Here is a 67,746-nt window from a genome sequence, read left to right as displayed (position 1 = left end):
AGCACAATTTAATCTTCAATATTCACATATTTAGATGTATAATGCAATATTTTCCTTTGCAACATCAGCTTTCATGTGGAATAGTTATGTCCATCTTGGGATGGAATATGTTGGTTCTAGTTATGTAACCTTTTAGAACCTTCTCATGATATTTATGCTTATTCTCTTGCATCTATGTTGATTTATGCATATGAACTAATAGAAAACATCCAAGTGTTACTATTTTTGGAGCATATTACAAAATTGGGTAAAAAGACAATAAAACAAGGTCATTTTATAGCTTTTGTAAAATGATCCTCACCTACGCCAAACATGGAGGCAAACAGGTTGAAGATGGGCTTGGTGTCGCATGGTGCAGTCCATTGAGTCCAGCATAACTCCAGTTTGACTCAATCCAACCTGAAAGATCAAGTTGTCACTAGAACACACCAGGGCATAGGAGAATACACGCCAGTAGACCAAGGACACGGCACCATGCGGCGCCATACGATGCCAGCAGTCTTAGGATGGTTTGACCTCGGTTTCATGCTGGACGTTCACAACTATAATACTCAAGGTTTCCACCACCGAAGATAACTTTAGACCTTTGATTGAATGCAAACACACCTTGAGGATTGAGTGGAGCCCCCAACCTAGGTGGCGACACCATACCAGTGGCTGCAGATCAAGAACCACCAGGCGCACTGTGAAGCGTTGCTGAACATGTCATCTGGGCGCAAGGATTGATCTTGCTAGCTGATCTCCATGCGAGGTTGAACATTCAGAGCCCCAACCCATATGGCAAATAGCATGTACCATGTTACTGATTTCTAGTTCTACTTATTCATGTGTTCTTATTACATCTGCCCACTGTTGGGGAAAGTCCCATCAGTACCGGTTCGTAACCTCCTTTAGTACGGGTTGTACAACCTGTATCGCTAGTTCAGTACTGAAGGGGGCCTTTAGTACCAGTTGAAATAACTGGTACTAAACCCCTTTAGTACCGGTTGGGAGACCAACTGGTACTAATTTTTTGTCTATTTTTTTTCTTATTTTCTTTTCTATTTCTTTATTCTATATTAGTATTTCGTATTTATTTTCTTTACGTATACTAGTTCTAATATGCTAATATATATATAAAGTTGTATTTATCTATAATATTACATTTGAGATAATATTATATATATAGTGCATACACATATATGAATAATATTACATTGCATCAACTTTCCAAGTTCAACATTTTGGATCAACTATTTTGAACCCGAGTCCTGATGGTGATGAAGATTTGATCTATCAATATGGAATTCCCCCGCTGGATTTACTACCTCATCCAGAAGAAATCCACTAAGTTGCTCTTGATGAATTGCCCTGATTCTTTCCGGTTCGAGGAGTGTTTCCTTCGTGTCTCTCATCTGTGTCATTAGCAAATGTTATTATATAGTAGATCAATGGGTCTGCACAATTAGAACTAATTTATTGTTAAAAAATTTGTATATGTACTCTGATTTGATGGTCGATCACACGCTTCGGACCTACAAAGCCATGGATAAACTCACATACATAGTATCCACATAAATTATTCCCCGGATCCTGTCTCAAAAATTATATATATGTCAAAAGAAGTTATGAAATATTTTTTATGTTCAAGGAAGTGTCACGAGATGTGGATATTCAACACATACCGGGAATTCAGTCTTGAAATCAAGTTCCTCCTTGAATTCACCCGCGTGATGTCGATGGAATCGAGCCCATGCTTTGTTCAGAATGTTTATGAGGTTTTTGTATTGATCTCTTAATTTACTCAAAGAGTCGATGACATAGACCGCGCTTCGATCAACCACGACAACAAGGAGTATCCAGTGTTAGCCAAAGCTAGTTAATCTTATGGTTAACTACTAATTCAAAAATAAAGAGATGGGAAATACGCTCACTTGGAGTTCTACGGTAGAAGTATGTACTTCTTGTAATGTTGGTTGTTGAGGAACTTATATATGTTCTTCAAGGTCCAATTTGGTCTATCTCTTAGAGTTGACTCATTTACAACATCGAGGTCCATGAAGTGAATTTTAACCTCAGCATCCACAACTTCGTTGATTTCCGCATCAGTCATCTCATAAGCTTTCTTAGGCTCTGGTTGCTTCTCGTTTGGCTTCTTCTACTTCTTCTTTGTAGCCGCCGTAGGCGGAACTGAAGGCATCTTTCGTCGTGTAGCCTTGCTCATAACAGGGGGAGGTGGACTCATACTAGGATCCCTATTAGCTGGTGGAGAGCATGGACTCATGCTAGGATCCCTGTCTGCTCGTGGACTCATGCTAGGATCCCTATATGGTAGTGGAGAGGGTGCCCTAGCAGATGGCATAGGTGATCTTGCCCTTGAGCCTTGAGGAGATGATCCCAAGGTCGGGGGATACGAATGCATAATCCTTATGTAGCGCTTGGGCCATAGAATCCAACCATGGATGGCTTCTCCTATTCTTTTCCCCATCACCTCTATGGATCTCCAGTTCCAGGTCATCCCAACAGTTGACCACTCAGTCCATCCAACTTTAGCATAACTGCGAGCTGGAATCTCCACGCCATGAATTGTTTGACTTTGTGTCGGTTGTTCAGCCACCACGATGAGCTTGTTTTTCACGGGAGTAACAAGCTCACAAGGGGCTCTCCTAGTGATGTCGTCCACGGGTTGGTGTTGGTTGTTCTCAAATATGTCAGAAGATCCTCCAATTAGGGCTTCCATGGAAGCAACGCTGCTTCGATGCTGAGAGAGGCTTACATCGACATTAGCCCCTGATGCTGCAGCTGCTTGTTCACTAGCTTGTTTGCTAAGATCTAGAGCCACACACCGGTTGATTGCTTCCTCCATTCTTGCCTTTGTCAAAGCTACGTGTTCTTGCAACTCTCGCAGCAATTGTGCGTGTTCAGCCTTACTTCTTTGGAGACTTCTGTATGAATCAATGTGCTCACGAAAGGCACACTTCCATGGAATTACTCCCTTGCCTCGGCAATGTCCAGGGTGTTCTGGATTACCTATGCCATAGTCAGCTCATCCTTCTCTCGATCAGGCACGAAAGATCCTTCACCCGTTGCCTTTATTACGTCAACAAGCTTCATAGCCGCCTCTCTTAATTCTTAGCCAAACACAAATGATCCATCTTCGGTACTGAGCGTGCCGCCATGAGCATAATACCAATTCTTTGCTCGCTCCGACCATTCTAGAGTCTGCGGTACTATTTCCCTAGCAATTATGTCATCTTCCATCCTGTGCCATTTCATGATCCCCTTCTTGTAACCTTGTGACCCAAGACGATGAAAGTATTTCTTATTCTGAGCATTGCTAGTGTTGGTTTTAGTTGCCTTAGCGCTCTTTTGCAACTGCTTGAACTGCACAAATGAATCCCAGTGATCTCTTAACTTTGGGTGCTTCGTGAAATCTGGTGTAAGCCCCTTCTTTATGTAGTCTTCATTTAGATTCTTCTTGTATGTATAAAAAGCAATTGCACCCTTCTTGAAGCTCCAATCTTTCACTTTTGCTTCATCTACACGTTCGAACGTGAAGTTTTCTTTTATCTGATCCCATATCATTTCCTTCTCTCTCTCAAGGACCACGCTTATGGGGACTGTGCTTGTAGAAGCGACGCTGTTATCGATTTCAGGGCTTTTCTAATTCTGAAATCTTATTGGGATGTTATCTCTAACAAGAAATCCAATTTGATTCACCAATTTGGTCTTAGCATTGTATGGAGCAATTGGTTCACCATCTTCATTAATTTTCATGATGATGATACGGCCCTCTAACTTCTTCTTCTTGCCTCATTTCCATTTATGCCTACTGCTCGATCCAGAGGCTGAAAAATGAAAGAAATATTAATTTCAATAATCTTGATAAGTATAGTTGAAATCATGTTTACATATAATAATTGCTATACCTTGCCTTGTTGCCCATCATTGCCTTCCTCGGCAATTGGTTGCTCCTCATTGCCATCACCAGACATGTTGAAGTAGGTGTCAGTCTGGCTGTGATCGACCTCTTCATTTGGTTGATCATTGTTGCCACATTCGGCAATCAAGCCCATTAGGTATTCCTCATCCAATCGGGCTTCCTCATCCTTTGATCGTGCCATTGTAACTAGTATAATATAAAAGGAATTATTCTAAGAATGAAACACTTATACAATTGCTAATATTTACACATTTTGTAACAATAAATGACTACACTTATACAATTTCTTACAATATAAATGACTAATATACTATAAAAGGAATTATTCTAAGAAATAGTTGGATTTATTCTAAGAATGACTAGAACTTATACAATTTTGTTAGAATAAATGACTACCAACAATATTTACAGTGAATTGCTAGAAAATGACAACAAAAAAAGAATGAAACACTTATACAATAACTGACTACAAAAATATTTACATTGAATTGCACATTTCTATAATTGATTGAACTATTTGATGAATTTTGTAACAGTAAATGACAACATCATAAAATTACTTGGTAATTTTAAAAGTATCAAAGTAACACTTATTTTTATATATTTCTAAGAATTAACAGGATTTTCTATAATTTGTAGCTACTTCAAGAATTTTTCTAAGAATTAACAGGACGAGGCAGGGTGGCGGCAACGGATAGCGACGAGGGCGCGCGGCGTGGATTCGGACGGCGAAAGGCGCTAAGTGTTGGGGATGACGAAGATCGCACTAGCTACTTTAACCCCCTCCCACCCTAGTACTGGGCAAGAATGCCACCTGGTACTAATGCCCTTTAGTACCGGGTGGGGGCAACACTCGGTACTAAAGGTTCCCCGTTTAGTACCGGGTGTAGCTGCCACCCGGTACTAAGGCGGGGGAAGAGTGCGCGCGCGTGAAACAAAATCCACCCCTTTAGTACCGGGTGAACCTACCACCTGGTACTAAAGGTACTAAAGGGGTTGCATTCTACTATTTCATTTTCTGCCTAAACATCTTTTTATTTTTTTGTTCTTTTACAATTGCTATTATATTAATTTATTGCGTAGTAAATCAAATAACATTCATAAATACTGTAAAAAGAATTTGTTAGCTTGATGTTGATTAGATATACACTATAAAAATATTAGATGCGGTCAAATATCAAACATAGTAAAGTTATTAATTTTAACTTACTAATAGGTAATTATGGTCATAATACTTATGTTAACTTTAAAATTCAAAAAATAGATATTTTGACCATGCAAAAATTTAGAAGAATAGTGCCTGTAGTGTTATTAACATGTTTACCATGACTTAATCATGCACTTGTTTAATTGTACGTAAATTTATTATTTAATATATAATGGCGCTACAAAAACTTGAAATATTTAATATTTTAAGCATGCAAAAATCTATTCTTGTTTAATAGGGTGAGATTTTTGCAAATAGTATTGTTAATAAACCCAACAGATACATGACATATCATTACACTGCGTTATTACATTAATTTGTTCCTTTGTTGATAACCACAAAACACAGCATAATGGTTCTAATACATTACACAACGTCATCTAATGGAACGTTAATAACCTTTCTCTTGACGAACGTCCCTTGGTTGTGATTGCGGCGTAAGTATGGAGCGTCCTCTCTGGCTAACAGGATGCTTGGATCAACCTGGACTGAAAATGGAGGAAGATCATTGAACTGATCATAATCTTCTGAAATGTCAATCTTGTCATGAACTCCAACGATTTTTCTTTTCACTGGAAGAACTATGTGGCGCTTTGGCTGGTCATCTGACTTATTAGCACCATTTCTTATTGGTTTGCTTGACATGTCCTTTACATAGAAAACTTGAGTCACATCATTGACTAGGATGAATGGTTGTCTCTGTATCCAATCTTGTTGAGGTCCACTATTGTCATCCCATAGTTGTCTGTCGTTACGCCTCCTCCAATAAGTTTCACCCATTGGCACCGAAACAGAGGGATTTTCAAAGGTCCATAGTCCAGTTCCCATATCTCCTCAATGACACCATTATATCTATCTTTGTTTCCATTGTTGTCTATTACATCTATACGAACACCACTATTTTGGTTTGTGCTCTTTTGGTCTTAGGCTCTCGTGTAAAATGTGTACCCATTTATCTCGTATCCTTGGAATGTCGATACTGAGATAGATGGACTCCTAGCCAACCATGCTAGTTGTTCTTCAATCGTGTCATCACCCATCAGTTGTCACCGCAACCAAGAGGTGAAAGTGTCAATGTGATGACGTGTAATCCAGGCCTCAGTCTTCCTATGGTTTGAGGACCGTACAATAGCCTTGTGCTCCTCCATATATGGAGCGACCAGGGATGATTGTTGCGGGATCAATAAGTGTGCTTTATAAAATGTATCCTCATCGATGTTCATCTGAACTTTCCTCCCTAGTGTACCCTTTCCCTTCAATCTCCCCTCATGGCGTGATACAGGGACTTCAATCGAACTCAGGTCGTCAATAAAATCAACACAAAGCTCAATGATCTCCTCTGTTCCATATCCCTTTGTGATGCTTCCTTCTAGACGGGCATGATTACAAACATACTTCTTCGGAACTACCATAAACCTCTCAAAAGGGAATATATTGTGTAGAAATATAGGACCGAGAACAAAAATCTTTTCAACAAGATGGATTAGAAGGTGGGTCATGATATTAAAGGAAGGTGGAAAGACCATCTCAAAGCTGACAAGGCATTGCACCACGTCATGCTGTAGCTTTAGTAGATTGTTTGGATGGATTGCCTTCTGAGAAATCATGTTGACGAATGCACATAGTTTCACGATTGCCATTCTCACATTCTCTGGTAGAATACCTCTCAGTGCAATAGGCAGCAATTGTGTCATCAGGACATGACAGCCATGGGCCTTTAGATTTATGAATTTCTTCTCTTTAAAATGTATTATTCCTTGTATATTCGAGGAGTAGCCTGATGGGACCTTGATACTATTCAAGCACTCAACATGCTTTCCTTCTCTTCCTTGCTGAGAGTGTAATTGGCAAGATGCAAGTAATGTCCATCATCTGTCTTTTCTAGATGTAGGCCATCTCGTTGTTTCATACGTTTCAAGTCCCAACGTGCTTCAATTGTATCATTTGCCTTTCCATATGTACCCAGGAAGCCAAGCACGTTCACACAAAGATTTTTCATCAAGTGCATCACATCGTTTGCATTACGGACCTCAAGAACTTCCAATAAGGTAGCTCCCAAAATATAGACTTCTTCTTCCACATGGGTGCATGTCCGTCCTTGTCATTCAAAACAGCTTGGCTACTAGAGCCCTTGCCAAAGACTACCCTCACATCCTTTATCATAGAAAACACACGTTTACCATTATGGTGAATGGACTTAGTACGTTTTTCTTCCTTCACTTCAAAATGCTTCCCTTTCTTTCTTAACGGGTGCTTAGCAGGAAGAAATCGATGATGGCCCGTATACATGACCTTCCTACAGTGTTTCAAATGCATGCTGCAAGTATCATCTAAACAATATGTGCAGGCTCGATTTCTCTTGTTTGACTATCCAGATAGATTACCAAGCGCCAACCAATCATTGACAGTTACAAACAACAATGCTCGTAGATTAAAGGTCTCCTTTTTGTCCTCATCCCACACACGTACACCTTTTTCCTTCCATAACAGTAAAAGTTCACCAACCAACAGTCTTAGGTAAATATAAATGTCATTGCCAGGTTGTTTTGGGCCTTGGATAATTACCGGCATCATAATGAACTTCCACTTCATGCACATACATAAAGTCACAGGCCAAGTGCTATAACCACTACTGAGCTCACCGAATGGATTGAATCCATCTATACTTAAACCAAACCGTATGTTCCTTGCATCCTCTCCAAACTCGGGAAATTCTATATCAACTATTCTCCACTAGGACCCATCAACGGGGTGTCTGATCATTTCTTCTTGCTTATGTTCTTCTTTGTGCCAATGCATCAGCTTTGCATGTGCCTTGTTTCTGAACAAACGCTTCAACCATGGTACTACAGGGAAATACTATATTACCTTTGTAGGAAGTTTCTTCTTACTGGCCTGCCCCTCAACATCACCGGGGTCATCTCGCCTGATCTTATAACGCAGCACTTCGCACATAGGACAAGCCTCCAATTTCTCGTATTCCTCACCGCGATAGAGGATACAATCATTAAGACATGCATGTATCTTTTGTACCTCCAAACCCAGAGGGCAAACAACCTTTTTTACTTCGTACGTTGAGAACGGCAATTCATTCCCCTCGGGAAGCATGTTCTTTATAATTTTTATTAACTCATCAAAACCCTTGTCAAAAACTCCATTTTTTGCCTTCCATTGCAGCATTTTCAGTGTGGTACCCAACTTTTTATGCCCCTATTTGCAATCTACGTACAACAATTTCTTATGATCATCTAACTTATGCTGGAATTTTTTGACTCCTTCACATTCTCGCAGTGTTCCTTTGTATCTCACAACACCTGACCTAGATCATCGATAGGACCTTCTACCTCGCCCATCTCTTCTTCAGCCTGGCCCATTGGAGCATTTGCAAAGGCATCTCCTTGAATCCAGTTAGGAATGTTGTCATCTTCTTCTTCATCATCATATTCCATCATAACTCCTCTTTCCCCATGCTTGGTCCAAATAAAATAGTTATGCATGAATCTAGAACTGTATATGTGGGCATGATTAGTCTTTCTGGATGAGTAATCCTTCTCATTTTTGCAATTTTCTACATGGACAACAAATGAAACCGGACAGCGGTATTCTGCCAGATCGAGAAAACCACGCAAGCCATTAATGTACTCCATGGAGCGTTTGTCTGCGTTGTACATCCATTACCGATTCATCTATAAAGTACTACCAAACCAAAGATATTCTGATCATCCATACAATTATACATGAAACATAACAAAGATGATACAAATACCATTAAACTCAAATGTTGATGAAAGTTTAGATAGAAATACACAAATTTAAATTTCAGACCCAAACAACATGATACACTACGACAAACTCAAATGTTGCTGAAAGTTTAGATAGAAATACACAAATTCAAATTTTAGACCCAAATAACATGATACACTATGACAAACTATCCGCTGAGTACTATCTAGGAGGACTTTAAGCATCATTGGGTGGCAAAGATGAAGGTTTCGCTGACCCAGCCTCATCCCTAGTTTATTTGTGCCTCTTGCAACGGTACACCAAAAGGAGGTTCCAGACCCGCCGTAATAGCATTTTCATGACATCTTTGCAAATAACGAAGCATTGCTTTCTCCCACGTGCTCATTTTCTTCGGGTTATCATGAGAGCCAACTATAATTTTCCCCTTGCCGTGAGAGGAACGATGATCTCCCCCACTATCGCCACTACCTCCAGTAGCAGAAGCTATCTCTATGTACCACAATTTATTTAGCTCATATTTGCAAATAACTAAACTATGAACAAATTCTATATTTTCCCTACAATTTACTTAGCTCAAACATACATATAAATGAAAAATTTCTCCATTGTAGCTTATTCTAAAAATGACTAATTGCGTACCTTTATTTCATCTTATTATCTCTATGTACCACAATTTATCTCGCTCACATTTGCCATAATTTATTTAGCTCATATTTGAAAAGTACTAAACTATGAAATTATTCCTCTAACCTCGTATCAATTTCTTTGACTAATATGAAACATAGCATCCAAAAAATTGTAGCTTATTCTAAAAATCATAAATATGAGCTCTAAATAACACATGCATATAAACGAAAAATTTCTCCATTGTACCTTATTCTAAAAATCACAAATTACTCTAGCTCTAAAGCATAAAACTTAATATACTAACCATGTGTCAAAGGAGGATGAAGTTTCTAACCTTTAGAACACTTGAATGAGTGAAATCCCACGAAATGGTCTTCAATCAGGCAACACCTCCCCTATGGCGCCATGGATAGGATGAAGCTCGAGCTGTGGTGAATGGCTCGGGCAGGAGGAAGAAGAAGGTGGATTTATAGTAGGGAATTTAGTACTGGTTGGGGGGACCAACTAGTACTAAAGGGTGCACATGAGTACTAGTTGGTGCCTCTACCCGGTACTAAAAGTCTGGTGGCACGTTAGTACCGGGTGGGGGCACCAAGCAGTACTAATGTGCACCCTTTAGTACCGATTAGTGCCCCCCAACTAGTACTAAAGGGGGTCATAGGGTGGCCCTAGGGGACTAGCCGTTAGGCTCGGTACTAATGCTCACATTAGTACTGAGCTCAATTGCAATCGGCACTAATGTAGTGGACGAAAGGTCCATTCTCCAGTAGTTGCCCAATGTCATAAGTGTCTTGTATGTTACACTTTATCCTTAATCTAGAACTGCAGTCTAGACATTGAGCATTAGATCCTAACATGGGGACCAGTCTGCTAACCGAAGGCTATATAGCTCAAGTGAACAGTGCGATGCGAGTAGCTTAAGTTAAGATTTGCAACCAAGATTGGCTATTTTTTAGATCTTGCCAAGGCATAGGAACATAGTCACTACTGGGGAAAGCCCCTTTAGTACCGGTTCCTAACCCACTTTAGTACCGGTTGTGCAACCGGTATTGCTACTTCGGTACTAACGGGGTGCCTTTAGTACCAGGTGCAATAACCGGTACTAAAAGGTATTAAAAAATAAAAAAGAAATCACCCCGCCCGAGCTCGAGCCCCGCCGGCCCGAGTCCGGTCCCTGCCGCCCCTCCCGCCCACCGTCCGTCGCCCGCCTGCCGTCCTCCCACCGCCGCTCCTTGCCCGACCCTCGTCGCCGCTCCTTGCCCAGCCTCCGCCGCGTTCCCCCCACTCCTCCCACCCAGCCCCCGCCGCCCTCCTACCTCCCTTTAGCCACCGGCACGCACAGATGGGTGCCTCGCCTTCGGGAGTGAGAGAGGGAGGGAGAGAGAGGAGGGAGACCGGCGCCGGGCCAAGAGTGAGAGAGAGGGAGGGAGGGGGAGCGGATAAGGAAAGAGGGGAGCTCTTTAGTACTGGGTGGGAGGTTCACCCGGTACTAATGGGTGACCTTTAGTACCGGGTGGAGCTCTCACCTGGTACTACCCGGTACTAAAGAGGGTCACGAGGGGCTCCGTGTTAGATCCGGTACTAATGTGAGCATTAGTACTGGATCAAAAACCAACCGGTACTATGGGTTAGGATCAATGTTCAGTTTTCCAGTAGTGAGCTGTGGGCATTGTGAAGCCTTGTGTGTAATTTATGCATTATCAGAGTCTGTGATAGAGTCAGCCATGTGAGCAGGAAGTCGGGTGATGCCATAGAGGGAGGGATTGATTTAAAGAAGCTTGGAAAGAGGACAAGAACAGAAGTGTGTTGCTGCCAAAGTTGTGTACTCGATTAGGTTACAATCTCAGCTTACCGTCGATACTTGGCTAGCAATCCTCGGGCTTTTTATCAATTAGCACCACCCGACGCGTGATCATTTTCAGCCATTTTCAATTAATCTTTTCACTGCGTGTTCGTTCCAATGTACCAAAGGTTTTTCTGGCCCCTTTAGTTAGGAAGTCCAATGATCTTCTAGCAAAAATAACCTAAGTATTGGAATACTGTGCTCTTGTAGTATAAGAAGGTTCTCGTAACTAGAACTGAACATTTTGCAGGTTGGATAAAAAAAACCTCATTCATTTTGAGTCAAAACTGTGCCCACGACCATGCCATGACGTAAGCCGCCTGATATGCGACTCTCATGCCTTAACCAAGTAAACACGAAGTGCCGTCGGATTTCATCCGATTTAACCACTTGAACAGGACCGAATAGCAAACTCACACGAAGGTGAGCGGTTCCAGAGAAAACAACAAGTCCACTGAGTTAACAAATTAACCATTTGGTTTGGCCATAAAACAACATCAGAGTTTACATGGTTCAGAAGAAAAACAACAGAAGGTAAAACAACTAGCGGAAGCTAACTCGTCGGGGTCGGGCATCCCTGGTGAGGCCAATCGGGACGTCAGCGATCCCTCTCCTCGCCGTCCAAGGAGGGATCCCACTCAACCGTCCAACCCGGAGGGAGTTGGGGTGGCCAAGTGCCAACAAAGGAGGGCTCAGAGGCAGCAACTTCACCTGAAAAAGAAGAGCCACAACAAGGCTGAGCTACTAAGCTCAACAAGACTTAACCGACAGGGAGTACGCTACTCCACCACTTCTAGACATGCAAGGCCTTTTGGCTGAGGGGTTTGTTTGCCAAAAGCGCTAGGTGTATCCCTACTTTCAAGTTTTAGCTCCATTTCTGAGTTCATTATCCGGTCTAATTTTGCAACCTATTCTAAGCAACCATAGAACCAACCAAAAGGTATATATATATCCTCATCAAGACCATGTCATCATCAGATTCCTTTATTACTCAGGGTGACATAGCGATCAAGCAATCTCAAACTGTGAGAGGCAGACGAATCGATTCGAGTTTCTTAACCATGCATGGCGAACCTAATCTCACGACATCCGCGCACCACAAGGGTCACTTCCTGTGTTGGCCGTCCCCATCAATTCCCAGGGGCGTGTCAGGTCCAAACTTCCCTTGGCATGCAATGCTCCACGGTCCCGGTCTCTACCGTACTGTGACCGCACTTGCACCCACATGATGCACCATGGGAACCTCGTTCCAGGGACAGCAGGGATATAAGCCACGCCCTAGTTCAATCAGGTACTAGGCTTCCCCATCCCATACTAGGTATGAGATTAGTACTTTCAAACACTTGATCACGAACACCACCACTGTCGGGCCTTAGCAAGTTTCATAGACAGACGGGGCGATCAACCGACCACCAAAAAGTTACCCAACACCTTGCCCCGTCCATCGTCCTTATAGTTGCAACAGAAGAGGAAACAACCAACTCCTACAACTCGCGAGTGATAGGAAATCACTCGGCTTTTACCATTTCCTATTTAAGCAAGCATCTACTCGGTCCAACAGCTAGTGTTCAGATCAAGGGAGCTAAGTTATGCATCTATGGTTCCAAACAACTCCTATACATAAATGCACAAGCATGTTAAAGAAGGCATGCGCAAGTTTGGTAAAACACAGGGGATTCATGCATCCGGGGCTTGCCTTCGAACAAGGAGGAGGGAAGCGGCTCTTCTGCTTGGGCGGCTTCGGCTTCTGGAGGCAGGAGCTCGGCTACACCTTCGTCTTCTGGCGCCGGGTGCAGCTCGTAGAAGCCGTCGGCGAGACGCAGCTCTACACGAATGCAATCCATTGGTTGGCATTTAGACGGTTATTTCAATAGCAACACTTGCAAGTTTGAGCCCAGAAACTTGCGGCAAGTTACAGGAGGGTGGGGGTTCGCTTGAGTTGGTGGAGATCAAGATATAAGGGTCGGATGGGAAGGAACTTATGATCTGACCCTTAATCGAGAGGAATAGATGTGCTAGGGGTCCTCAGACTTAACGCTGAAAAGTCCCCAAGTTTTACACATACACCCTCGGTTCAAGGAAAAAGATACAGCCGAGCCCTCGGGCGAGGCGGAGAAAGGTCGGCGGAACAGACAGGGTTGGGCGAGACGGAACCGGGGTCGGGCAGATAGGAGGGGTCGGACGAGGCGAACAAAGGGTCGGTAGCTTACCTTCGTCTTACAGATGAGGCTTGGGGTCGGGAAAGAACAGGCTTGGGCGGAAAGACTAAGGCTTGGGATAGCGGCGAGGATGTCCGGTGGTACTCCGGCGGCGGCGGTGCTTCTTGTGGACCACAAGCAAGCTCTTGTGCGGCACGGGGAGCAGTGGCTGGTGGATTAGGGAAGGTGGTGTTTGATCGGAGAGGAGAGTTCCTCAGACTTAGGCGGTGGCGCTGTGAGCACAAACAGGGAGCAAGCGGGAGGGCAGCGATGGTGAAGGGGAACTCCGGCGGGGCTCTGGCATTCCCTTTTATAGCTGCGCGGAAGAGAGAAGGGGGAAAGCAGCGCGAAGGCCGGGGAAGAAGCGATGGAGTGCGCTGCCGGGGCGGCGATTGAGCGACGAGGGCGGTGGAGCAGGACTTCACGGAGCAACACATTGTCGGGGCGGAGCTCTGACAGGGTGGGAAAAGGAGCTGTCGCTGCCGTGGTCTGGGTTGGCGAAGGAGGAATCGTCGCGTAGCGAGGACCGGGGCGGCGCGACTGTGGAGGGGCGATGGAAAAGACGGGCGGCATCGGGCTCTGCAGCCGGGATCTGGCGATGTGATGATGGGCGCAGGTGGCGAGGTGCTGCAGAAAGGGTAGCAGAGGAGCTTCCGCTGCGATTGGGGAAGGGGGCGCGAGAATCCATCCGGTCGTGGCCGGCAACGAGGTGGAGCGCCGGGCGTCGGAGGAGTTGAGCCACGTGGCTAGGGAACTCTGAAGCGGGCATGCAACACGAGTGCGCCTGTCGCGGGAGATCTGGGAGAAAGATCTCGTGGGTCCACCGGTCAGTCTCGGTGGTCCACGGCTCAGATTGAAAGGAGGCGTTGTGGGAGGACTTAGAAAGATCCGGCGGTGGGTTGGGGTCGGCGGGGTCAGAACTGGGGGAAAACGGTGAGGGGTCGGATCACAGGGGGTCGAGACTGAGCTGGAGGTTGAGCACTTAGACTTGGTAAACCGAGACAGGGGATCAGGGACTCGGATTAAGATTAACGCGAAGGATTTTAACCGAGGTCGTTACACTTCGGCTAGGGTTTCTGCCGCTGGCGGTTGTCCCTATCAATGACGAGCCCTCCGTGTGGGTCTAGATGACACTCATGGACATCTCTTCAGCAAGTTTCCCCCTCTTTTCTTTCTCTCATAAACCCTAACTCACCCGTGGACCTCCTCTGCACGACTGCACAGTGTGGGGACATCTCTCTATTCTGAAGGAGTTGGTTGTGCTATTGGTGGCGTTTTCTCTCTGTCCTCTAGGTATAAATCTTCAAATCTTCTATATGGTAATGCTATATGTGTCAATCATCTCCAATTGCTAGCATTTTGACCTAGAGACACTCACAATATCATTGTTATGTTTTGTTATATGATCCTGCATAACTTTCTAGGGTTGCTCTTTGCTGTCTTAGTGCACATTCCTCAATCTATCTTTGTTATGCACTACTCAATACACTAGAGCACATTTTTGGTCAATTCATGCAAAATATATCATAAGCTAGACGGTTTCAGAGCAAACCGAGCTCTTATCTATTTCATGCTACTCATACGATTTCTTTCTCTAGAATATTGCTTATTAAAATTATTATTCTTCCTATTCCTATGCGTGTGCAAGTGTGTGCTTGGGCTGTTGTTAGTGGGAACCTATAGGCACATAGCTTGAGGCCAAGCCTCAGGCTCATAGCACGTACATCGAGAGCCTCAACGAGGTTTAGTTGACTTGTCAATTGGTAGTGAGACAGTGGGAGTTCTTGCAAATTGTGTTCCGTCAGTGGTTTTCTCTTGTTGATTTATCACTATGGCAAATGTTTAGGGTGCCAGTGGTAGTGCAAGTGGGGGTGACGACCAGCGTCGTCCTCCTTATCTCTCGAGAGAGGCCAAGGGGAAAGGTAAGTTGATCACGCAGAAGAATAAGAAGGTTCACACGTGGAGGTCCAAATGATTGGGGTACAACTATAGCAGCAGCACGTGTAGCTGAGGCAGCTAAGAGCGATGGTGCAGCAGCACGGTTCAGGATCATTGACAGGATTGGTTCACCAGTAGCTCCTGAAGTAGAGTCTCCACAGCCTGTGTTGGTCCGTTCTAGTCGCGTATGTACACAGCTGTTGATGCTCGCTATTGACACACTTTTACCCCTGTTTATCTTTAATAATGACATGAATTTAATACCTAGATATTGATTACACCTAATAAACTGGTCATTTCCACATGTGCAACATATTTTGGAGGATGCTCTATTTTGCAAGGAATTGGACATAAAAGTGTACTTTTGGATAAAGCATTGAACGAGCATCGAACCAGATGAAGACGAAAGCCAACGGGCCCAAGAAGGAGGACGATCGGCCCAGAGGAGCCCAGGCCGATCGGCCTAGGGTCTTCTGGAGCCTTCCGGCACCCATCTTTGGCAAGCAATCCTCCAAGATGACTTAAGGGCTAAGTTTGTGAAGATATGGCAAGGATCACTTCGGGATCAAAGAAGATCAAGCAGAGATTTGCACAGTCATTGTAGATCAATCTCATCCCAAAACAACTAACGTGCTAGGCCCACGTGAAAGTGAAAATAATACTTCAAAGCACAAGTGGAGACTTGGGGTTGCAACAGGATGCAAGAGGGCAAAAGGAAGTCCCAGGATGATTGGCCTGGACCCTCCCAGGCCGATCAGCCTAGGGGTTTCCTTCACCCCCTCACCTTCCAATTTTTGCCACATGCTCTTTGGACTATAAACACCCCGAAAAATCCACCGAGCCCCATATAAGACGACGTACTCGATGTGAAGCAGCAGAGATGTAAAAGAAGCTTGAGGGACACCTCTCCGTAGAGCCGAGGGTCATGCAGTTGTCGGGGGGCTAGCGTAGGCGAACCTCTGCCAGTGTGATCACCCTATGAGGAAGATCACGCTAGAGTTCTAAAGCTAAGAGTCATCAAAATCAAGGTAGGATACTAGTGGTGATCTTGTGATGTACAATCATTCATGGTGAAGTAATAGATGTGTTCATGTTCTTAGCGATCTAAGTATCTCCGTAGATGGTTTTATGCTTATTCAGGTTTGCTTGCTTTTCAATCTGTGTATTGATGATAGATTACCTAGGGAGTTCTTGTGGTCGTGGTGACCAGGTCTGCATACCTAATCTACCGATGAGTATGACATGTTCTTATGATCATGCCCTAACCTGCTTGCGCTGATAGAGGTAATCGTGATAGGATCTTTCTTGTGTAAGGTGGGGGGTTTCAGGATCCGGACCAGAGGTGTAGATTTAAAAATGCTTTTTACTAAGATCATATTTGTGTTGCTTTGTTATCCACGCTCAGAATTACAACATGTGCATAGTCAAGGTTGCTCTAGATTGGTTACCCTTGCTCTATATGTTATCGGTCTGTACATGCTTAGTACATTGGATTTGAATCTCTCATAAACATCAAGTTAATACTAACAATGCTAGTTGAAATAGATCTTGTGCTATAAATTCCACGGATTGATAAACCTTGGGAGAATACCCTGAGGGAAGAGCTACAACTGATCCGTACACTTGCGGTTCACAACTTGGCATGCTAACAGCCATTAACAATAGCCTACGGCTACACCTACTCAGGTACCGCCTGCTTCTTCCGCTCACCATGGAAGGAAGCGGACCTAAGAGAAGCCAGCACTAAGGCCGCAGCTTACTTAGAGACAGCAGAGGTTATACGAGTTACAACAGCAGCACAATAGCAACAGTTGCAGCAGTTGCAACAGTTGCAGCAGTTGCAGCAGCTGCAGCAGTAAAAGTCTGGTCCTAAGAATGAGCAGCCCAGCAATGTCGGTGTTTTATAACCAGCAACCTACCGAGGGGTATCCCAAGGTAGTAGATTGGTTGGTGGGGGATCGTCGAACCTGAGACTTAATGGTAAAAATGAGAACACAAGACACGGATTTTATACAAGTTCGGGCCACCAGAGTAGCGTAGTACCCTACATCCTATTTGGGGTTTGTATATTGCGCCCTACACTTGGGTGTTGTGTAGCCTGATTATTGGCTATTGATGATGGTTCTTCCGATCTAGGTACCCCTGCCCTCCTTTCTATACTCCAGGGGGGCGGGATTACTAATCGGTTACAAGGTAGGAGTCCTAGTAGGATTACAGGGTATGAGTCCTAGTAGGATTATAGGGGAATCCTAGTAGGAGTCCATCTTCTTCCTTCCTTGCGGGTATTGGGGATCTATCCCTGACAAGCCCCCAAGCGCTTCATAGTCGAGTGCAAAAACCTTCAAGTACTTCTAAGATCCTCGCCGAGTAGTTCTGGTGCTCCTCGAGTACTTTGTCTAACTGAATCTTCAAAGTTCCTCAAAGCTGCTATGAGGCTATGGTGTGCTCAACCTCTAATAGTCTTGATTTTGTAATCTTCATATTCGGATTGTGATATGGAGGGTGGCTAAAATATCACTCCACATAGAGTAGCTGTAGAGAAGTAGATGGGAAAACACCACACACCCTAATGAGGAGGTTGACCTCTATATATATGGCCAATATGGCTTGGAGTACAAGGAATACATCAAGTGTACAAGGAAAGGATAAATATATCCTAAAATACACATATACTTCCTAATACCCGCCCGCAGTCGAAGCGAGAGGATCACAGACGCACAAACTAGACCTACACTCAGTAAACAAAGGAGTTGGCAGGCCCTTTATCATGATGTTCGCGAACTGATGAGAGGATGGCACATGGGGGACCCGAACCTCACCCAAGGCCACCTTCTCACGGACGAAGTGAATGTCAATCTCGATGTGCTTCGTGCGCCGATGATGCACCAGGTTGGTTGTCATGTAGACAGCACTCACGTTGTCGCAGTAGACAATAGTGGTTGAAGCAAGCGGGACATGAAACTCCTGAAGGAGTTGACGCAGCCAGCAAGAATAAGAATAAGAATCAGTCGGTGATGGGGTTTTCTGTGCATGTGAACAACAATGGCTAGTTTCTTGCCTTGGCCTATAAATACACCTTGATCTGGTTCATTTTAGTTCTCTTGGCACTCGGTGAAGCTGATAGGTTTGTTTGGAGGTCAAGGGCAAGTTGATCACTAGAAGTGATTAGAGAAGTTCTTAATTAAAGATTAAGCATATCTTTAGTGCTTGGAGAGTAGCAAGTGTGCATCCATCCACCTCTTTGGCTTGTATAGGTCAAGTGAGGGTCTTTGCTTGTGCTCTTGGTGATCAGCATCACCTAGACGGCTTGGTGGTGGTTTTCTTGGTGAGCTCTCAAGGAGGTGACTTGTGAGAAGCTCCAAGAAATCTTGTGCTCCATTTCAAATCTACTAATCCAGAGTGGAGAATGGATTACCACTAGTGAGCACTTGGTCCTTGCACGGATCAAGGGGAAGCTATACCCTTGCGCGGGTACTCCAACAAGAACTAGGGGAGAGTGTCGACTCTTCAATACCTCGAAAAAAAATCAGCATTCTAACCCTTTCTTTACTTTCCGCACTTCAATTCTGCATTTCAATTCCTAGAATTGCCATGCTAGTGTAGGGTTGGAACTAGGTTGCAAGCCTTTATGCATGCAGAATAGACACTTTAAAGGTTGTAGGCATATAGGGTAATTAGGCTTAACTTAGGTTTTAATTTCCACGAAAATTTGCAAAACCCTAATTCAATCCCCCTCTTAGGGGTCTTGATCCTTTCAGTTTTAAATCTCTCGCTATAGTTGCCGCTATAATCCGTTGTAGCTATTTGAGGTAGGGTAACACTATTTGTAAGGGAAAATTTCCTGTATGCCATTAGAAATTTAGCTCATCCCCTCTATGCCATTCAAATTTAGTCTGCCCCTTCAATGCCACTAAAAATTTAACTTCATCCCCTAGCTGCCATTGCCATCATCTTTTCCTAGAAAAGTACGTGATGCCATTAAATCATTTCCGTTATTCATTGTTTGTTTCCGATTTTACCCTTCCCATCTCCTATCAACACTGTCGATCACAATTCACCGTTAAAACCTAGCCACCGTCGTGGCCCGTCCACCGAGAGCGCGGCATCACGGGGTACTCAATTGGGTGGCCACGGAGCGCGCCACCCCCTCGCTCACCCTCCCGTTCCTGGGAATCAGCGATGCAGTCGCTCGTCGCCCGCCTGCTCCTGCCCTCCCTCTCTCAGCGGTCAGCGCAGGGGCTCGTCTCTCCATACCAGCCCCCTCCTTCCGTCCACAAGAATCGGCAGCACGCAATAGACCTGAGCATTTTAAGCCTAGCTCAGCCTGGCCCACGGGCTTGGCCCAAGCCCGATGTGTTTTGGCCCGCCCACGCTAGCTACCGGGCCAAGCGTGGCTAGGGAAAACCAAGCCCGAAAAAAATTGGGTAAGCCCGAGCCTGCCCAAACAATTAATTTCATTTATTTTCCAACTAAAAAAGAACGGGTGGCCCGAGCTCGACCCGAGCCCAGCCCAAAAACTTGGTCCAACAATGCTCATGGGCTATTCGTGGACACAAATTTTTGACCCGAAATGAACCGAACTTTTTGTCAACCCGACCTAAGCCCGACTCGCAAAATGCTCAGGTCTAGCACGCAACCAGAATAATCCTCCGAGCCGTGCAAGGACTGCTTATCTAGACATCAATGGATGTACGTGCATCTATATGGATTTCAAAAGTTGCAATGATCGCTGAATGTTTTTTTATTTGGTCTATACGTGTATTGGTTTGTGCTTATATGCTTTTGAACATGGTCTATGCATATGTATTGGTCTGTGTATACAGAGTATTTTTTATTGCAATGGCATAAAAAGGGGTACGAAGAAAAATTGTTCATCTCTAGGGGTAACATTGTCTTTTCCTTATTCACTTAACGTCCATCCAACCGTATAGTGACAGCAATGGCAAATAGAGGATGGAGTTAAATTTTCAGAGGCACATGGACTAAATTTAGATGGCACGGGAGGGATGAGCTAAATTTTCAATAGCATACAGGGAATCTTCTCTATTTGTATTCATGTACAATTTAACCGCCATATCCCACTGTAGCTCCATTTAACTCCGCCATAAGCTGTTTTAGAGTAAATCCCTTAGCGGCTATTTAAAACATTGGTTTTTAGTTAAATAATGCAACAGATTACAGCAGGTAAGATCGAAATTGTTAAGCCAAACTACTACTACGTCCGTTCGGAATTCTTCCCTTCCGTTTACGTGGAAATTATCCTTCCTTCCTCCGCTTGACCCTTTTCGCGAGCCGTGCTGTTGAGAACTGAGAAGGGTGGCGCCAGGTCAAAGCACCTGGCCCAAATGTTTTGGACAGGGCGGTCTGACATTGCCCTGGTGCACCGTAAGGATGGCAACGGAGTGGGTTCTGATCGGATGGAGTGCATAGGCACCTGAAATCGAAAACCGAACCTAAAACCCGAATCTGACCCGAAAACCAATTCCGGTGAATATCTATCCCCGAAACTGAAATCCGCGGATACCCGCAACCCGACGGATTAACCGAAACCCGAACATGAACAGTACAGTATAACAGTAACAATGCACTTGAGTTATCTTAAGATTAATGCAGTGGAACAATTGAGAGCCTTGGGTATAGGATCTTCATCGCTTGTTCTTTGCTTGAGTCTATCATCATCTTCGCCCATTGGACGATGTCAACACCATCGCCGAACTCACCTACAGGGCTTCCTTCCAGTGACCAGCTCAAGAAGCACAACGCCAAAGTTATAGACATCACTCTTCTGTCTTCTCATCAACCTTCAGTGTGTATGCATATTCTGGAAAGCCGCAGATGACAATTAACAACAAGGTCAATTAATTATTTAATTGGAAAATAACAAAATCATGCTTCGGAGGGCAATAGCAAGACAGTTAGTGTTACAACAGAAGATACAACACTGAAGTGACAGATCTTAAGCAAATATAAAGAGATCTTTTATGAACCAAAAGCATCTTATAAGCCCATTGTGAAAAAATTAAGACAGTTGATGTGTACCAATACCAAGAAGCTAGGCTTACACAAGACCTGTTTGAAAATGCATGATTGAACCTAGTATAAAGAATCTTACGACATATGATGCATCGATAATATTCAGAATGAACTGAATTGGGAAGGACTGATCTATTACATGGCGCAATGTAACCGTATGAACCAGCGATGGCAAACATGCATTCAGATGCCCCAGAATCCTGCAATAACTTTGCTATCCCCATCCAAATCCTATCACCATGAGCACCCAAAGCTCAATTGAGTCTCTGTACCGGGGTGGCAGGGTGCCGGGGTGGTGCCGGGAGCGGCCGAGCGGGCGGGGTGCCGGCTGGGTGCGGGGCCGAGACGGTGGCGGGGTGCGCCCTCACGGGATGGCGCACAGTGGCGGGGCGTGGCCACATGGGATGGCGGTGGGGCGCGGCCTCACGGGACGCGTCATGCGTGCAGGAGGTGGCGGGGTGGGGGTGCGCCGGGATGGCGCACGGCGGCGGGGTGCGGGCGGGCGTGTGGCCACGCCTCGCGGGAGCGAGACGCCGGATGCGTGCGGCGGTGCGGGACTCGGGAGCTGGGAGGCGGCGGTGTGGAGGTGCGGCCGTGCGGCCGGGGGGTGCTGCCTGGGTGAGTCAAATCTGGATAAGGATGTTATATACCTAGGGTTTGATAGTGGGCTTTTAGTGGGCCAAATTGTTTCGGGTACCCGATGGAGCTCCGCGGGTGCTTTTAAAAACCCACCCCAAACCCACGGTATTTCGGGTATCCGAACCCGAAAAACCGTGGGCGAAAACTGAGAACCGAAACCGAACCCCGTGAACCCAAAACCCGTGGATATCCGACCCGAAACCGATCCGCTGCCATCCCTAGTGCACCATGCTCTCAGTCAGCGTCGACAATCGCGCGCTCGCGGACGGAAAGTGCACTGCCGGCATGCCGGCCGCCTTCGGATGGACGAGCAAGAGAGCCTCCTCGTCTCCTCAGCAACCACGCTCAGCCGATCAGAAATCCATTGTCAAACATCTCCAATAGTATTGGTAAAACTGGTGACCTAAATTTTGTTTAGGTACAGGAGAGATAAGATTTTTAGATATCTCTTATGCTCTTCTCCAACAGTTTTGGTAAAACTAGATACCTATAATTCTTCCAGGGACTAATCCGCAAGTGCAATATTTTCTCAGGGGTTAATTTGCAAAATCGGTTTTTTCTCTTCTTATCCTCTCCCTCCCTTCTCACCACCTCAACAAATTCCCCACCGTCGTCTCCTCCTCCCCCGCTGCTTGCCCTTCGCCGCCCTCTCCTCTTGGCCATGCCACCCTCTGCTCTTGACCCTCCGGCACCCTCTACACCGTGACCCCTCCTCCACCAACGGTGCTGCATTGGGACAATGCGTGGACGGCGCCGCGTGGGCTGTAGCGGGTGGCGCGAGCTGCGGCGAGCAGCGTCGCGCCAGCCACGGCGGGCATCGGGTAGCGCTGTGCGAGGCCACGGGTAGTGGCTCGACGCGTGGCCGTGCGACGAGCGGAGGCGCACCAGTGTGCAACACGGCGCCCAGTGTGGCACGGCGACGAGCAGAGAGGTGAGGGAAGACGATGACGAGGTCCTCTTGCGCGTCGGCGTGTGGACGAGCAGCACGAGCAACCCACGGCTCAACGAGGGCCGCGCAACGGGCGATGTTGCGTGGGGCCATGCCAAAGTTGAGTTGTTGGAGCTCCGCCGACACCTTCCATAGTGGCGTCGGTGGTCGGATGCGAGAAGGATGGCGGCGGCGATGATGGAGGTGGGGATGAAGGTTCAACACCGAGTGGTTGGCTCTCCCGCTAGTAGAAGGAGGATTTAACAGTCCACTCTTTGGATTGGTATGTTTGGATATAGGAGAGAAATTTAGGTCATAGCCTAAAAAGTTTAGGGATAGCACTCCATATAGCAAAGCTGTTGGAGCAGTATTTTTGTCTGTTTTTAAGATATCCGGTCAGTTTTTAGAAATAACAATCCATTTTACATAAGTTGTTGAACTCGGAGGCCCAACTCTGGCACGTCCACCTGCCGTGCCCCATGTTATGTTATGTTTGGTTTAACGCCAACGCACGCCCGACCAAAAAATGGGGCTTGTTTAGTTCCCAATTTGGGAGTGACCAAATTGGCATTTTGCCATAAATGCGCAACTGTAGCGTTTCATTTGTATTTGTAAATTATTGTCCAAATATTGACTAATTAGGCTCAAAAGATTCGTCTCGCAAAGTATAACAAAACTGTGCAATTAATTTTTGATTTCGTCTACATTTAGTACTCCATGCATGTACCGCAAGTTTGATGTGATGGGGAATCTTCTTTTTGCATAGTGTTAAAGTTGGGAGTTTGGAGGGAAGTAAACAAGGCCCGTGCCCAGGTCCGACAGTGCCGAGTACGTGCACTTTTTCGTCAATCGTGGGTGGAAACGTAGGCGGCGAAATCCTGCGCCAATGTTTTGGCGAGCCTACGTTTGGCACGGCGCGCTGCGGCGTAAACCAAACCACCACCATGGAGGCATGGACAGGACAGGTCGTATCTCGTATGACTTGACTGTACGAGCCCCAGCGGTGCCCGGCCGTCGATCCGGACCGGGGTGCCACACTGCCACCACCATGTGCGAGAGCGAGAGCGAGACCCAGGCAGCGCTCACATGCGAATGCGGCCGAGAAGTAAAGGCGAGTTGGTGATGGCACAGCCAGGTCGAGCACGAGCGGTGCCGCGCGCGCTGTCGGGCACGCACGACGCTGTACTGCATCGTCGACGGAGCGGCAACGTGGCCTGGCCTTTCCCGGCTGAGAGTAACTGCGCGCCCAAATCATGTCCAAACACACACCGACGCCCAGCCTCCCGCGCGTTTGCGGCGATCGATCGACGCGCCCTGTTTTGAGCACCGCAACGTGAATAAGGGGCTGTTACGAGGGTCACATCGGATATTTGGACGCTAATTAAGAGTACTAAACATGAGCTAATTATAAAATTAACTACAGAACCCCTATACTAATTCACGAGACGAATCTATTAAGTCTAATTAATCCATCATTAGCAAATGGTTACTGTAGCACCACATTGTCAAATCATGGACTAATTAGGCTTAGGGCCTGTTTGGTTAGCATTGCTTATAAATAAGCAACTTATAAATAAGCAAATAAGTTGCTTATAACCCAAACACTCTTGCTTATAGAGTTGCTTATAAGTTGCTTATGCATAAGCAAATAAGCAAGTTTGGAGCTGCTTATTTTGCTTATGGGGTGCTCTTTACCCCCTACCCTTCCCACTTTTCTCTCTCTCCTCCCACTTTTCTCCTTTCCCCAGATCCCCTTCTCTCTCTCCTTCTCTCCCCCGGCCCGGCGCTCCCACCCCGCCGTCACGCCTGGTGTCCGCCCGCCGGTCCCTCCCCGCCGCCGCCCGCTGCCGCCGCTCGCGCCCGCCGCCCGCCGCCGCCACTCCCGCCCGCCGCCGCTCCCACCTGCCGTCGCTCGGGCTGAGGAAGACGAGGTTGTGGAGGAGCTCATCGCGCGGGATGGCGCCAGGATCGGCCTTCTCGGCATCCTCGAGGACTCCGGCGGCGACGTCGGCGAAGTACGCCGTGAGCTCGGCGTAGTCGCGGTGCACGAGGAACGGAGGGAAGCGGAAGGTATGGAGGAGCAAGTGCTCGAGCGGCCACGGCTTGATGGCCTTGCTTGCGAGCGGGTGGACGGTGGCGCGCTGCCGAACAGGATGGCGCAGGTGAAGTCGAGCATCTGGCGGTCGTTGTGCTTGTTGAACTCGTCGGAGCCAGACGCCTTGAGGCCGGCTTCGACGCGGTCGAACATGGCGGTGAAGGCAGGGGCAAATGTGAGGGTAGAGGGAAATGGGATGGCAGGGGCAAATGTGTCAATAGCAGTCTCATTTATTGCAAATAAGCAACCCAAACCAAACACCTAAGACTTATAAATAAGCAACTACAATAAGCAAATAAGCAACTTATAAATAAGCATCCATAACCAAACATGCCCTTAATAGATTCGTCTCGCGAATTAGACTCCATCTATGCAATTAGTTTTGTAATTAGACTATATTTAATACTCCTAATTAGTATCCAAACATTTGATGTGATAGGTACTAAAGTTTAGAATGGTGTATCCAAACACCCCTTAATTTTGCTAGTACTCTACTCTCCCAGAGCTCCAGGTATCTGCCACTGGCCCGCTGTGCCGCCGCGAGACCGAGGGCACAAGGCGCGACGGCATGTTCGGCTATGTGGTTTCGTCAGACTCTAGGCAAGCACTCGGAGTCGGAGCAACAGAATTTTTTTTTAACATAAACAACAGAAATTCTCAGAGGGTTGAAAGTAACATCTCGGCGACAGCGTTGCCTGCATGTTGAGCACAACTCACGCATGACTTCGCCTCGCGGCCTAATTTCTGCTATTCTTCTGCACAAAATCTTTGTTCCCGTATGGTTTATCTGCAACTGCAAGTTGGCCCGCCCGACGACTTGAGAAGCCAGTTGCTTGCACCGGCGCCGGCGGGACTTCCTGTAGGAGGGCTAGGAGGACTGGAGGAGCACGCATGCATGTGGCTGGTCCTAGCCCCCTTTTCCGTTTTTGCAAGCTGGACTGATACAAGGCCTGTTAAGTTCCCTCAAAATTCCAACTTTGTCACTATGCAAAAAGAAAATTTCCCATCATATCAAACTTGCGGTACATGCATGGAGTACTAAATGTAAACGAAATCAAAAACTAATTGCACAGTTTTGTTGTACTTTGCGAGACGAATCTTTTGAGCCTAATTAGTCAATGTTTGGACAATAATTCACAAATACAAACGAAATGCTATAGTTGCGTATTTATGGCAAAATACCAACTTTGGCACTCCCAAATTGGGAACTAAACAATACTAGCCCTGCCGACCCGAGTTTTCGTTATTGTTTCGGGTTTCCCAGAACGGGGACCCCTACACTACACTGCGACTGCGATGCCGCGGATGGGCTCTAGAAATCCCTGTCCCCGGCCATGTGCCCCGCAATCTAGTGGAGCCAAAAGGCCATTAGGATATACTACGACCACTGCGCTGCGCGGGGAGGAATCTAATCTCATGCAGCGCCTGATCCATCCGCTTCAGACCTTGATCTACACCCCCACACAATGCTCATTGCTGTGTCTAGTGTACCTACCAAACCACATGCACACACGAGACATGCAGTGCCAGCCTTGACAGCAGTGTGCTGCTAATCAGATCAGAGAAGGCAATCATAGCAAAAGTGGGCAGGTAAACAAAGAGCAGAAATGCCTAAACCTTTCTGCCGTTTCGGTTATTAGGCGGGCAACTGGCCAAGTTAATGGACTCATGGTCGACACGGGTCCTGGACCTGTGGTGGTGCCGCGGTGGCTCACGAGCCCAACCACGCGGGGGGCGGCAGTAAAGCCGAGCGCGCGAGCATGGATCATGGTCGCCACTCGCCAGCCTTTCTGCCTTTGTCTGCGCACCCACTGGCGCCGCACATGCCGGGCCTGTCCTCGCCGCGGCCGGTACGCTCCCTTCCATAACTGCCCTCACCTCCCCGGCTGCCTGCTGCCTGCTGCCGTGCTACGGTGCCACCACCACCGCCACCGTCCACCGTCCCCTCGCTCTATAAAAGCTCAGCCCGGGCAGGGCAGTTTCTCCTCCCCAAATATCTCGCCCCTTCTTCAACAGCTTCACCTCTCCCTCTCTAGCACAGGGAAAAGTGCCGAGAAGAAGCTGGGCAGGGCAGTAGCGATGGCTGCCAAGGCCGTCTCCTTCCTGATGCTCGTGCTTCTGCTCCTCGGCGTCGCCTTCCCCGTGGTAAGCTCACTGGCCTCATCCTTTCAGCCTTCAAGTTCCAGCCGTTTTCCCGTGTGCGCTATGTGCTCATTCAATTCTCTGTCTTCTGTTTTGTCCAGCAGGAGGTGGAGGCCGGCGGCAATGGCAGAGGCAACGGCAACGGCAACGGCGGTGGCAGCGGCAACGGGAACGGCTACGGCAGGGGCAACCTGAAGCCGTGGGAGTGCTCGTCCAAGTGCGCGTCGCGGTGCTCCCAGACGCAGTACCACAAGGCCTGCATCACCTTCTGCAACAAGTGCTGCGCCACCTGCCTCTGCGTGCCCCCCGGGTTCTACGGCAACAAGGGCGCCTGCCCCTGCTACAACAACTGGAAGACCAAGGAAGGAGGGCCCAAGTGCCCCTAGATCAGGATGAGATCATTCAGATCCCCGCCGGCATTGCTACCCGCAGCTGGCCGGCTTACTGATCCGTGCATTGTTCGTGATCTGTTTCTCCCCCAGTAGTTGTTAGTGATGCAACATTTGCTGAATCTGGGATGCTATCAAGCAGATCTGGATGCTGCATCATGCGCTAGTGCTACTGTTAATTTGTGAGGCATTAAGAAAGAACAAGTCGGGGAGAGTGAGGATTCCTAAGTTTCAAAAAAAAAAAAGAGTGAGGATTCCTAGGTAGGGTCTACCATGTGCTGATGTGCATCCCCCCTCCTTAAGCAGTGGTCCTACTCTATTACTAGGACTTAATTAAAATTATCCTCCGGGCCTAGTTGCCTAATGATGGAAATCCCAGACCATTAGTGGGGCCAGTCAGAACTGATGTCCTTGCTATTTGCAGTCGTAGACTGCCAGTTGTAGGCCATTTGTCTAATTTTGGAGTTCCAAAATTACTGTAGCGTTTTGTTTATATTGGTGAATTATTCTCCAAACATTGACTAATTAGGCTCAAAAAATTCGTCTCGCAAAGTACAACAAAACTGTGCAATTAATTTTTAATTTTGTCTACATTTAGTACTCCATACCGCAAGTTTGATGTGATAAGGAATCTTCTTTTTCATGGTGCTAAAGTTAGAATTGGGGTGAACAAGGCCCTAATATATAACCATTTCCCTCTCGATGGGCAATGGTCGTACTCGTACGTGTTTGGAGTGCCCTTCTTTTCGAGTGTGACAATGTTCAGTCTTCAGTGTGATGGATCTAGATCTGATCTTCGGAGTTCAGGCAGATGTTTCGGAGTTCCAGCTTCGCCAGAGGTCATTTCCGAAAGAGGTATCAGGGCCGTGGTATCAGGTCTTCGCCACTTGCCCCTATAATGGACCTGGAGATACAATCCAGTTTACTCTTGGGCCACACTCACATCCGTTGTTGGTCCTCCCTGACGGGCTACACATGCCATGGCCCATAAAAATACACGGCTAGGCCGCCCGCCACCCCGGTCGGATGTTGCGTGAGTGGCCCGGACTGTTGATCCAGGTTGGGCCCAAAGATACTATTTGTTTTCAGTATTGGGCCGTGCACCCTGTGAGTTAGTAGTGCCCGCGCTCAGTAGTGATGGCTTGGCGACGTGGGCCTACGAAATGGCGACGCTGGTTGTTGTTTCTTTTTTTGTTTTCCGTGATGAGAAAGGGAGACGAATACAACTGCGGAATTCCCCCATTATTTATTTTGAATCAAATTTTGTTTCTTTACCATTTTTATATACAATTACCTCCCAAATTAGATTAAAAAGTCATGTCCAGACTATTTACAGACAAAACCCAGAGTTGATGCATCCTGCCAGTAAAATTGTACGCGCTCCTGGTTCCTCGGCGTGCGCATGGCTCTGAGCCAAATCCCTTTTGTTGATGCCTACTAATCTACTATGCAGACACCCGGTAATCCTTGCGTCCCTGAGCTAACGGAAGTTCCAGACTCCACCGCAAGTGCTCCCCGAACTGCAAAGCTGACCGAACACTTTGGGGATGATTATGAACGCTGCGTGCGTGCGTAGGCATGACGATTGACGACGCGCCTGATCTCACACCCCAAACACATGGGCCCGTCGACATGGCGCAAACGTGGCGCGTTGCATTTGTTTGATGAGCCTCTCCAGCGGCAACGCTGTTGCCGCGCCGTGGATCGTGGATCTGGGATGGCTAGGTGGCAGCTTGTTGGCAGTTTCGACGAACCGGTCTTCTCAAGAACAGCGCGCAGCTCTCGAGGTGTATGTGTATCATATCAAGAGCTAGCTGCCTACGGGCGGTCAACTTGAGCTCCGAACAGTGACGGCAGACGAGTCTGACTTTGCGGAAGCCAAGCAATCGACTGCACACGCCAGGGAACTGTCGGTGCCCAACAGGATTACAGGAGTGCAAGCAAACAAGCGATTCGTGAAATCCGCCAAACATTGGACACGAAGACTTGCGGCCGCAGTGCCCATCACATGCTCTGCTGATCTGTTCTGTATCTTTTATCCAAAGAAGATTCATTCATTAATCTCTACTAGGTCTAGAGTGTATTTCCTCGCACACGCACTGGCCGGTTCACAAGTTCGCTCGTCGCTAGTCAATGAATGGGTTGCACTCCACAGCGTGTGATCACGTGCGGTGAATAATGCGTGTGTTCAGTGTTCACTCATCGCAGTTCCAGCGCCACTGACCCACCCCATGTACACGGACGCCCTCGCCGCGCGCGCGCTATAAAGGCCAAGCGGCCGGGGCGCCCTTCCTGCAAGTCTAGCTATAGGCAGCGGGCAAACCAAGCCAAGCAGTTGATCTCTCCCAAGGCGTGCACGCTGACGCGGTGAGCAATGGCGGGTCGGGGAAGAGGCAGTGCAAGCGGCAGCAACGGCGCTCTGGTGGCCGCCGGCGCGGCGCTCCTGTGCGCGGCGGCGGTGCTCCTGGCGCCCGCCCCGGGCGCGGAGGCGGCGGGTGCGACGTACCTGGTGGGCGACGCTGCCGGGTGGACGCGCAACGTCGACTACGGCCAGTGGCTCGCCGGCAAGACCTTCCACGCCGGCGACATGCTCGGTAATACGTCGTAGGATCTCCATCGACTAGTAGATTTTTTTGGTTCTTTCTTTTGTTTACACTGACGTTGTTTTCTTCCGTGCAAAACGCTGTGGCAGTGTTCAAGTACAACTCGACGTTCCACGACGTGGCGTGGGTGAGCAAGGGCGGGTACCGCCACTGCATCGTGTCGCCCAAGGGCCGCGCCCCCGTGTACCGCAGTGGCTACGACACCGTCCGGCTGCCTGCCGGCACGCACTACTTCATCTGCGGCGTGCCGGACCACTGCCAAGCCGGCATGAAGCTCGCCGTCAAGGTCTACTGACCGAGACCAACGACCAGGCGGCTCCGGGGCCGGCCGGGTGCTCTCCACCGACCACCGGCCTGTGACGTTGTTGGTATGGTGGTCGCCGTCGTGTCGTTGCACGTTCGTGTGCAACGTTCTCTCTTTGTGTAGGTCGCGTGTTGTTGGAGTTGCGTGGGTTCAATTGGCACGTACTCCATGTAACATGCCTGCGATGAGTAAAACCTGATGCCCTTAATGTTAATCAACAAGCCTGGATCATGGACGTACGTTATCTCAAGGCTAAGTTCTCGATGGTGGAGTCACGTGGAGAGCAAAAGAAAGATGTCACACCGCAGCGTGTATCGTGCCAGACGCCATCCTTGGAAGTTGACTTTGAGCTCTACAAATGGTCGAACAGAACTTTCCAAGTTCACATGGATTTTTTTTAACCTCCTAGTCTCTACATACAGTCACAGTCCATTCAGTACCCCGGAAGGCTTGCCCCCAGAGATGGTCTCATACGTTTTCTCCAAAAAAATGTTTATGCAAAGATGAGTGAGCAAACTGAGCATACTCACCTCAGTGTGCGTATGGTCAACTTAGTTCATTTGAGTTAGCTTCACATCGGTCTAGTAATAAAAAAAGGCGATGCTATCCTTCGGTTGCCTGAAAACGAGCTTGTTTTCAGGTAACCAAGGACGTCCGATCATTTCAGATCGCACGTCGATCTCCCGTTCATCTTCTAACTTCGGGTTGTTATTTCTCGTGTCACACTCACACGATCGTGTCTGGCCGTCCCTGAGACCACCAAGGCTAACCACCATCAGTACATCCACTGGCGGCCCAGTGCCGCCTCCGCGGCTCCGCCTGGCCCAGCTGACCATTACCCGATCTGGCGAGCTGGCGGCGATATGTGAATACGCGCAGCGGTGAAGTTCAGGCACCAAACTAGGGATGCAGGTTGCAGGGTTGCCGATGGTGACATTTGACTCAAATGATTTGAGCTCAAGATATAGAAAGAATGCTTCGAGACAACTCTTAATTTCTCTGAAAACTTTGCGAGCCTTTTAGTGAAAAGACAAAAAAAGGTAAGCGCAAACAAAAGAAACAGGCATCAAAGGCTGCAGCAAGAAATACGAAGAGCAAAACTCAAGAATGGGCGGATTTTTATAGATGCTAGAGAAATCGAGCCCAAATGAAGGGAATTCACATACTCTGCCCTGCAATTGTTTCGATTCAAACTGAACCGGTTCCATTTCATCCATTGCATCAATCATTAGATATGGCCTCTCGTCGCTCACGAACTGCGTCATTTCTGCAACTAGGAAACAGAACAAACTAACAAACTGCTCAGGTAGCATCGACAGGTCTTGAATATACAGCCGTGGGGAATACGGCAGCAATCCTTTACTTTATCAGCGAGAACCCAGAAACCGAAAAACTACAACTATCAGACTCTCCAGCATGCTAAGCACATGGTGCGATTCTCTTCTCTAGCACTCTCCTCTTAGTATTGAGACAACACGGAAAGCTTCTATTATTTTCCCCTTCATCCAGCCAATCTAATTAATCCAACCTTAACAAGAAGGAATAGAAACTACCGCCAAACTGAAAAGTCCAAAATGATGATAAGTCCTGAACACAGGTTCGGCATAGGGATTTCAGAAGGAATGGTTCAAGGCAGAACATGCCAATCAGACGTGGGTCTCCAGGAGGACCAATTCAAGGCCAAACCTACAAAACCACAAAACAGCATACAATATTTCAGTGCGACAGCTAGGAAAACAACAAAGACTCCCTGCTCTGAGAAAGACCATCAAAGCAATTAACTTTGTAATGTGTTCATACTATCTGCAATGTATCATACTAATACGCGTTGTTACCGCTATATATAATCCCCAGAGGATCAAATGCAGCATTGCCTCAAACAAACAGCCAGACACCTCGTTTTACCATCTAGCACAAACCACAATCTACTCAACCTATCAACATGTCAGGGGAGTGGTCTGTTGGACTCGGCAGCTGCTTCGGAGATGTCGGCACCTGTATGCAGTATACCTTCTCCGTTCTTCTCACGCTTCTTGCACGTGATTCAGAATGATCCATATTTCATTTCTTTCCCAATGTTGCAGGTTGCTTGACTTGCTGGTGCCCCTGCGTTACATTTGGCCGTGTTGCTGCGGTTGTGGACAGAGGCTCCACATGTAGGTGTTCCACCCTTTCTCTTCTCTTTGTGCATTCATACAAACCATCAATCTCCTTGGCTGACTCCTACTTATTTGCAGCATGCTGCATGAACGGGACCCTGTATGTTCTGCTACTGTCCATAGGTTGCCAGTGGGTGTATACTTGTAGCAAACGCTCCTCAATGCGGGCGCAATACAACCTACAAGAATCGCCGTGCTTGGACTGCTGTGTCCACTTCTGGTGCGACACCTGCGCGCTGTGCCAGGAGTACAGAGAGCTCGAGAAGCGCGGCTTCAATATGGCCAAAGGTATCCCTCCTAGTGAAGGAAAAATAGGGAAAATTTTGAATGTTTACAAAAGACACATTAATGACCGAATCATGATCTTCATCCTTCCTTGTACAGGATGGGAAGGTAGCAACAAGGTGGTGGGGTGTGTAGAAGGGATGAGGCCACCACGAAAGCAATCAATGTGCTTCTAGGATAGCAAAGTTCAAGAGTTTGCTTAGCATGATGATTGGTTTCCCTAACTTTTCCAAGTCTTCCAATGATAAGGAAAAAAGGGCAGCCTTCTGATCTTTGCTTAGTTTCGTACAACACTATAATGTTGTTAAATTTCCATAAACTTGTATGGTGTTTGGTTTATTTTCTTTACTCTTTATTAATGTTTCCACATTGCAACATCAGCAGGAAAACATAGGCTGATGTTCAATGACATAAACACAAATTGGGCATGTTACCACTCAATCCGAAAGACTTACTGCAGACCAACAAATTGGCATAAGCACATAGACACTTGAGGATATGAAATCATCGAAGTGTAACCATAAATGGTTGACTAACCAAATCAATGCTAAGAAGGAGGACCTCAAAAAGTTCAATCATCTACAGAAGCTTATAGCTCATAATTAAAGTGCCCATAAGGCACGCAAGGGATTATTCATAACTATAGACGCCCATAAAAATGATTGACGAGACAATAGACATGCGTGAGATTTTGTATGAATCTAGTAATTCAGGATTTAAATGCCCCAAAGGAATACAAGAGATTGCCCAACTGGAAGACTATCATCCTAATGAAACTAAAAATGACACAGGGCAAAGAAACAAGATGAGTTGCAGCTTACCATATACCCAATTGCTTACTGAAGTTCAGGGTCTTAGGTTCAAATATTTGCTATGCAAAAAAAGTGGAGCTTATAAGGTAAAATTATTGTTCTGCTGAAAGATCAGCCAGTCTTGAATTATTCATTTGCAGTCATTCAGTCATACCTCAACAGCAACATTTGCAGCTCATGAATACCATTCTCTATGGCCCGGAAACAACTCAGGCTGCACTGTTATCTCACTTGTGAGCCCCATAGAAATCCCAATCTTATCATAACCATCGTCAATCCATTAATACATTCTCTTAGCAATATGTTCTGCAACCTCTTACTGTCTGTGACAATACTAATCCTATTGCATCCATAAAGTAATTGCCTTGATCCAACAAGGTTAAATTGTCGCATACCGCAGATCTTCAGTCACACGTTCTGATTAGCAGTCAACAAAATCTATTCCCTGCACAGGGGGGACATTTTTAGTTGTAGATAGTTTGTCAAACTAATTGCATCCATGAATGAATGATTTCATACATTGCAAAATAGCAAAGTGCTCAACAGCGCAAGGTCCAATAAGCAAATCATACGCTGATGATCTTCACCTTCCTCTAACAATCACCGATTGCCATCATCGAACAACACCTTGTAAAACCGTCTCCTCTCCTCCCTCTTCTCTGCACTATCTAGCCGAGCTGTTTCCTCATCTTCCACCTTCTCTTCCTCTTTCTTAACCTCAATCTCCCCTCTCCTCCTCTTCTTCTCAATATTCGCAGCACGCCTTCATTGATTATACTCATGCAGCCCCTCCTGCATGAGCTCCCCAAGCCGATCCTTAGCTGCCACGACAGGATCCTTCTCCCTCAACTCCGATCCCTCGTACCCTAGCGCAGCACCACCGTGTGAATCTTGTATCTATTCAACACGTAGAAGAGGCAAGGGTACCGGAGTAGCATCCTTGCCGTGTCCTCAGGCAGCCCAAACTCCCTCCTGAAATGCTCCAGCTCCAGAATTGACATCTTCCTCCACAGCGTGAGTGAGAGGAGTTCGTGCACCACGGCCACCGCTCGCTTCTCGGCCTCGGCGTCCGTGCACGGCACGGCTCACTCCTCCGAGTAGGGCGAGATGTAAAGCGTGGAGTTGAAGTCCTCCATCTTGGTGTGCGACTTGGCCCAGGAGGCGGGCAACGAGCAGTTGAACCGCGGGGCGGAGTTGCTCACGGCCGCGGCGGCCTCGACGGCAGAGACGGCGAGCGAGGGCGCCCACTGGATGAGCTCCAGCTCGGCTGCGTTGCGGAGGTGCGGGTACGGGTTGGAGAGGCGGAAAAGGTCGGTGTGGGCGGGGAGGAGGCGGAGGAGGTAGTCGTCGGGGAGCCCGAGCGGGCCCCGCAGCGCGGCGAGCTTTGAGACCTGGAGGCGGCGGCCGCGGGCGAGCATGAGCACCCGCGCGAGGCGGTCCGCCATGGCCGGCTCGGAGGCCGCGACTGCGGCCTCCTCGGCGTCGACGAGCGCCGCCATCCGCTTGGTGAAGCCGAAGTGGGGCTCCAGCTCGCCGCCACCGGCGTCGGCGGAGAAGAACTCGAAGCAGGAGGGGTACTTGCCGAGCCAGTTGGCGGCGCGGACCATGAACTGGAGGAACCTCACGGGCGCCGTGCGGGAAGGGAAACGGAGGAGGAGGCGCTTGATCTGGTTGTTCACGACCCAGCGGCGGTTGCGCCGGAGCGCCGCTTCCAGGGCGGGGTCCTTTGGGGACGACCACCGCCCCATGCTCGCCGACGTGGGACGGACGGCGGCGGATTCGAGCCGTCCCCGTTCCTGAGGTCGACCTTGACAAAAAAAAAATCGGCGTTCCTCGCCGGAGGCGGCGGTGCTGTTGGCACTTGGCAGTGGCGGCCCTGGCGTCGCCCTTCTTGTGGGACGCGTCGGAGAAGAAGGAACTCCTTGGATGAGCCGAAGGAGATGCAGTATCTGGCGGCGCCGCAGCCGAGCAGGCTGCACAGTCACCGGAGGGCGCCGACCGCCGACCGCCGAGCAGGCAGCGGCGGCGCGGTCGATGCGGCGCTTTGCAGGCTCCAGCCGTGCGGGCCTCGCAGGCGGTTGCGGTCTTCCCGCAACAGCCCACAAGGCCTTGCAGGCCAGGCCGCTTGAAACGGTGCCGCGCAGGCTACGCCAAACGCGGAATAAAATCGCAGAACCCAAATATGTCGAGGAACGCGCTCGTGGGCCTTTTCGTTTTACCTATGGGCCTTTCGTTTCCCTAAAGTGAACGTGGCCTTTTTGTAGTTGAATGGCCTTGCTACGAGGGCGGTTTTTTAAATGGTACGCACATACGACACACACAACCGCACGCAACACCACACTCATGCCACGCGCACATACACACGTACGCGTCTATACACATGTTAGAGAAGAGATTGGAGAGCTTACTGAACACGCGCATGTCTACTCATAGCAATTCTCTACCTAATATGTTCTTCCAACCGTCGTGGTTGTTTTGCAAAAAAGTCCCTCAATTTTTTCATAATCAACTCGCAATCCTTGGAATTTTTCTTGATGATTTTGTAAAAAGGTCTCCAAACTTTACTGCAATTGTGGAGGTCAAGCCGCTCGCGCCAGCCGAGCTCGCCTGGGCTGTGCCGTTTGTCGCCGCCGTGGAGTCGGCCAGCCACCTGCGCCGCTGGTGGCCACGCTAGTCGCCTCCGGGCCTGCCACCTCCGCCACTAGGGCCGGGCCGAGGTGGCCACGCTGGCCGCCGTGGCTCCTCCGCGGGGGCGCGCTGGAGAGGTGGGACCGCAGGGGGGTGTCGGAGAGATGGGAGAGAAGAGAGAGAGGAGAGGTAGGAAAGAAGAGAGAGAGGAGATAGGGTCGGGAGAGAGAGGAAAGGTGGGAGAGAAGAGAGAGGGAGGGAGGAGATAAGGTTGGCTACTTGAGAGGAAGGATGGGAGGAGAGTTCGGCTAATAGGAACGCTTGGTTTCGGAGGTATGGATCGATGACGTGGCAAATGTGTTTCTTCTTTGAACTTATAACATATTTTTTGGACTACTAAACAATCTTGAATGAAAAAGTTGTCAGCTACAAAGTTTAAAATCTCATCAAACTCTATAATTTTGATATAAAGTTTGTATTCATCCGAGATCGTATGCAAAAGTTTGTATTAAAAAATACAGTGTTTAAATTTAATCATTCCCATCCTTAGATTTGTTTCTATTTATGAACCCAACAATGATTGCGCCGTCGTCATCGCCATACATCTTGTCACTGCTCCCATCGTAGGTCGCCTTCTACCGCGGTAACAGGACTCCGAACGGTGGTACACCACTCAGAGGCTGTGCCCGCTCCCACTTCCGTCGGAATGCACGAGTTCCATGTGTGGATCCCTCGTAATAAATAGATGGCATCAAACTACCCACAAATATTTTCTACTACTATAGTTGCAATGAGAGGACTACTAGGGACAACACACCAACATATTGTGAAGCGAAGCCAATATATTAGGAACAAGCGGATAATAATGTGAGAGCAAGTAAGGACCGTAACAACCCATGAGCATTTCTGCTAGTCAAGAATATTATTAAAGCAAGCAATGTCTCTGACTGTTTTTTCGTACATCGGCCTTATTTGCAAAAAAATCCTTGATGTTTCGTGAAATCAACCCGCAGTCCAAATGCTGAACAGATGGGCCTCGGGTGGAAAAAGGAGGGAAGGGAGGGATTAAAGCGAAAAGAGTATTAAAGAAAGGACGTTTCTTTCGATCGTCAACCGTCGTGAATATTTTGCAAAAAACTCCCCTCAAAATTTTGGTAATCAACCCGCGGTCCCTGTCATCCCTTTCGTGAGTCTTCCAGTCGGGGGAAAAAACCTTCGCCGCGGCCTCCCGTTCCGCTGTTGTGTGTTCCCCGCCGTCGCCCCGGCCTTGCGCACGCACCTCCCTCACGCTCGATGCTTCCCGCGGCGCACACCGACCGACCGTCCCCGCTTGAGCTACGCCCGTGCCCGCCCAGGGAGTCGCAGGCCCGCGTCGCGCTCCGCACGCTCGCCTGCTGTCGCGATGCTCCCCTGATTGGATCGGAATTGAGGCCGGTGCTGGCGGCACAGCTGGCCCGGGCGTTCAGGATGTCACCGTGCCTCGGATGAAGATGGAGGTGACCCGGGACGGAATCCTCGCCAACAAGGGGATACGGCCGTGCACGCCCCCGGCGGCGACCTCCTGAAGGCCGGCGAGGTGTGCCGCAATATCCGGCTCGCGAGGATGCTGAGGGCTGTCGCGGAGCAGGGGCCGGGCGTGTTCTATGACGCAAGGTGGGGGAGCGGCTGGTGAAGGACGTGAGAGAGGTCGGAGGGATCCTGACGGCGGAGGACCTGAAGAGGTACCAGGTCAAGGTGCCGGCCGCTGACGGAGAACGTGATGGGGCTCCAGGTGGTCACCATGCCGCCACCATCGCCTGGAGGTGCCGGGATGCTACTTGTGAGTCCTCTGCGCTCTGATTCTCTGAACAGTGCTACCATTTGTTCATATCTATCTTGTCACGTTTCGTACCCAAAAAAACTTTATATCTTGTCATGGTCCTAAGTCCTAACACCCCAGTTCACTTGTGAAAAATACGTCCTTGCTCAGTATGGAATTTCTTCTGGTTTTGCTGGCTCTCTTGGACAACCTCATCGAGTCCTTGAGACATTACATGGCTGTAAAGATGAACCTTGACAACCCGGACTTTGTGAATGATAATGGGGTTGTATCTGATATGATGTCCCCAAAATTCGCTGCTGAGCTGAAGACGATCATCTACGACAATATGACATTTGACCCCAAACATTACGGTAGAAGGTGATAACATTTTTTCAGCATAAGAATTTCTTAATTTACTGATAAAATAATCAGATCATATCATGAATCTGATTTTTATCTTCTCGCATCACCTCATCATTTACTTATTTCATTCATATTTAGTGCTGCAATATTTGTTGTGTTGCAAAAGAAATATTCAGTCCTATATCCACAGAGGCAGGCAGAGTATGCTGATTCCCTTTAATCAACTTGTGTTTCAGGTGGAACATCCTTTAGGGCCATGGAACCAGCCACCTGTCCATCATCGACAGCGAGCGAAATACGGTTTCCATGACCAGCACCGTCAACTCATACTTCGGGTCCCTGAACTTGTCCCAGGTGGATAGAGGCGCAAGGATGGCTCGCTGGATCTGGGTGGCTGGCTGGCAGCACGCTGGGCGCGGGCTGCGGCGGCGGCTGGCGGAGAGGGTAGGAGAAGGAAGGTCGGGGAGGAATCAACACAATGTTGGGCGAACCCCAATCGGGTGAGACGACTCGGTTGGTGGCCCAACAGGCATAACGAGGCACGGCCCAACCAAGTAAATATTTATTAATGTCGTGCGAGGTGGTCGACGAGCAGGGCGGCGTGGTATGCGGCAGCCCTGCGCCATTGGCAGGTGCGCTAGGCCTTCGGGGAAGGGATGTCGGCCGTCCTCCTGGCGGCGGTGGCAGCAACAACGGTGGCCGGGTAGAGTGATCAGGTGTTGGTGCCGGTGGAAACGGTGAGGAAGGCCCTGTTGAGGAGGCCGAGGGTGAACGCGGCGACGACGAGGAGGAGCGTGCAGTTGAGGAGGGCTCGGGCGGAGCAGAGCACCTGGAGTGGTCCATGGGTGTGGATCTAGCAGGAGCAGAAGCAGACGGCGGTGTGGTTGGCATCGACGAGGAGGAGGAGGAAGGTGGGGAGGGGAGGAGGGTATTCCTTTAGAGATGTATTAAAAAACACACTAACAAAGCAACGCACGTGCATTTTGCTAGTCAAGAAGAAATCCTGAAAAATCCACCAGAATTCGTCCTTCGTCCCCACCAGGGATCGAACCCGCGCCCTCTTAGACCAGGTGCTGCTAAGGTCCTGCTGACCAATCGGTTACAGGCCTGTTCACACGAGGGCGGCTTTTGGGTGTGTAGTGGGCCTGTCGAGCGAGAGGATTACGAAAATCTGGACCCCGTGGCTTCTAGATGATCGGTTATATAGCTTCTGGCGGTTACAGGCCTGTTCACAGGAGGGCGGCTTTTGGGTGTGTAGTGGGCCTGCCGAGCGAGAGGATTACGAAAATCTGGACCCCGTGGCTTCTAGATGATCGGCTATATAGCTTCTGGTGTTGGAGATTTTCTTCTTCTAGCATCTCATGGCCATCCAATCCTATCCCATTGCTCGCCTCTGAAATGCATGCGCACTTCCTGCTGACATAATCACGGGCAATCAAATCCCACAAACTCGACCCAATACATCTAAAAAACAATTGACCCGATCCGACCAAATCAATGTGTTGGTGATCTAAAACATGGATCGGGCATGAACCAAAATTTTTTCACCAAAACCTGAAAAAACCCGACACAACCCGAAGATTGCACACAAAAATATGAGTTTAACCTGACTCAACCCGACCACGTGATGGGTCGGGCACGGGCTAAAAAATTGGATCCGATGACCTGCTCGAGCCGTCATGCGCCAAAATTTGACCCAAAACCAGGAAGAACCAGAGATGACCCTATAATGGGCATGTTTGGCAGAGCTTCACGCAGCTCCAGATCCTTAAAAATAGCTCCGCTTCAATTTTTTCCAACCAAACGGTTCAACTCCGTGAAATCCAGATCCGCAAAAAACCTGGATCTAGCTCCCAGATCCACCAAATCCACGGAGCACCTCAGGAGGTGCTCTCAAAACGCTAGTTTTGTAACCCCTCATGGAGTTGGTGGAAATTACCCACCAATACCATCCATTACACATCCCTTGTACCGGTTCGCGTCTTTTTTTTTCTTTCCACCACCGCCTTCGTTCTTTTTCCCCGACACTGTTTCTCTGACCCAGCGCCGTTCCTTCTCCCAGCGCCGGCCGCCGCCCACTTCCCTTGCCTTCCTCACCGGCACTGGCCTTGGCGTGGCCGGAGGGTGCGATGGCGGCCGGCGCTGGCCTTGGCCTTGGCGCGGCCGCGGTCGGCACTGGCGTTGGCCTGGCCGGGGCCGTGGGCGGTGGCCTGGCCTCTCTTTCATGTCGCCGGTACAGCGCGACACTCCGCATCCACCCAAATCGGAGCTAGAGCTGCTGGCCTTGCTGCCCCCCACGCAAGGCGCCAGGAGCCGCCGCATCCGGCAGCGTCGCTGCCGGTCCCACGCGAGGAGAGGCACCAGCTAACGCCCGGCTCCAGTATGGACACGGCGTTTCTGCGTTCGCCGCTTGCTCGTAATCTAGTTTCTGACGAGTTTGCCATTCTTGACTCCACGAGCTACCGTTTCCATCCTCGGCGATATTTGAGATGCAACCCGACAAACTCAAGGCCCTGCCAAATACTGTCTGCTTCACCTTTAAGGGTATGCTCTTTCTAGCGTTGCAATGTGTAAATCACAAAATGAACTTTTCAGTTTCAGAGTTGATGCTTAGCTCCAAACTTGAGTATATTGTTATTGTTACAGACCTGGAGTAAATTCCAAGTTTTGTGATCCGATAGGGTAACTCTTGTGCAGGGCGTGACTACAATGAATATTTTTCGCGATGAGCTAGCCACCAATCTTGCTCTTGCTTAGAGGGAGAATGTAATGGAGTAGTAAATTTTGAAATTTATTTTCTATGTATGGACAATTAATTTATGTCTGAACAAGGTTAATTTTATGTCATGTGACAACAATGGTTAAATTATGTTGCTTGGAACAAAGTTATATTGAGAAAACACCAGGTACATTGAAAATCTCTGTTTCTGGGAAAACACCATGTGAAGAGAAAAAAAATGAGAAAAAAAATAGGAAAACACCAAGGGCATTAGTGGGCAATCCAACCAAAAACTCTGTTTCTGGATCTGGAGCTGTTGTCTCAGCCAAACACCTTTCCTCAGCTCCACGGTGAGAGCATAGATCCACGCTGAAGCTGCTCTGTGGTGGAGCTGCTATTTTTGAGGATCTGGAGCTGCATGGAGCTCTGCCAAACAGGCCCTATAATGATAAGTCTACTTTTTGCTACCACACACCACCCTCGCCTCTGCTATGCCCACCCTGCCGCCATCTCCATCGCACCTGCTACTGATGCGCGCCACTCCCGCTGTCGTATGCCGCTATCATTGCTGGGAAGAAGCAACGAACAAACTATTTTTTCTCTCAAAATATTGACCCAAAGTTGATAAAGTGTTGAATCCATTTTATCTTAATAGGTTGAAATAGGTTGTGAAAAATATTGAAGAAAAAATATTAAGTAGTGATTTTTTAAGAAAATGTTGAAAAATGTTAAATCGTGATTTTGTAGAAATACAGTATAGGAGCATACGTTTACAAACGCACGCACACTCAATCCTATAAATATACGCATATAACCATGTTCCTATGAGCATCTCCAAGAGACTGAGCCGACGGATCTCGAGATTGACTAAGTCACCACTAATACTAACGCCTTGCTATTCATGGGCACATCGCCTTCCACTAAGAGAATAGTATCGGTTAAATTCTGAAATAAATCTAAAAAAATGCGAGCACCCATGCCAAGTCGAAGACTCAAATCCAGATGAGTATGTTCCACCACAACTGAGAATGGTTAACTCAGATAAAGACTCTAAAAAAGAAGTTACTCATATAATCTACTATTTGAACGAAATATTTTGAATCTTTATTTGATTATTACGGGACAATATCCAATATCTGAAACGTTTGTCATAGCCCTTCACCGGAAATGCTACCATGTTTCATTTCGTCAACATCTGCAGTTGCAGGTGAGGAGTGAGAGCCCAGTATAGCTCAAGCCGCGGGAGTCGGGACAGTCTCGTAGTCTGAAGTCTGAACCAGCTTGCGGTGGCAGCAGCTAGGGACGTGGGTCCGGTTATTATAGCGTGGTCCTGGCCAGTGGCCTTCCTCCTGCTCTTGTCCGCTCCTCTGGCGCTCTCTTGTTAATTTGTCGCGCTGATCGCTGCAGACGTGTGCTGTAGCCTCTAGGGCAGTGCAGGCATCGCATGGCTGTAGGCAGTAGCTACCGATTGACTAGAGCTAGCACCCTAGTCCCTACTGGTAGCCATGCATGGAGTAGCTAGGCAAAGTACACTCTCTTGTCCTTGCACCTAAGGCCATGTTTAGTTGCCCAATTTTGGAGTGCTAAAATCGCTGTGCCAGTACTGTAGCATACTGTAGCGTTTTGTTTGTATTTGTGAATTATTGTCCAAACATTGACTAATTAGGCTCAAAAGATTCGTCTCGCAAAGTACCATAAAACTGTGCAATTAATTTTTAATTTCGTCTACATTTAGTACTCCATGCATGTACCGTAAGTTTGATGTGATGGGAAATCTTCTTTTTGCATAGTGTCAAAGTTGGGATTTAGGGGTGAACTAAACAAGGCCTAAGTGCAACTTCAAGAGGGACTTGCTATCCAACTTCGGCCTTGTTTAGTTGCCAAAGTTTGGAGGTGCTAAATTACTATTACAGCACTGTAGCACACTGTAGCGTTTCGTTTGTATTTATGAATTATTGTCCAAACATTGACTAATTAGGCTCAAAAGATTCGTCTCGTAAAGTACAATAAAACTGTGCAATTAGTTTTTAATTTCGTCTACATTTAGTACTCTATGCATGTACCGCAAGTTTGATGTGATGAGGAATCTTCTTTCTGCATAGTGCTAAAGTTGGGAGTTAGGAGTGAACTAAATAAGAGCCTATTTTGCTGGCCAAAACTGCGCTCCCGCTGGCATTTGGCAAGCCATCCACCTCTCCATCGCACCCCTTCCTCCTCCCTCTGGTGACGGTGCCCCTTCCTCCTTGCGCGCCCCGCATCCTCGGCGATGTTAGAATAAACCAAGCCATGATGTTCATGGTCGTGGCATGTGTCGCGTGTACGTGCGTATAAGGAGTCTGTAGCATAGCATGTCCATTGGTGCACGAGTTCATGCTCGTGTTCGCGTCCAGTGTCGAGTAGGACGGCGTGTGCGCGCGCGCTCACACCAATAGGACGAGTCAGGGTCAGGACGCCGGTGCGGCCGCATTCCAGGTCGTATCGAGCATGTTGTGTGGTGCGTGCTGGTTAGGAGCAGGGATGGCCAAGTTGTTGAGGCTTACGGAAACAGCGGGAGAAGTGCCACTTGCCTCACGGATGAAGATGGTGACCGATTCTTGTGCAGGGAGTCAGTTGCTCACAAACGGGAAGAAACCGGGTCACTAGGATCGTGCATGCGTGGGCGCCGAGTCCGCCGAAGTGGAGTGGCGTGGGCACTGCGTCACCGAGAGGCTACAAAAGGCCATGTAATCTCTGTGTATGAGCTGGTTCGAGTCCTCGTGAGTTGAGCAACAGCCAAGATACAGGCCACTCGATGGCCACGGCATTCGTCGCTAGTACTTGCTGTTTGTGCTCACTGTTCATCTTCTACCTCCATCTAGTGCGCGAGTAAGAGATCCTAGGGCTAGTTCCAACAGGTGACCTCTTCCTCGATCGGTCGGTGAGCAGCGCAGCCAGGGGCGTTGTCCCCTCACTAGGCCAGGCGGTGGGTGGCATGGCGAGGTCGCACGAGCGGCCGCCAGAGCCGTGCGGCGGCGGCTCCAATGTGGGCCGCGGGTGGAGGAGCCGGGGAGAAGAAAGAAGCAAGCTTTGGGGAGAAATTGCAGTGGTGCACGGAGAGGATGGCCAGCTGCAGCTATTTTGTTTCAATTGGGAAGGACAGAGAAGGGAGAGGAGCTGATAGCGCTTGCTTCGGTGGAGGGATCATAGGAGGGAGATGCGGCTGCAGCTGATTGCTGCTAGCGTGTTCTTGCTAGCTCTGATTGGAAAAGGGAGAGAAAAGAAAGGACCAGCTGCTGCATGGATTCGATGGAGAGAGAGGATTGGAGGGGACGCCATGTAGAAGTTCTGCTGCTAAACTTCTTGCTGTTCGATTTGAGAAGGGCAGGAAGTAGCTTGCGGTGGAAGGAGAAAAGAACATAGCAGAGCTGAGAGAGAACATGAGAGGAGGAGAACGAGAGGAGAGAGCAGAGAGAAGGAGAGCCAGAGACCGATTAAAGAAAAAGAAAGAGGAGAGCATACGGTGGAAAGAAAAAGAAATAAGAAGGAAAAGAAAAAAGAATGGAAAGAGAAAAATAAATAGAAAGAAAAAGAAAAAAAGAAAAGAAAAATATATAAGAGTGTATATATATACACACACAGTAGCCGTTGGGATTTGGAGAGTGGAAAATGGATAGTTTATTGGAATGAGCAACTCGGTATGGAGAGGAATCTTTTTGCCAACTCAAATAGAGAGTCAAATACAGAGTCAAAAATGGGTAGTCTGTTGGAGATACTCTAAGGTCCTCTCCAACAGGTAGTTCTAAGCCAGCTCATAGAATTTTTTAATCGATGAATAGTGTATAAAGTGAAGAGGTAGCGTTAGAACAAGAGATGGCCTTGCACATCTCCCAATACATTTCTCTCTCACGGCACGTCTCCCAATAATACCTGCTGCTCCTATTTTTCACCTCTCTTCCGGCTTAGGGGGTGTTTGGCAACTCCCTCATAAACTTTAGTACCTATCACATCGGATGTTTGCATACTAATTAGGAGTATTAAATATAGTCAAATTATAAAACTAATTACACAGATGGAGTCTAATTCGCGAGACGAATCTATTAAGCCTAATTAGTCCATGATTTGACAATGTGGTGCTACAGTAACCATTTGCTAATGATGGATTAATTAGGCTTAATAGATTCGTCTCGCGAATTAGTATAGGGGTTCTGCAGTTAGTTTTATAATTAGCTCATGTTTAGTCCTCCTAATTAGCGTCCGAATATCCGATGTGACCTCTCCTAAAGTTTAGTACCTCGCATCCAATCACCCCCTTAGAGCTAACTGCTGGCTTACACCGTTGGAGAAATCTGCATGCTCTCGCACTCCTGAGGCCCTCCACCCCTCCCTTTGTCTAGTCTTCAGATGGTAGTAGATTTGTAGATGTAGCAAAATGCTGCTGCAATGCAATAAAGCGGGAAGACGGAAGCATGATGACATCAATATGTTTTTGGAAAAACTTGATATCAATATTTGAGAAGCACCAAAAGGATCGCATTTCCCACTGAACTATGGACACAAGGATTGGGCAAAACCACCCTCCAGTCCCGGTGGACCAATGCGTCGTCCACAACTAAAGTAAAGTCTTAATCCAAATTACAAGCCCCCGCATCGTACGAGGCTTCGAGCTAGGCAACACGGGCGGCCTCTTCGCATCCCGCCGATAACCCGGCCTGACCTGCTTCCTGCCTCTGCTGCCGTCGAAACTGCCGTTCGGAACTGTTGACGCCAGATTTCGTCACTAGTAAAATCGGCGCCAAGAAGAGAGGGAATTGGAAAAGTACAGTTGGGAATCGGCCGAATGGTGCTACAGTACAAGATCGGCCGATGACTTCTGCCTCGCTTCGGATCGAACGCGCCGGGTTCCCAATCGGTTGCCTTTTTACCGATAAGGAATCGGCCGATTAGGAGGTTGGGTTAATTGGGCCTGTATGGGCTTGGGAAGGAATAGAAGGATAAGGGAGAAATCAGCCCATGAAGCGAATAATAACCAACCTAGCACGAATCGTGCTTGTAAATATTCGTTTTCTATTTGAATTAGGGATAGAATTCTAGTCAGTTAAGGAGTCATCTGTACGAGGCTATAAATAGCTACCTTTGTAAATCTGTAATCATCAACAAATCAATACAACCAACTACTTTTTCCTCGTACTTACTTTCAAGCAGGCGACTTCGCCAAATACTTTCTCTTTTCACGAGTTCGTACGGGTTGGCAGGGCTGCATCAACTTGATCTCCGGCCGATCTTGTAAGTTCTGTTTACCGAGTAAATTCTAAGCTTTAACTTCGGGCGCATCGCTGTTGTTTCGTTTAGATTTATTCACTAGTTATCGATATTTACTAGAATCATAGGTTTTACCTGTCTTTCTAGTTTTATCACCAGTTATCCAGCTAGGAATCGGTGGTTTCGGCTTCCTTTACATTCTGCTATTAAATTCATCTATTTTATATATTGCCGATCAGATCTATTCCTAGTGTTGTTATCATAGCATTGTGTTGATTACTCCAGTAGTTTTCTATCTACAAGGCTACAGTGATCGGCTGCCTTATAGCCGATTTATTTATTACGGCAAATCGGCCGATTCGCTGATAAGCTCTCTCGAGATCGGAAATTTAGCCGATCGTGATTTTTGGACCTGACACGTATTCTTCCTTGCCAATCAACAGGTCAGATTGGCTGGCACGCCGCGTGAACCGCACCAGGGCAATCACTCGAACAGGAGTTAAGCAGATTCTCCCGGGTCGTGTGTCAGACGCGGGGATTCGGTTGACCGATTTCTAGCGCCAACACACTTTTGGCACGCCTGGTGGGACAAATACAACCGCCACCATGTCGAAAGCTGCCGAAGTCTCCGAAGATAACGTCATCGAGGTGACGGAAGCAGATCTAAAGGACGACCAGAAGGAAGAACTGGATAAGCATACGGCACAGTTCCGGAAAGCTTGCCTTCAGTCTTTCAGTCGTTCCAGAAGCAGGGAGATTATCAAGAAGACTTCGTTTCCAGCTCCCCGCCAGATCACAATCTCTGAGGACTCGGACAAGATGGCCAATATGGTCCAACAGTCCGTTTATCACGCCTTCATTGATCAGTCCCCGGTGCTTGCAAATACGGTGTACAACGCCGTTGTTAACTCCTTCGCTGGTGGGATACCTCAAGGATACAGGGGACCGGCATATACTCAGCCGATTCCACCAAACCAGGGTTAATTGAATTCGGTTTCTCAGCCGATCCAATTTTCTGTTAGAGGTTCGGGTGCTTCCTCATCATCAGTTCCTATGGGGTATAACTCCATCCAGCTGTCCTCTGCGCCGTTCCCTCCGGTTAGCCCATCGCCTTGGGGGGCACCATCAGCCACGGCCGGTCAGAATCAATCGGCCAGTCAAGGAAGCCCACCATTCCAGGCATCTTTCCAGGCGGCCACTCGGCCGACCGTGCCGCCATACCAGCCTGTCGCACAAGAGATGAATAAAACAGCAAAGCTCATACTATATGATGAAACAAGTGGCTCATTCAAACAGCCGATTTTTAATTCACAGCCGGCTTTCACTCAGATGCCACCTGCTTTCACTCAGCATCAAGCTATTCCACCTCCGGTATACCAGCACGTGCCAATACCTCAGCCAACGGTTCACCAGCAACAGCTAGATTGGTCGGCACGTATTGCGGAGGTGATTCAGGAATAATTCGGCTTAAAGCCGAAGGTACAAACTTACACCTATAGGACACCATACCCATCTACATATGACCTACTGCCGTTTCCCCATCGGTATAAAGTTCCTGACTTCACCAAGTTCTCGGGGATGGATGATACTTCAACTGTGGAGCACGTGAATAGATTCATCATCCAATGCGGAGAGGCAGCTACGCAAGATGCTCTACGGGTGCAGTTGTTCTCGTCATCTCTGTCTGGCTCGGCCTTTCAGTGGTTCACGACATTGCCGCCAAACTCGATTATCACGTGGGCCGATTTAGAAAGACAGTTCCACAAATACTTCTACGCCGGAGTGCATGAGATGAAGCTATCCGATTTGACCAGCCTCAGGCAGAGAAGCGACGAGCCGATATCCTCATATGTACAGAGGTTTCAGGAAATCAGGAACAAATGCTATTCCTTGGCTCTAAACGACGCGCAGCTGGCCGATATAGCCTTTCAAGGCCTCCTGCCCCACATCAAAGAAAAATACGCCTCACAAGAGTTCGAGAGTTTAAGCCAGATCGTCCACCGATTGTCTGGACAGGAGGTACGTTCTTTCGATCCACGGAGGAATTTCCAGAAGAAAGTGGCGTTCCTGGAAGAGATGGAGGACGAGGAAGACGTTGAGGTCGGGCTTGCGGAATGGGTCAAAGGAAAGAAGCCAATGTCATGCCCGTTCGGTAAAAAGGAGCCAGAGGCGTTCGGTTTTGACACAACAAAGGCCGATAAAATCTTCGACCTTCTCCTCCAGGAAGGGCAGATCAAACTCTCGCCATATCATACAATACCTTCTGCCGAACAACTAAAAAAGATGAAATATTGCAAGTGGCACAACGCCACATCCCATGATACTAACGAGTGCAAAATTTTCAGACAGCAGATACAGTCGGCCATTAAGCAAGGCAGACTCAAATTTGAAGTACCGACAAAATCGGCCAAGCCGATGAAGATCGACCAGCACCCTTTTCCCACCAACATGGTTGATACGGGGAAGAACTCACTCCAAACAAAGGTGCTGACGTCCGAATCGGCTAAAAAGAGTGGTGCCGTAGACCCTAGAAATCAAGCAACGCCTGAAGACGTCAAAGGAAAGCGGCGGATGGAGGACGAAGATGGCGAATCGGAAGAGCCACGCATTACTTCCCAGTTCCTGCTCCAGAAATACCAGCGTCAGCATGAACGCTCAAGATCCCGGGAAGAAGCGATGCGGCGGCACGAGGATCACTGGAGGTGCCCGTTCTTCATCCACTGTTGGGAAAGCAACCTCAGGCTACCTTCAGCCGATAATTGCCCAGAATGCAACGGCCCGTATCGTGGCAATCGGCCATTCAATAGGTCTCGCTCCAGAGACGGAAGACCAGAACCGATCAGCAGGAATTGGCGCGACCAAGATGACCAGCGCCCTCCCGTGCGTGATCGGCTGGGGGGCAGAAGTGACCGATATTACCGGTCGGAAGACAGACGCCGTGACAGACCGGGGGGCAAGTTTGATCGACACGACCGGCCAGGAAATAGGGCCAACGTTCACAGTCGGCTTGAAGAGATGGCCGACGCTCGGGTGACAGACAAGAACCCTTTAGGGCGCGAACCGGAGTGGGAACGCGCCAAGTCAGGGGGCAAACCAATAAACCCCAGATGGTGTCCCGACGGATTGACCAAATCTCAAAAACGAAGAATCCAACGTCTCCGCCAATGGGAACAGCAGGAAGAAGAACAACAGAGCACGACGGACAAGAAGGAAGGGAGGCCTCGGGTATGGCGCCCCAAAAGAAACGATAAAGGGGACGACGAATCGGCAGGTGATGAATCGGCAGCCGATATTGGCATGATTTTCATATTGCCGATGGAATTCATGACTCCTGCCGATCCACAAGATTGTGGCGGAACCACCTCGGATTAGCTTGATTAATCAGAGTTTAGCCGCCTAACATGCGACACTCCTGATTAACTTGAGCTAACACGAAGCGCCGTCGGACTTCATCCGATTTAACCACTTAAACAGGATCGCGTTCAGCAAACCCACACGAAGGTGAGCGGTTACAGAGAATACAACGAGTCCACGGATTTTTAAACAAGTTTTACTCATTTTGGTTATACCACAAAATCCAACATTAGGGTTTACAAACAAAGATCAACAGAGAAAGCTAGCGGAAGACTTCGTCGGGGTCGGACGTCCGGGCGAGGCCAGCCAGAACATCACTGAGTCCTCTCCTCGCCGTCCGAGGAGGGGTCCCACTCGACCGTCCAGCCTGGCGGAAGCTGGGGCGGCCAAGCGCCACTAAGGGAGGGGTCGGGAGCTGCAACTTCACCTGAAAAATGGGAGCCACAACAAGGCTGAGCTACTAAGCTCAACAAGACTTAACCGGGGAGGAGCCAACTACTCTCCCAACTAGACATGCAAGGCTTCTTGGCTGAGGGGTTTGTTTTGCCAAAAGCACTAAGTAACCTATTTTCAAGTTTTAGCTCCGGTTCTAGATTTACTTACCAGTCTAGGTTGTGCAACCTATTCGAAGCAACATCGAGCCAAACAAGTGTGTATATAAAAACAACAACATTTGCCATCATCAGATTCCTTATTTACTCAGGGTGACATAGCGATCAAGTAATCTCAAACTGTGAGAGGCAGACGAATCGATTCGAGTTCTTTAACCATGCATGGTGAACCTAGCCCCACGACATCCGCGCACCCGGAGGTCGCTTCCTGTGTCGGCCTTCCCTGTCGATCCCCTAACCCGTGTCGGGCCCATTTCCTTTGGTGCAAGGTTCCACAGACCCGGTCTCTGCCGTTCTGTGACCATGCTTTGCCACCACGTGTGACAACCAGCAGGGGAAACTCCGTTCCAAGAACAATGGGGCGACCGCTCACGTCTAGGTTCAATCAGGTACTAGGCTTCCTCATCCCATACTAAGTATGAGGCTAGTACTTTCAAACACTTGATCACGAACACCACCACTGTCGGGCCTTAGCAAGTTTTTCATAGACAGACGGGGCAACCATCCAACCACCAAAGAGTTACCCAAACCCTGCCCCGTCCACCGTCCTTATAGTTGTAGCAGAGAGTAAACATGCAACTCCTACAACTCACGAGTGACAGGAAATCACTCGGCTTTTACCGTTTCCTAGTTAAGCAATGTAGCTACTCGGTCCAACAGCTAGTGTTCATATCAAGGGTTACTAAGTCAGGTACCTAGGGTTTCACACAACTCCTAAACGTAAATGCACAAACATGCTATTCGGAAGGCATGTGCAAGTTGGCAAAACACGTAGGATTTTCATGCAACCGGGGCTTGCCTGCAAACAAAGAGGGCGGAAACTGCTCGACTTCGGGGGCGGCTTCGACTTTAGCGGGCAGGAACTCGGCTACAGCTTCTTCTTCGGGCGTCGGGTGCAGCTCGTAGAAGCCGTCAGCGAGATGCAACTCTACACGAATGCAATGCAGGGTGTTAGCTTAATCGTTTAAGTCGACAGCAACACTGGCTCGCCTGAGCCCAGAAACTTGCGACAAAGAGCAGGAGGTTGAGGTTGAGAGAGAGCTGATGATGATCAACAGGTAAGGGTAGGAAGGGAACTAGTGGTCTGATCCTTGAACTAGAGGATGTGATAACTGGGATCCTCAGATGAAAGCGCTGAAGGGTTCCCACGTTTTACACTTACACCCTCAAGTTGAAGAAAAGATCACAGCCAGACCCTCGGGCGAGGCGGACAAGGGTCGGCGAACAGACAGGGTCGGACGAGACGGAACTGGGGTCGGGCGGATAGGAGGGGTCGGTCGAGGCGGACTTAGGGTCGGCACTCACCTTCTTCCTGAAAGGAAAGCTTGGGGTCGGGAAAAAGCAGACTTGGGCGCGGAACTAAAGCTTCGATCAGGGACTAAGATTGGCGATACTCTGGTGGCGGCGCTGCTTCTTGCGGATCACAAGAGAGCTCTACGCAGCACAAGGAGCACGCTGCTGGTGACTTGGATGAACTGAGAAGGAACTGGGAGATGAACTTTTCAAGAACTGGTGGGTGGCGCTGGAAGCTTGAGCAGGGAGCTAGGGAAACTAAGGGCAACAAAGGCGGAGGGAACTCCGGCGACGGGGGCATTCCTTTTATAGCTGCTGGAGCAGAGGAACGGAAACGTCGCGGAGAGAGAGAAGGGAAGCAGCGCGAAGGCCGGGGAGAAGCAATGGAGTGCTCTGCCGTGGCGGCGATTGAGCAAACCTGGCGGTGCTGCAGAACTCCGGGGGTGACGCCAGCGATCATTGCGCTACTCTGTCAGGGCGGTGTAGGCGCGGGTAGACCGGTGGTTGGGATTTGGCGGAGAGCGGGCGTCGTCGTGCGGAAGAAGTGATAGAAGCGACCGGTTAAACGACGCTAGAATCGAGGGCGCACAGGTGGGAGAACAAGCGGACGCGGCGCGGGGGAGAGCGCGGAACAACAGATTGTCGGGCGGCTTCTGACAGAGCGGGGAAAGGGACTGTCGCGGCCGCGGTCGGGGTTGGCGGTTGGGGAATCGTCGTGTAACGACGACCGGGCGGCGCAACTGTTGCTGGAAGGGACGGAAAAGACGGGCGACATCGGTCTCCGGGGCCGGGATCTGGTATCGTGATGATGGGCGCGGGAGACGAGGGTCTGCAGAAAGGGGTGCAGAGGGCTTCCGCTGCCATTGGGGAAAAGGGCGCGGGAACCCACTTGGTCGCTTGCCAGAGACAAAACTGAGCGGTGGCGTCGGAGAAGACGAGCCACGCGGCAGGAAAGCTCTGAGGCGGCCATGCAACTCGAGTGCGGCTGGTGCGGGGGATCTGGAAAAGATCTCACGGGTCCACCGGGGAAAAAGATCGGACGGGTGAGGAAGATCAGCAGGATCTGACGGAGGGCTGAACTCGCCAGGGTCGGGGAAAAATAAGGAACGAACGGTAGGGGTCGGATCTCAGGGGTCGGAACTGGCGGAAGACTGAGCACTTAGGTGCGGTTAACAGAGCAACTGACTGAGGTTAAGGGCTGAGATCAAACTTAACTGGGAAAGATTAGGGGTCGGTCATTACAGCCTACCCCTCTTAAAAAGAATCTCGTCCCGAGATTTAAGATCAAGGGTGTGCTGCTCTTACCTCCTGGATGAGATAGAAAACCTGGAAAACGCTTGTTCAGATATTCTTCCGTCTCCCATGTCGCTTCATCTTCGGTGTGGTTTCTCCAGAGGATCTTGTACATCCTCACCACTTGGCGTCGGGTGTGCCTTTCCTTCTGGTCAAGAACTCGATTTGGGTACTCGGCGTAGGTCAGGTCAGGTTCGACTTGAAGCTGTTCTGGTTCTAGGATCTCTGCTGGAACTCGGACACATTTCTTCAACTGAGACACATGGAAAACATCATGTATGGCTGATAGCTGTTCTGGGAGTTGGATCCGATAAGCAACAGGTCCACATTTCTCCACAATCTCATAAGGGCCAACATAGCGTGGAGCTAACTTGCCCTTTATTCCAAACCGTTGCACTCCTTTGGTTGGGGAGACTCTAAGGTACACATGGTCACCAAGGTCGAACTGTAGGGGTCTCCTCCTCTGGTCATAGTAACTCTTCTGTCGCGATTGGGCAGCCTTGAGATTTGCCTGAATTATCTTCACTTGCTCCTCGGCTTCTATTACTAAGTCAGGGCCATAAACTTGTCTTTCTCCTGGTTGGGACCAGTTCAAGGGTGTTCGGCATCTTCGGCCGTACAGGGCCTCAAACGGTGCCATCTTCAAACTGGCCTGGTAGCTGTTATTGTAGGAGAACTCTGCTAAGGGCAGGCACTTGTCCCAGTTTTTGTCATAGTGGATGACACAAGCTCTTAACATGTCTTCGAGGATCTGATTTACTCTCTCGGTTTGGCCATCGGTTTGGGGATGATACGTTGAGCTTCGAATGAGCTTGGTGCCCATTGATGCTTGTAGTTGCTCCCAAAAACGTGCCACAAACTGAACTCCTCTGTCTGAGACGATAGTCTTGGGTACGCCATGTAGGGAAACGATACGGTCGAGGTACAACTCTGCGTACTGCCTGACGGTGTAGGTGGTACGCACAGGAAGGAAATGTGCCGTCTTGGTCAGACGGTCCACTATAACCCAGATAGAATCATACCGTTGAGTTGTAAGGGGTAACCCAACTATGAAGTCCATGCTGATGTCTTCCCATTTCCAAGAGGGAATAGGTAGCGGCTGCAAGGTTCCTGCTACCTTCAAGTGACTGGCCTTGACACGTTGACAAGTGTCGCATTCTGAAACATAACGAGCTATCTCCGGTTTCATCCCACTCCACCAAAAGGTCTGACGGAGATCATGGTACATCTTGTTGCTGCCAGGGTGGATGGAGAACTTGGAAAGATGAGCTTCATCTAGGATTTGCTTCCTTAACTCGGGGTCGGCGGGCACTACTAGTCGGTTTCCATAGTACACACCTCCCGTTTGGTCCTGCCGGAAAAGCTTATATCCCTCGTCTTTTACCAAGATCTTACTGATGATCCGTTTTACTTCTTCATCCTTAGCTTGTGCTGATCGAATCCGGTCCTCTAAAACTGAGTCAAGGATGATGTGATCAAGGGTTCCATGGGGAACAAGCTCTAGACTTAGTTTTCCCATTTCGTGACACAAAGTGTCGGTGAAGGCGGTGAACAACAAACAGTTGCACTGAGGTTTGCGACTGAGGGCGTCGGCCACCACATTGGCCTTGCCAGGATGATAGTGCACTTCCAAGTCATAATCCTTAATCAACTCCAGCCATCTTCTCTGACGCATGTTGAGGTCGGCTTGCGTGAAGATGTACTTGAGGCTCTTGTGGTCGGTATAGATGTTGCAGTGAGCTCCCATTAAGTAGTGCCTCCATATCTTCAAGGCGTGTATCACTGCTGCCAACTCAAGGTCATGTGTCGGGTAGTTCAGCTCATGAGGTCGCAACGCACGTGAGGCATAGGCAATGACTCGGTTGTCTTGCATAAGAACACACCCGAGTCCAGTGCCGGAGGCGTCACAGTATACGTCATACGGCCTGGAGGGGTCTGGTTGAGCCAAAACTGGGGCGGTGGTTAACAAGCGCTTCAAGGTTTTGAAAGCTTCTTCGCACTTGGTGTCCCACACAAACTTGGCCTCTTTATTCAACAACTCGGTCATCGGCTTAGCTATCTTGGAGAAATCCGGTATAAAACGCCGATAGTAACCTGCTAGTCCGAGGAAACTCCGGATCTGGTGTACCGAGACAAGAGACTTCCATTCCATGACCTCTTGCACCTTACTGGGATCCACGGCAATACCGTCCTTGGAGATAGTGTGTCCCAAAAACTTGACACTATCCAACCAAAACTCACATTTGGAGAACTTTGCATAAAGCTAGTGATCTCTCAGTCGCTGAAGAACTATATGAAGATGGTTGGCATGCTCTTCTTTGTCCTTTGAGTACACTAGGATATCATCAATGAACACCACTACAAACTTGTCCAGCTCGGGCATAAACACCGAGTTCATAAGGTACATGAAGTAAGCGGGTGCATTGGTGAGTCCAAAGGACATGACTAGGTACTCATACAATCCATATCTGGTAGAGAAAGCTGTCTTGGGTACGTCGCAAGGTCGAATCTTGATTTGGTGATAACCAGAACGAAGATCGATCTTGGAGAACACTCTTGCTCTGGCTAACTGGTCGAACAAGACATCAATGCGGGGCAGTGGGTACTTGTTCTTAACTGTTACCGCATTGAGGGGTCGGTAATCCACACACATCCGTAAACTGCCGTCTTTCTTCTTCACAAACAGGGCGGGGCAACCCCAAGATGACGTACTGGGTCGAATGAAGCCCTTTTCCAACAGATCATGCAACTGGGTCTTCAACTCTGCTAACTCAGCGGGTGGCATCCGATAGGGTCTCTTAGACATCGGGGCTGTGCCGGGAATCAACTCTATAGAAAACTCCACTTCTCTGTCAGGTGGCATGCCTGGCAAGTCTTCTGGAAACACATCTGGATACTCACAGATAACAGGGAGGTCTCCTAAACAGAAACCCAAGAGAGAATAGGCACAAGGAGTCAAGGACTCAAGATGGGTCAAGGATAGGGTAGAACTGCCATGTGAGGGCGAGCTGATGAAAAGAGATCGGGCCGAGGTATCTAAAACAACACGGTGTCGGGCCATCCAATCCATGCCAAGGATGACGTCTAGGCCTTCAAGGTCAAGGAGGATAAGGTTTTCCTTGAAAAGGGTGGGGCCTAGCTGGAGAGGTACAAGAATAACGACCTGATCCGACGTTATCCTTCCTCCAGGAGTGGCGATCACATAGGGTTCCTTAGTGTGACCTACACTTAGCCCACATCTTTCCCTTGCCTTACTCCCGATAAAGCTATGGGAGGCTCCCGAGTCAAACAACACCACAACAGCTTGATTTAGAACAAGAAAAGTACCCGTCATTACTGACGCACCTTCGGGAAGTTCGGTCAAGCTGGTGTAGTTGAGTCGGCCGTGTCGGACTTGCACCTTGGGCCTTCTTCCTCTGACTGCCATGGGGTCCTGGCCTTGCTGCTGAGTCTTGCTCCTGGGGCAATCCCTTGCAAAATGCCCCTCATTGCCGCAGGTAAAACATCTGTTACTGGCTGCTGGTCGAGGTGGCGTTGGCAAGGTCGGCCGGGGTACTTGCGGTTGGAAGCCTGGAGAACTAGGCATTGTTGCCGGTGAGGGTCGGGCGATCCATTTCCCTGACTGTTGGGGTCGGCCAGGGGCTTGTGGAGGGATCATCCGAAACCTTCGGGCTGGCGGGCTCGGAAGAGCCACAGAGGCTTTCCTCTTCTGGTCGGCCTTGAGAGCTTGCATGCAGTCCTCCTGGGAGATGGCCAGATTGACCAACTCGTTATAGGTATCCACTCGGATGGGGTTCAGCCTCTCCCTGAGCTCCAAGCTCAATCCTCGGCGGAATCTGTCCCGCTTCTTCTCATCGGTGTCCGCGTGATATCCCGCATAACGGCATAGGTCATTGAACGCCTGGGCGTAGTGCAGCACATCCCGAGTTCCCTGGGTGAGGGCCAGAAACTCGTTGAGCTTGCGCTCCAGGAGACCTTCAGGAATGTGATGCGCTTTAAACGCCGTCTTAAACTCGTTCCAACTGACTACGTGGTCAGCAGGTAGCATGGCATGGTAGTGGTCCCACCAAAGCCGTGCGGAACCACGCAGCTGCTGGGCCGCAAACCGCGCCTTGTTGTTGTCAGGGCATGGAGCGGTAAGAAGCTCAAACTTGGACTCAATCGTACGAACCCATGCATCAGCGTCGAGCGGTTCTTGGGTCTTTTGGAACAACGGGGGCTGTGTCCCCAGAAAGTCCTCATATCTTGCGATATGCTGCTGCTGCTGCTGTGCTCTACCACCATGTGGCTGCTGTTGTCCTTGCACCAGATGCCTGAGCAGCTCGGTTTGAGTTGCTAGGATTGCCTCCAATGGCGATGGTGGCGGGGGCGGGGGAAGATCTTGTTGCCGATCACTGCCACTGGGCATAGTTCCAGACCTCGTGCGGTGCGCCATCTGCAAGAGTTAACGCCCCATCAGTCTCGTAACCTTAGGTGTACTCCAGCAATTTGGGAACGTATGAATTAAGTCCTTCAATGCGACTCTTGCCAATGGTGCATCACACGTCCTTACAGAGGAAGCACATTCCTCCCATTTCATCACCGATAGCCCCTACTTGCCCTGGTACTCCACCTCAGGTAACCACACCACATACAGACTCCTAGGGTCGGGTCCACTCGATCCAAGGGGTCGGATACGGTCCGTACTCACAGAGGGTCAGACAAGGCGAAGACTGTCCCAAAGGTCGGCGCACTCTGGTTCGCGAACTAGGGTCGGCCAACTGAACAGGCTCCCCGAAAACAACACAGGGTCACGGCACCACTTACTTAACCTTAACATCCACATCATACGAAAAGGATGAAACTATGCACTGCACTGGGTTGACTTTATACCAACGACATTTCAACACAGGGAGTACTCAACTCAAGGCTAACCTATTACAACTTTCCAAAACTAGGCTGCCGAGGAGTACAGCAAAGAAAGAAGGTTCCCTGAGAACCCTTAAGCTACCACTGTACACTATGAGTCGGAGAAGGGGCGCCATCTTCTTCTATGTCTATGCTGGACGCTCCCTCGTCTTCCTTAGGGTCCTCCTGAGCTTCAAGCTGCATGTTGAGGGCATGCATATCTTCAAGCTCAGCTTGGTGCTCCTCTAGGTGGGCATTGGCAACGGCCAACTCCATTTCCACCTCCATTTTCTCCTCCGAGAGCTCGATCATGCCGTCCATGAGGTCGGCAACTTCTCCTTCCAGCTCGGAGATCCGGTCTTGCATGTCGTTGATCTGGATTCCACGTTGGATCAGCTGGTAGGTTTGGCCTACCAGGTCTCTTCTAGCTGCCTGGAGGTACCCGTGGGTGTCTGCAGCAGTCCGGGCAAAGAGAGTCATGGCCCTTCCTTGGAGCTCGATCAGCCGGTAGAAAGCAGCCATGCAACGGACGTTGGTGGAGATGGTGAGCGTGGCACAAGTAGCGGCCAACACCTCAAGGTTTCCGATGCGGTCCAGCCAGGCCGGGTCCAACCGACTCCTGACGGGAAAAAGACCAATCGGGTCCAGGGTGATCTCCACAGGGTGGAACTGACAGAACTGCGTGAGCAACTGAAGAGCGGCGGATTCCCACGTATCTTCCGAAGAAAGACCGTAGGCTATGATGCCCAGAGAGGGCCAGTCGGGCCGCGCAAAAGGGGGTGGCACCAGTGCTTGCACCTGGCACGTCTGGATGCCCCGCTCCACATACAGCCGCCCAGAATACAGGGGTGGGGACTGATACCCAAACCATCTCAACGTATCCCACAAAATCGCGGGAAACCCCTCGAAATGTAGGCATGTTGATTGGAAGGTACCGTCCGCTCCAAACACCACATGCCCGGGAGCAGCCATCTGGAACCAAGAAAACCGAAGCTACATAAGATAACTCCGAGGATCAGGGATCGGATAGAGAAACAGAAGGGATTAACCGAGAGCAACTAAGAGGAGCTAGAAATCCTTAGATCCAAAGGAACTCTGTCGGACAGGGTTGCTGTTGAGAAGAGAACATTACAGATTTTTGGTATGACGCATGCACGGCCTACCGTATTCTTAACCAAAAACAACTGCCCGAACCTTGGGTCTTATGCGGTCAGCGCCGGTGACAAGGCAACAATACGTCTCTCCCTATATTAACTAGTCGGTTCTAGCAACGTCTTAACGAACGCGGTTAGTAACCTGCAGAAAACACACACACGAACCTTTCGTGCCAGCACCCACGAAAGCGTTCCCAAACATTACCGTTCACTATAGGAACGGCACCCATGCGTTTAAGGCTGCATGGACAGCACTCAACCGTGGAAATAGGTTCCTTCCGAATAGAACCATATAACCCTTCGCATACTCGTGATGCGGCATCGGCACACGTATGACAAACGTGGCGAAACAACCGTGCCAATAGGTTCGTTGGAATCGAACCATATCAACCTTCGTATGGATCACATACGGAACCTGCGCACGTATGATAGACGTGGGCGAAAACAACCGCGAAGATAGGGTCCCTTGAATGGAACTCCCTATCAACCCTCGCATACTCGTGATGCGGAACTCGGCACACGTATAACAGACGTGGCGAAATGCTGGAGGAGTTAGCAACATAACCAGATACTTATTAGCCACCTAAAACAACCCCAAAATCCCCTAGGGCCTCTCGCACTAAGTCATCCTTAACGTTTGTACGAGATTTTCGAAAGGCTCTTGCAACTTTTATGATTTCAAAGAAGTGTTTAGGGCTCATTGGGTTCTCTGATATGCTAAACTCGGCTCTGATACCAAGCTATGGCGGAACCACCTCGGATTAGCTTGATTAATCAGAGTTTAGCCGCCTAACATGCGACACTCCTGATTAACTTGAGCTAACACGAAGCGCCGTCGGACTTCATCCGATTTAACCACTTAAACAGGATCGCGTTCAGCAAACCCACACGAAGGTGAGCGGTTACAGAGAATACAACGAGTCCACGGATTTTTAAACAAGTTTTACTCATTTTGGTTATACCACAAAATCCAACATTAGGGTTTACAAACAAAGATCAACAGAGAAAGCTAGCGGAAGACTTCGTCGGGGTCGGACGTCCGGGCGAGGCCAGCCAGAACATCACTGAGTCCTCTCCTCGCCGTCCGAGGAGGGGTCCCACTCGACCGTCCAGCCTGGCGGAAGCTGGGGCGGCCAAGCGCCAACAAGGGAGGGGTCGGGAGCTGCAACTTCACCTGAAAAACGGGAGCCACAACAAGGCTGAGCTACTAAGCTCAACAAGACTTAACCGGGGAGGAGCCAACTACTCTCCCAACTAGACATGCAAGGCTTCTTGGCTGAGGGGTTTGTTTTGTCAAAAGCACTAAGTAACCTATTTTCAAGTTTTAGCTCCGGTTCTAGATTTACTTACCAGTCTAGGTTGTGCAACCTATTCGAAGCAACATCGAGCCAAACAAGTGTGTATATAAAAACAACAACATTTGCCATCATCAGATTCCTTATTTACTCAGGGTGACATAGCGATCAAGTAATCTCAAACTGTGAGAGGCAGACGAATCGATTCGAGTTCTTTAACCATGCATGGTGAACCTAGCCCCACGACATCCGCGCACCCGGAGGTCGCTTCCTGTGTCGGCCTTCCCTGTCGATCCCCTAACCCGTGTCGGGCCCATTTCCTTTGGTGCAAGGTTCCACAGACCCGGTCTCTGCCGTTCTGTGACCACGCTTTGCCACCACGTGTGACAACCAGCAGGGGAAACTCCGTTCCAAGAACAATGGGGCGACCGCTCACGTCTAGGTTCAATCAGGTACTAGGCTTCCTCATCCCATACTAAGTATGAGGCTAGTACTTTCAAACACTTGATCACGAACACCACCACTGTCGGGCCTTAGCAAGTTTTTCATAGACAGACGGGGCAACCATCCGACCACCAAAGAGTTACCCAAACCCTGCCCCGTCCACCGTCCTTATAGTTGTAGCAGAGAGTAAACATGCAACTCCTACAACTCACGAGTGACAGGAAATCACTCGGCTTTTACCGTTTCCTAGTTAAGCAATGCAGCTACTCGGTCCAACAGCTAGTGTTCATATCAAGGGTTACTAAGTCAGGTACCTAGGGTTTCACACAACTCCTAAACGTAAATGCACAAACATGCTATTCGGAAGGCATGTGCAAGTTGGCAAAACACGTAGGATTTTCATGCAACCGGGGCTTGCCTGCAAACAAAGAGGGCGGAAACTGCTCGACTTCGGGGGCGGCTTCGACTTTAGCGGGCAGGAACTCGGCTACAGCTTCTTCTTCGGGCGTCGGGTGCAGCTCGTAGAAGCCGTCAGCGAGATGCAACTCTACACGAATGCAATGCAGGGTGTTAGCTTAATCGTTTAAGTCGACAGCAACACTGGCTCGCCTGAGCCCAGAAACTTGCGACAAAGAGCAGGAGGTTGAGGTTGAGAGAGAGCTGATGATGATCAACAGGTAAGGGTAGGAAGGGAACTAGTGGTCTGATCCTTGAACTAGAGGATGTGATAACTGGGATCCTCAGACGAAAGCGCTGAAGGGTTCCCACGTTTTACACTTACACCCTCAAGTTGAAGAAAAGATCACAGCCAGACCCTCGGGCGAGGCGGACAAGGGTCGGCGAACAGACAGGGTTGGACGAGACGGAACTGGGGTCGGGCGGATAGGAGGGGTCGGTCGAGGCGGACTTAGGGTCGGCACTCACCTTCTTCCTGAAAGGAAAGCTTGGGGTCGGGAAAAAGCAGACTTGGGCGCGGAACTAAAGCTTCGATCAGGGACTAAGATTGGCGATACTCTGGTGGCGGCGCTGCTTCTTGCGGATCACAAGAGAGCTCTACGCAGCACAAGGAGCACGCTGCTGGTGACTTGGATGAACTGAGAAGGAATTGGGAGATGAACTTTTCAAGAACTGGTGGGTGGCGCTGGAAGCTTGAGCAGGGAGCTAGGGAAACTAAGGGCAACAAAGGCGGAGGGAACTCCGGCGACGGGGGCATTCCTTTTATAGCTGCTGGAGCAGAGGAACGGAAATGTCGCGGAGAGAGAGAAGGGAAGCAGCGCGAAGGCCGGGGAGAAGCAATGGAGTGCTCTGCCGTGGCGGCGATTGAGCAAACCTGGCGGTGCTGCAGAACTCCGGGGGTGACGCCAGCGATCATTGCGCTACTCTGTCAGGGCGGTGTAGGCGCGGGTAGACCGGTGGTTGGGATTTGGCGGAGAGCGGGCGTCGTCGTGCGGAAGAAGTGATAGAAGCGACCGGTTAAATGGCGCTAGAATCGAGGGCGCACAGGTGGGAGAACAAGCGGATGCGGCGTGGGGGAGAGCGCGGAACAACAGATTGTCGGGCGGCTTCTGACAGAGCGGGGAAAGGGACTGTCGCGGTCGCGGTCGGGGTTGGCGGTTGGGGAATCGTCGTGTAGCGACGACCGGGCGGCGCAACTGTTGCTGGAAGGGACGGAAAAGACGGGCGACATCGGTCTCCGGGGCCGGGATCTGGTATCGTGATGATGGGCGCGGGAGACGAGGGTCTGCAGAAAGGGGTGCAGAGGGCTTCCGCTGCCATTGGGGAAAAAGGGCGCGGGAACCCACTTGGTCGCTTGCCAGAGACAAAACTGAGCGGTGGCGTCGGAGAAGACGAGCCACGCGGCAGGAAAGCTCTGAGGCGGCCATGCAACTCGAGTGCGGCTGGTGCGGGGGATCTGGAAAAGATCTCACGGGTCCACCGGGGAAAAAGATCGGACGGGTGAGGAAGATCAGCAGGATCTGACGGAGGGCTGAACTCGCCAGGGTCGGGGAAAAAAAAGGAACGAACGGTAGGGGTCGGATCTCAGGGGTCGGAACTGGCGGAAGACTGAGCACTTAGGTGCGGTTAACAGAGCAACTGACTGAGGTTAAGGGCTGAGATCAAACTTAACTGGGAAAGATTAGGGGTCGGTCATTACAAGGATATGTCGGCGATAGAAGAGAAGATGGCACAGTTGGCTTTGGAGCCAATGATGGCCACGTTCAAGAAGCCCGAGGATGACAAACGACAACACCTGAAAGCTTTGTTCCTCAAAGGGCATGTCAATGGTCGCCCCCTCACCAGATTAATGGTAGATGGAGGAGCTGCGGTCAATATCATGCCATATGCCGTGCTCCAGAAGCTTGGGAAGAGCGATGATGACTTGACCAAGACAGACATGATGCTCAAAGACTTCGAAGGCAACGTGTCAAACGCTCGCGGCGCTCTCTGCGTCGACCTCACCATCGGCAGTAAGACCCTTCCCACCACCTTCTTTATTATTAATGGCAAGGGATCCTACAACATGCTACTCGGCCAGGACTGGATACACGCAAATTGCTGCATCCCATCAACAATGCATCAATGTCTTGTACAATGGGTCGGCGACAACATCGAGGTAGTCAACGCCGATTCCGCGTACAGCATCGCGGCAGCCGACACGCAGCAGTGGAGCTGCGAAACCGTTAGGTGCATATCCGAGAGTATGGGAGACCGATTTCCTGAAGGTCACCGATTTTGGCCTGCAGCCGATCCGAGCAGTCGGCTTCGAAGACTCAGAATAGATGGATCAGTTCGCCCGAGAAGATGGGAAACTAGAACACGGGTTCACATCGGCCGATTCACTAGAGACGATAGACTTAGGCGATGGTACCAAACCAAGGCCGACTTATATTAGCGCAAATTTAGACCTAGAATACAAGTGTAAATTGACAAATTTATTAAGAGAATTTAAGGATTGTTTTGCTTGGGAGTATCATGAGATGCCCAGTTTAGATCGATCTATTGTTGAACATCGGCTACCCATAAAACCAGGGTATCGGCCGTACCAATATCCTGCACGACGCTGCAATCCTAAGATTCTACCAGACATAAAAGCCGAAATAACTCGGCTAATCGAAGCAAAATTTATTCGGCAATGCCGTTATGCCGAGTGGATCTCCAACATTGTACCAGTGTACAAGAAGAACGGAAAGCTACGCATTTGCGTTGATTTCAGAAATCTTAATCAGGCCACACCGATGGATGGGTACCCCATGCCAACGGCCGATGTGCTGATCGACGCTGCCGCAGGACACAAGATTATTAGCTTCATGGACGGAAATGCTGGATACAATCAAATACTAATGGCCGAAGAGGACATACCCAAAACGGCCTTCAGATGCCCAGGCCACCTTGGTTTATTCGAGTGGGTGGTAATGACTTTTGTCTTGAAGAACGCTGGCGCTACGTATCAGAGAGCCATGAACTACATATTTCACAAACTCATCGGCATTCTGGTAGAGATCTACATCGACGACGTCGTAGTCAAGTCCAGAGGACACGAAGAGCATCTGGCCGATTTGCGAAGAGTGCTGGAATGCACCAAGAAACATGGGCTAAAGATGAATCCCAATAAATGTGCCTTCGGCGTATCCGCCGGACAGTTCTTAGGATTCATGGTGCACGAGCGGGGAATAGAAATCAATCGGAAAACCATAGCGGCTATCAACAAAGTCGTGGCCCCGCAGAATAAAACTGAGTTGCAGTCTTTAATCGGCAAGGTGAATTTCATCAGAAGATTCATATCTAATCTATCCGGGCGGATTCAGGCGTTCACACCACTGTTGAAGTTGAAGCCTGACCAGGAGTTCATATTGGGGGAGGAGCAACGCAAAGCATTGGAAGATATCAAGCAGTACTTGGTTTCACCACCGGTATTGGTTCCTCCTCAGACTGGTAAGCCATTTAAATTATACTTGTCAGCCGATGAAAAGGCTATTGGGTCGGCTCTAGTCCAGGAGTTCGAAGGCAAGGAACGGGTAATTTATTATGTCAGTAGAAGACTTCTGGACGCTGAAACAAGATATCCTCCAGTGGAGCGGTTGTGCCTATGTCTTTACTTCTCATGCACCAAACTCAGGCACTATTTACTGTCGGCAGAATACGTGGTCGTATGCAAAGACGACGTAGTAAAATACATGCTATCATTGCCGATCTTGAAAGGACGAATCGGCAAATGGATCTTAGCTTTGTCAGAGTTCGACCTGCAGTATGAATCGGCAAAAGCCGTCAAGGGTCAAGTCATGGCCGATTTCGTCGCCCAACACTGCGGACCGGAGATTACCCTCGTAGAGCCGGCACCTTGGACTTTATATTTTGATGGGTCGTCATGTGGGGTCGGATCAGGAATCAGCATCGTTCCCATATCGCCTCGGGGGGCAAGCTATGATTTTTCTCTGCCGATAGAAGCCACCGCTACTAACAATCAAGCGGAGTACCGAGCTGTATTGAAGGGCCTACAACTATTAAGAGAAGTCAAGGCCGATTCTGTTGAAGTCTTCGGGGATTCCATGCTTATTGTGGATCAATTAACCGGAAGGTCCGAATGCAAGGACGACGTATTAAGAATTTATTACGAAGATTGCTTACAGCTCTTAAAAGAATTTAGATCGGCAGTAATCGAGCACATCCCAAGGGACCACAACGAGGGTGCCAACAAGCTCGCCCAGCACGCATCTGGATATCGGCCAATTCTAGGCGCTATGGCTCTAGAACTCACGACCGATGACTGGCGGAAAGAAATTGCCGACTACCTGAAAGATCCGTCTAAAAAGGTGGAACGACGAGTACGTTTTCATGCTACTAAATACGTACTGCTCGAAAACGACCTGTTCTACCGAACGATCGACGGTGTCCTACTCAAATGCCTGGGAACAGAGGAGGCCAAGACTCTAATGGGAGAAATCCATGAAGGGGTATGTGGAGCACACCAATCGGCCCATAAGATGAAGTGGATGATCAGGAATAATGGGTACTACTAGCCAACGATCCTCGAAGACTGTTTCAAATATTATAAGGGATGCCAGGATTGTCAGAAGTTTGGAAATGTCCAACATGCACCCGCATCGGCCATGAACCCCATTATCAAGCCATGGCCGTTCAGGGGATGGGGAATAGACCTTATCGGCCAAATTTACCCACCATCAAGCAAAGGGCACAAATTTATTCTGGTGGCTACCGATTACTTTACCAAATGGGTGGAAGCAATTCCGTTAAGAGCCGTGACATCGGCTATCATGGCCGACTTCGTAAGGGATCATATCGTCTACCGATTCGGCATCCCCCAGACTATAACGACCGATCAAGGAACAATGTTCACATCGGGGGAATTCGAGGAATTTACAACCGATATGGGGATCAAATTGTTGAATTCTTCTCCATATTACGCCCAAGCCAATGGTCAGGCCGAATCCTCCAACAAAGGGATAATTAAGTTAATCAAAAGGAAAATCGAAGAGCAGCCAAAGAAGTGGCATCTATGTTTGACTGAGGCCTTATGGGCGTACAGGATGGCTTGTCATGGGGCCACCAAGTTATCTCCTTATCAGTTGGTGTACGGTCACGATGCAGTACTACCATGGGAATCAAGGGCGGGATCGAGGCGCATTTCGCTCCAGGACCAGTTAACGGCCGATGAATACTGATCGCTCATGAAGAGGGAACTCGATGACTTGGCTGGCCAGCGATTGAGAGCTTTAATAAGCATTGAGGAAAACAAAAAGAAAGTAGCCAGGTGGTACGATAAGAAGGTCAGAGTTAAACAATTTTCCCCTGGGGACTTGGTTTGGAAGCTAGTATTGCTGATTGGGGCGAAAGATCCTAAGTTCGGAAAGTGGTCCCCTACATGGGAAGGACCGTATAAAATTGGCAGATGTGCTCCAGGAAATGCTTATATTTTGGAAACAATCGAGGGAGAAGAGTTTACTAGGGCTTTGAACGGAAGGTACTTGAAAAGATACTACCCTAGCATATGGGTCGGAGCATAAGGGATTGACCGTAATACAATTGCACACAACCAATGTAAAACGGTTTAAACGTATAATCATCCAAATCGGACGATGTATTCATTCGGTACGGACGGTGGATTACACGGCCAACAAGATACAAGTCGCCCTTAGAACAAAAATATACAATAACTAATTATTCTTCTTTTTGCGCTCCCTCTCAGCCCGGCCTAATTCTATCATACGGCGGATGTACTCTTCGTCCATCTCTGAAGCCTCACCAGCCTTTTTCTTACGTTCCCTCTCAGTCCGACCCAACTCTATCATAAGACGGAGGTACTCTTCTTCTATTTCCTTCATGGAAGCCTCCGCTTCGACTTGACGGGGGAGAGGGTGGCTCCGGTCCACCGCCGGACGTGACGTCCCTGCCGCCATGTCTTCAAGGGCAACTCGCGGGGGAAGCGGATGACTCCTGTCGGTTGGAGGTCGCCGGCGACCGTTGCTCTCCAGAAAGTCCAAGACCAGACGGGCCTCCGCAGTGACGTGTTCTTGAAGTTCGTCACGATGAGCCCTGATTAGGTCCTTATCCTCTGACGACAACGGGTCATCAGAGTGTATGAGCTCAATGGCACGTTCGAGCTCGGGGCTAAGACGCCGAGGCTGAAACAAAGAAAGATTAAAAAGGGGCATCCTCTTCCCAAGAGCTAAAAAGAGAAAGGGGAATCAAGGCCAAGGTTTCACCTGGTTGACAGAGAAGGAGGAAGTCGACGAAGACATGACAGAAGGTCGCGCCGACAAGAAGGGTGAGAGAATAAAG

The 67,746-nt window shown here is 49.0% G+C and overlaps 3 protein-coding genes and 1 pseudogene across 4 annotated transcripts; 3 read left to right on the top strand and 1 right to left on the bottom strand.

Moving 5' to 3' along the window:
• The first annotated feature begins 27,034 nt into the window (after positions 1-27,034).
• LOC117851358 (peamaclein) lies at positions 27,035-28,198 on the top strand. Of its 2 annotated transcripts, none has more exons than XM_034733161.2 (2): positions 27,035-27,319; positions 27,421-28,198. In XM_034733161.2, the coding sequence occupies exons 1-2, from the start codon at positions 27,254-27,256 to the stop codon at positions 27,700-27,702; spliced, it is 348 nt and encodes a 115-aa protein (XP_034589052.1). In that variant the 5' UTR covers positions 27,035-27,253; the 3' UTR covers positions 27,703-28,198. The 2 variants fall into 2 exon arrangements, with proteins under 2 accessions (XP_034589052.1, XP_034589051.1); XM_034733160.2 differs by having other exon boundaries at positions 27,046-27,319; positions 27,418-28,198.
• A 1,647-nt stretch (positions 28,199-29,845) lies between these two features.
• On the top strand, positions 29,846-31,013 carry LOC117853141 (basic blue protein). The gene is made up of 2 exons (XM_034735514.2): positions 29,846-30,299; positions 30,398-31,013. The coding sequence occupies exons 1-2, from the start codon at positions 30,080-30,082 to the stop codon at positions 30,601-30,603; spliced, it is 426 nt and encodes a 141-aa protein (XP_034591405.1). The 5' UTR covers positions 29,846-30,079; the 3' UTR covers positions 30,604-31,013.
• A 1,541-nt stretch (positions 31,014-32,554) lies between these two features.
• On the top strand, positions 32,555-33,232 carry LOC117854258 (cell number regulator 11). The gene is made up of 4 exons (XM_072293411.1): positions 32,555-32,609; positions 32,697-32,768; positions 32,895-33,059; positions 33,156-33,232. The coding sequence occupies exons 1-4, from the start codon at positions 32,555-32,557 to the stop codon at positions 33,230-33,232; spliced, it is 369 nt and encodes a 122-aa protein (XP_072149512.1).
• A 621-nt stretch (positions 33,233-33,853) lies between these two features.
• On the bottom strand, positions 33,854-36,107 carry LOC117854257 (protein WHAT'S THIS FACTOR 1 homolog, chloroplastic-like; annotated as a pseudogene).
• Positions 36,108-67,746: the final 31,639 nt, after the last annotated feature.

This window comes from Setaria viridis, chromosome 4 (genome assembly GCF_005286985.2).
Source record: "Setaria viridis chromosome 4, Setaria_viridis_v4.0, whole genome shotgun sequence".
NCBI classification, from domain to species: Eukaryota; Viridiplantae; Streptophyta; class Magnoliopsida; order Poales; family Poaceae; genus Setaria; species Setaria viridis.
This window is presented reverse-complemented; position numbering and strand designations above follow the sequence as displayed.

Excerpts from the sequence above, each read along its gene's own strand:
- LOC117854258 (XM_072293411.1), top strand. The coding sequence starts at position 32,555 with ATGTCAGGGGAGTGGTCTGTTGGACTCGGCAGCTGCTTCGGAGATGTC. Across the intron at positions 32,610-32,696 it reads CTTCGGAGATGTCGGCACCT|GTTGCTTGACTTGCTGGTGC; the intron begins GTATGCAGTATA and ends CCAATGTTGCAG. Across the intron at positions 32,769-32,894 it reads TGTGGACAGAGGCTCCACAT|GTTGCCAGTGGGTGTATACT; the intron begins GTAGGTGTTCCA and ends TACTGTCCATAG.
- LOC117851358 (XM_034733160.2), top strand. The coding sequence starts at position 27,254 with ATGGCTGCCAAGGCCGTCTCCTTCCTGATGCTCGTGCTTCTGCTCCTC. Across the intron at positions 27,320-27,417 it reads TCGGCGTCGCCTTCCCCGTG|CAGGAGGTGGAGGCCGGCGG; the intron begins GTAAGCTCACTG and ends TGTTTTGTCCAG.
- LOC117853141 (XM_034735514.2), top strand. The coding sequence starts at position 30,080 with ATGGCGGGTCGGGGAAGAGGCAGTGCAAGCGGCAGCAACGGCGCTCTG. Across the intron at positions 30,300-30,397 it reads CCACGCCGGCGACATGCTCG|TGTTCAAGTACAACTCGACG; the intron begins GTAATACGTCGT and ends ACGCTGTGGCAG.